Source organism: Ruditapes philippinarum, unplaced genomic scaffold (genome assembly GCF_026571515.1).
Source record: "Ruditapes philippinarum isolate M1 unplaced genomic scaffold, ASM2657151v2 ctg2135_1_1_1_1, whole genome shotgun sequence".
NCBI lineage: Eukaryota > Metazoa > Mollusca > Bivalvia > Venerida > Veneridae > Ruditapes > Ruditapes philippinarum.
The window spans coordinates 76527-147197 of record NW_026860228.1 but is presented as its reverse complement, the minus strand read 5'-3'; the positions used below and the strand labels follow the sequence as shown (position 1 = coordinate 147197).

The window sequence follows — 70671 nt, the reverse complement described above, 5'->3', positions numbered from 1 at the left end:
TCACTTATTTCACAAGTTGTTTTCTTTTTATCGTTACCATCAACGGCAAATCAACAATATTATCATAACAAACACATCGATTACAACACCTCTTATTTTGTAGCACCTTTGTCACGATCACGAGGTGTTAAAAACATGTGTCGCCGACTGTCATTTATTTCGGACATACCGACTTGTCTTTTTGTATTCGACCGAAAAGGTGTGATTTTCACTATATTTCTGCCGAAGGGACCAGAGATCAGGTTCGAGAGTTCGAGCGATCGGTGTTCGAGCGATCCGAGGTAGAACAATATATATTATATAGGAATGTTGCCGGGACTGGGCGATGAGTTCGAGCGAAGGGAGGTATTCGAGCGATCCGAGTTCGAGCGAACGAAGTTTAACTGTATATGCCTTACTGAATTGATATGTTTAAATAGAATAACAATTAAAAGAGCATGCAATTTGATTTGATCTTACAAAATGATGGTTTTGTGTCTTATAAATTGTACATATTTGGGCAACTTGCATTTAAATCAATCACCAAAGCGCATGTGCACAGTTTTGATACAACTACAAAGACTTGCACGTTTTCAAACACCCAATCAAGTACAAATTGACTTTTTTTCTAAACAACAGTAGTATTGGAAGTATGACCCAAGATCACCATTCCCTTTGTCTTTTTAATTTTTTTTTATTTGAAGAAATAAATTTACTTTTAATATGATGAATCAAGAGTTTATAACTGTTCATATACATGTACATATTACAAATAAAAACAATTTCACAAATAAATAAATATAAGCATACCTTTGTTATAGAAGATGGATTTTATATAAGATAGAACTATTACTGAAGGCGATTCATACCCCTCCCACCACCTTAACTTTTTTTAAAATTTCGTTGTCTGAAGACACATTGGAACTGGACCTTTATTCTTTGATGATTCATCTGTGTACCAAAACTATTTGCAATTAATTGCCTTGCTAAAAGAGTTAAATTATCTGCTAACCATTATCTTGGTAAAAAGAGAAGGGAGATAACAAAAGGTGTAAATATCGTGTTCTGAAGCCAATTTGAATAAAAAGGGACTGAATTAGGTCAAACTACCTATCAGAGCTATTAAGAGTTTCTTATTCACATATGCATTACAACGCAACAAAACATGCATCTCACTTTCTTCTGCACTATGGCATATTGGGCACATTCTTTCAACAGTCAACATTTCATTTCTCCCGGTTTCAAAACGTATTCGTACTTAACCACATCAAGACTTGAATAAGTGTAGGTGCAATACTAAATTTATTGAACGAGTTGAATAAGATCATATGTTATGCGTGCATCTCGCGAGCATAATATTTCTTTATTCAACGAGTTCAATAAATGTAGCATTGAATCTACACGAATATACTATTCTATTTATCACATATTCAAAAAGAGAATGGCTTACAGTTAAAACGAGTCATTTTTCATTGACGCGCCTATAGTGTTATTACAATAGTGTATTATCGTTTTTATCAAATGGCTTTATTACACACTTGCGTCGCGGTTTATGTGATAAACATGTATATGAACATGACATATTATTTAATTTTAATGAAATATGGTAATTTATTATATACTTATAAATGAAATATTGAGAAATATTGATAAAATAAAATGCGTATTTTCATTTTCCGTATTTTCACTGTAAAAATTTATTTTTCACTGCAGTGAAACATATTTTCCGTATTTTCACTGGTGTCTTGCCGGACTACTTTCTTTTAAATTCTGCCAGTAAACAAAATTTAAGGGAAAGTATTTCCAATTTTATCGCAAAAAAGAGAAAAATGTATATAATAAACAGGAAATTCAAGTTTTTTCTATAAATACATGATTTATTTTCATCTTGTGGCATCAAAATTAACATATTTCACTCGTGGCTACCGCCACTCATGAAATATTTATTTTCATACCACTCGATGAAAATAAATCATGTATTTATAGAAAAAACTTTAATATCCTCTATATATTAGTCAAATATATTTCATATTTGTTAAAAATAAATATGAAATATAAATATGAAAGTGGGCGGAGTCAAAACTCATATTTATTTTAAGGGACTTCTTTTGCCATTTTGTTGGAAAAAAATGATATATAAAAAAAACAATTTTTTGTTAAATTTTGTTTTGAAAACATTCTAGAAAGATAGAAAATGGTCTAACTAAGAAAATAAATCCGAACACCAATATCTTTAATTCAGTCATTTACGTTGTACAGACGTTTAAAGAGTTGTTTACCTGATGTCACAATGTAGCGCCAATCAGCGCATGCAAAATATATTTCTGCGCAATGTACAATTGCTGTTGCATAGCAAGCAAGGAGATTTGTCGACATTTTTCTTTGATAATGAAAATAAATAAAAAGGTTATTTTTTCGTTTTCCGTGAAATATGGTACATGTATATATATTTTCACTCAACATGATAAAATGCCACATATTTTCACTTGCCGTCCTGGCTGGTGATAATATTTGGCATTTTATCATGTTTCATGAAAATATATTCCATATTTCACTCAAAAGCAAAAATATCTTCTTAACGTTTACAATATATAACTCTTTATGTATGTTGTTTCAATCCACTATTCTTAGAACATTTTCATTGCACAGTCTGTTTTTTTTTCTTTATAAATTTAGCCCATGTCACCAGCAACAGCAGCTTTGAAACCCTGTGATTTTTAGATCATTTCTATGTGTCAGGCTTTTTATTCTGCTAGAAACATCACCTCTTAAGCATGAAAACTCAATTTTAACGTAGGATTGGGACCATTTTAATACTGTAAGTCTATGGGAAAATCAATATGAATGTCTGACCTAAACGGACTCTTAGACGGTCGCTTAGACCGGAGACCATGTATTAGTACTAGGTCAGACTCATTAAATTTTTTAATAAGAGAAATTTATTTACACATATATTGTTTTGTTATTATCAATTGAAATTATCTTTATTTGGATTATTAAAAAAATTTCCGGAAATAAGAATATAATCGACCCTTACCGATCATCCAAATTCTTTCCGTGGAAAGGGGCTCTTTCCGGTTTTTACTCATACCCCTTTTCGATGAATTCGTGAAATTATAATTTTCGGTCAATTTGTTGGTAGCAGTCTGCATTTTGAAGAGTACTTCCCTCCAAATAAATTTTGACAGATCTCGGATCTCGATATAAACAAAGGTTCGTTTATTTAATAAATTACCTTTTATACTTCAAAAAGTACTGCAGTTTTTGTCTTTGTAGCGGATGATTTCCATTAGTAGTAAGTCTTTCTCTTGAAATAATCCTTTTCACCGAACTGGACCACTATAATAATTTTATGAAGAATGTCAATACTGTAAACACATGAAACATAAATTTGCTAAAAGCATGAATAGATACCATTAATTGGTAGCATTCTGGTCTGGGAATCGAAGAAAAAGGTTTTTATTCCTGACGGTTGAAGTCACTTTCGAATGAGAATCAGGGTCAGCTCGGCCCTAAAACATACTCGGCCTTCGAGTCAGCTCGGCCCTTAGTCAAATAAATTAGACGTTACAGGCTTGTTATAGTTTTATGTCGGTCAAGCCTGACGTCTAATAGTTATTGCTCATAAACGCATAGCATCATAAAAAAATAAAAAATTGTCTATTGTCTTGCCTCAAAAGTTTTTCTTCTTTTCTTTCAATTTCATGCACAATCATAAACCAAAACTCTAAAAAAATGTACTTATCAATTTAAAATAAAATATAAACATCAATCTCTTTTATTCTATCGGCCATACTGGTTAAGTTAGGCGTTTTACGGATTGGTTCCAAATTTTTGAACGGAAAAAAATATATTCGATCATGCTGACGGTGCATGGGCAATTATTTCGTTAAAAAAATAATCCGTTTAAATGTTCTGAATCAGTTAAATGCATGCATTTGAATTAGCCAATCAGATTTCGCGCACTGTATGGCGGCCATTTGTTTATTGGCTGTATAAGGAATTTAATTACAGGAGAGGATTTAATCATGATTTTTCGGATGTGACAGTTTAATTATTTTGTCAACAGTTATTTATTTTTTAGTTTTGTTCATAAATCGGTCAAAACTGATGTAAATACACGCTGTCTTGTTTTATCGTTCCGCCCGATTTTCTGGCAGAACATGCTATGGGTTTTTGAGCAATTTCGATATGACGTTGCTTTGCCCAGAAGCAAAAATATTTCAAAGCGACGTCATATTTATAGGACTACTCGGCCCTATTCCAACTCGGCACGGGTCAACTTGGCCCATAATTATATATTATGTCTCATGATTACTTTTATTACTTTTGACATAACTTTCATGGTTTAACATTTTCACACTTACATACCTCTACTCAAGGATATTGAAAAGGTTTTATTGATGAATGTACCAATTTGTATGTGAATTTGTAGAGAAAGAAAGAATTAACAATTATACGCATGTTTTGCTACTCCAGATTTTTTGTAAAAAAAGCATTGGTCGTATGAAAGAACAAACAGTAATAAATACAATTACATTTATTGTCACAAAAGTTCAATCTAAAAACTCTATTTATTGTTCAATATTTAACATATATATATTGTCTTGATATCTCTTCTTAACCCATTACTTCATATACACGCCTTTTAACGCCTTTTTCACCCCCCCCCCCTTTTTTGTTGTCTCAAATGATGAAAAAATGCCTTATTTAGGCCCCAAACACTTGTTTTTGTTTGAGAAATGTTGTTAAAAAAGTGACCTCTTTTTCGGCGCGGCCCCCCAACCAAAAGATACATCAGGGGGTTGCCAGAAGGGGGATGTGCCCCCTTCTGTTTGGGGGGTTTGAAGGGGGGCAGAGTCCCCCTCATCGCCAAGAAAATTTTGGACTTGTGAGAGGCTGTAAATGACCCCAGATTGATCATAAGGTAACGTGTAACCAACGCTGAAAAACATTTGACTCTATCTCAATCCATTGAGAAGTTGCAGCACTTTGAAATCAATTTTGATGGAAAAAATCAAACAAAATAGTGATTTTTGGCAATTTTGAGATGTCCCCTCGTTGCCATGGTAACAGAAAATTTAAGCTTGAGCATGTTGTTGCAAGGGCAATTGTCCAGTCAACATTTGTGCCAAGTTTGATTAGTGTTGAAACAGTTTTTATAGTATTATAGCAATTTGAACTTGTAACGGGAGACTTTTCAATGAAAACAGCCATTTTTCACAAAATGCTCATGAAGTAATGGGTTAACAAAAATAATTTCAAACAATACGTACAGGTACACTGCCAACTTTTTCAATTTCTGTCTATAATTTGCGTCTAAATCAGCTACAGGTTTTACACTGATGCGGTAGGCCTCTGGCATAAATTAGGAAAAATTATTTACCATCTTGGGAAATTTTAAAAATTATACATGACTATTATTAGGCAATCAGAGTGCCATTATTTCCTCACTCTAACCTTCTCCTTTCAAGGTCTAATAATTAGTTTACCCGGTTTGTAATTTATATTTTACTGTTGATATGCTCCATCCCTTACCCTGTTTTCTTTCCTTTTCCTATTTAGTGCCCCTTTGTGTGTGTAATTTTATGGTGGTCCCAAGTGGTTTGATCATGATGTAGTCTTTTTCTTATTCCAATACTGTATATAACCCACTCTGGGGCATTGACGCACAGGGTGTATGTACGAAGTGTTGTGCGGCAAATATAAAGTGCAGATTTAAAAGAAGAACATGTTAAAAATAAAATCAACTCCGGTATATTAGGGCCCCATGACTAGTCCTCCCTTGAAGGCCTCAAGGTTGACTGCTGTGGCTAGGTGCTCTGGAAGCTGGTTCCACAGGCGGGTGGCCGAAGGTACAAAGGAGAACTTCATGGTGTCTGTTCTGCAGAATGGGACATGGAATCTTTGTCCGTAGCCATGGCCACCAAGTGTCAGGGGCTGGAAGTACTGTGCAGCTGGGATGGCTATGAGGTTGTGTGTGATCCTGTAGGCCATCACTAGCTTGGCATTGGAGCACCTCAGTAAAAAAAAGATAATTGATTTAGCTGTGGTCCTACACTCTGTCTGTCTGTACTCCAGGAAAATTCCTCTTCCTTGTGGTTCCATCCTCATTTTACATGCTCATATTTTGACCAAGAAGATTAGTTTTTGTTAACACATCAATCCTCTCTGCATTCTAAATTTGTTATTCCTCCACAGACAAAGTTTGGGGAGGGGTATATAGGAGTCAGCTTGTAGGTTGGTCTCCTTTGTTGCTAAACTGCTTGGCAGCCTGCCCAGGACCAATGCAGTGGTTGAACTGTGTGAATCATAATTGTATATATATTCAATGTGGCTTACTGTCGTGATCCGGAGTGAACACTACCAACACCACCACCATCATAGGTGACCAGATTTTATACTGTTAAAAAATACTGTTACCTATGTAACAGTACAAAATTCTTAGTCACGTGGTACACTTGCATTAACAGTAAGAATAACTCCCAGAGGCCTATGGGAAATAAGCATTACAAAAAAGTGAGGGGTAATAATTGTAAAATAACAGACAGTTCGTCCTCAAAATCATTCGAACATTATGCAATTCGCACCAATATTTATTTAAATGGACAAATTCTCGGCACATATTGTCTTGAATTTATTTTAAGTTTACCAATAATTTCAATTTCACTTGTTATCTAATTTATTTTGCTTCGACCAGACGTTTCAATCTTTGTCGCAACAGACAAACATTTCAGAATTTCAGACACATACCAAGAACATGGAGAAATAATTAATAAGTGCTTCGGATATTCAACTGTAATAGAGAACAATTTTCAACTCTGATTTTGTACATTACCTGTGACTGTTCACATCATTTGGCGGCGTCTTTGATGTGCAGCATCAACATTTAACTTGTTGAGATATTTATTTACCTTTTGTTCCAAGCTGTATAGAACCCTGAAAAAGAAAAAAAAATGTAAGAAATTATACAAAACTTTCTGTATGTAACAGTCGGAAATATTTTAATATTTTAAACTTCTGAATGACTTGACAAATAAACCTCGAATACCTGCTTAAAACTTGGGTCCTATTGCCGCCAAAACACAACTCCCAATTATTCCCTTATATAAGTTACAGTGTATGATTCAGATAATAAATACATTATTAGGACATCACTATCAAAGGTCAATTTAATACTCTTCCATAAATTTTGACCGAATTATGACTCTCTCAGTCTGTCAAATTTCCTGGATAAAGTCTTGCCTTCAAAACTACTAAAATTATTCATTTGAAACTTAATACTTAAATATGAAGCATCAAAATTTGAGGTCTCTATCCAAAACATTAAACTGAGATTTAGATTTTTAGCTCACCTGTCACAAAGTGACATGGTGAGCTTTTGTAATCACTTTCTGTCTGTCAACTTTTACTTAAAACAACATCTCCTCATAAACCGCTAAGCCAATTTCATCCAAACTTCACAGGAATGGTCCTTTGGTGGTCATCTTTAAAAGTTGTTCAAAGAATTTAATTCCATGCAGAACTCTGGTTGCCATGGCAACCAAAAGAAAAAATTAAAATATCTTCTTTTAAAAAATCCCAAGAAGGTAGAGCTTAGATATTTGGCATAAAACATCTTCTAGTGAGTGTCTATCAAGTTTGTTCATATAAAAGCCCTGGGGTCAAAATTGGCCTGGCCCTGGGTTGTACTGATTTTCCTTATATATCTATAGTAAAAACTTCTTTTAAATGACCCATAGAGCTAGAGCTTAGATATTAAGCATGAATTATCTTCTAGTGGGTGTCTATCAAGTTTGTTCAAATAAAAGCTCTTCTGTCAAAATTAGCGCCACCCTGCGTGGTCATTGATTTTCCTTATATGTATATAATTAAAACTTAAAAAACTTCTTTTAAAAAACCCAATGAGTTAGAGCTTAGACATTAAGCATGAAACATCTTCTGGTGAGTGTCTACCAAGCCCCGGAGGTACTGATTTTCCTTATATGTCTAATATCGTGAAAACTTAAAAAAATCTTCTTTTAAATAACCCATAGAGCTAGAGCTTAGATATTAAGCATGAAACATCTTTTAGTGAGTGTCTAGCAAATTTGTTTAAATAAAAGCTCCAGGGATAAATTTACCCCGCCCCTGGGGTCTGATTTTCCTTATATGTCTATAGTAAAAACTTAAAAAATCTTCTTTTTGAAACCCCAAAGAACTAGAGCTTAGATATTTAGCATGGAACATCTTCTAATGAGTGTCTAGCAAGTTGGTAAAAAAAAGAAGCCCCTAGGTTAATATTAGCCCATTAATACTGAATTATAGCCCATTATTATACCCCCACACAACAAAGTTGTAAGGGGGGAATACTGGAATCAGCTCGTCTGTCTGGCTGTCCGTCGGTTTTTCCTTGTCCGCCCAAAAAGTTAAGATTACTTTGACCCACAGTCTTCATATTTGGCATTTAGATTGGTCATGATTAGTAGATGATCCCTATTGATTTTGAAGTCATCAGGTCAAAGGTCAAGGTCACAAGGGCCTTGACTAAAAAAAGCTTGTCCGCACAATAACTTAAGTTTCCTTTGACCCACAGCTTTCTATTTGGTATTTAGATTGGTCATGATTAGTTGATGATCCTGAATGATTTTAAGCTTACTGTCTCAAAGTTCAAGGTCACAGGGGTATTGACACAAAAATGCTTGTCAGCCCATTAACTTAAGATTCCTTTGACCCACAGTCTTAATTTTTGGCATGGAGGTTAGTCGTGATTAATAGATGATCCCTTTTGATTTGAGGTTACTGGGTCAAATGCCAAGGTCACAGGGGCCTGGACTAAAAAATGCTTGTCCACCCAATAATTTAAGATTCCTTTGACCCACAGTCTTCATATTTGGTATTTAGATTGGTCATGATTAGTAGATGATCCCTATTGAGTTTGTGGTCACTTGGTAAAGGGTCAAGGTCACAGGGGCCTTGATTGAAAAAAGCTTGTCCGCTCAATTGCTTAAGAATGCTTTGGTCAACAGTCTTCATATTTGGTATTTAGGTTGTTATGACTACTAGATGATCCCTATAGATTTTTAGGTGACTGTGTCAAAGGTCAATGTCACAGGGATTTTTACTATAATAAGCTTGTCTGCTCAGATGCTTAAGAATGCCTATCCACAGTGTATTGATTTTGACATTTTCACATTTGAAGCCAGGGGTTTTTTTTACTAACAAATTGACACCGATAGTCGGCGTCTTCCCCTCGGTAAATAGCCAAGTTTTTCCCCCAAAAAAATTCTATTTTCCTTTAAACTGGATCAGATTTAATAATTACATGGTTTCAAATATTATTTTTCTTCATTTTATGCAGGATAAACCACCAATTGTTGTTCAAAATAACCAAAAACATTGCAGGAAACTGCAAGTACTGTCTCAACATGGAGGCAGCCATTTTTTTTTTCTTGGCTATATCCCGTACTGAACGGTACTATTTCTGGAAATCAGTTGCTATCAAAAATATTGTCATTTTCTTTGTTATTTTTAGTAAGGTAATATATTTTGTACTTCTTATTATAAATGACTTCATATGGAGCTAAAGTGTGTCACAGATACACTATTATACCTATACTGTATTAACTTTCATACAAAAATAGAAAGTATAAAAAACCATTCACCACCATACATATTAAGAAATATGTTATACTGCAAAGAATATTTTGCATGATGATAAAGTTTTTAAGGGGAAAAAGATATAGTTGTAACTCTCTACTATGTAGTTAAGTATATAGTATAAATAACGTCATAATAAAGTTTCCCCAAATTGACTTTTTTCGTATATTTTTTCCCCTCCCTACCAGCGTCCAGCGTCTTCCCCTTTTCCTAAAAAAAAACCCTGGAAGCATGTAGAATACTTTACTTAGTAATTAGAATAACTTAGCAATGCACTGGCTTAGTAATCTCGGATTTGGCAGGGAGGTTGTCCTTGAGCTCTAAATGGCCACTGTTGATTCTGACAAAGTGGTATGCGGGGGTATTCACGCCATGACAGTGGTAGTTCTAGTTAACTTTGAAATTCCTTGTTTTCCTGAAGTTTGGTATGCACCATCAATATTCAGAAAATCTTTGAAAATTGGGATTTTAATTGGAGCTCAATACCACTGGCACAAATTTTGACTAATTATGGTTTAATTTTAGTTTAGGTCATAATTTAAGACCATTAACTCTGCAAGGCATGGATTTATTGTCGCCATTCCTGGATGGCTAGATTACAATTAACAACTTCAAGATTTGCCTATTCTTTCCCTACAAAATAGCCCCTGGAGAAATTTTTAAATGTGTGTAAAAAAAGGACACAAAACACCCAAATAGAAATTTAGGCCGCGTTCTCATGTTTTTTTTAATAACCCTTATATAGATTCAGTTCGAAACTTGAAACCGTGGTAGGTTTTTTTAGGATAAACAATTACAGTGTATGGAATTTTTCCATTAAAGGGAAACTTAGCTCTATTTTAGGAAGGGTCTGGTACAGGTGAAACTTTCCTTGCATTTTTGGTACTTTGTTTGTAAATTTATATAAAGGCCCCTTTCGTGAACCAGAAAAAATTATGGGCCTATCCAGGACTTTTGTTTTTTTAAAGAAAAATTCTAATTTTAAAAAATTTTTTCTAGCATGCACTGAAAAATAGATGACCCTTCCCATGAAGCTCTTCAGTGTTTGGGGAAGATATAAAAAGCAAACAAATTATGTGTTTGATATCTTTTAAAATTCAAAAATGAAGTTCATTTTTTGCTCAAATCTTCAGCATTGTTTTTATTCAAAGCAGTTCATATACTAATACATGTATATATGCTAGTTTATGCTACTAGAGGAGGTTGAAGTAGATAGATTTCACTGATATTTGAACGTAGATGATTCTACTGGTTACGATATTCCTCATTTCTATTAATGAAGTTTGATTGGGCACTGATAGTACATAATGGAACATTACTTTGCCGTGTATCGATTTGTAATAGATGTTAGAGCTTGAGATAACAGGAGAACCACCACAACATATTATTAAATATTTGTCTTTCTTCTGTTTACATGTTGCGAGAGATTATCTCTGTCTTTGACATTCAATTTATGTCTGTTTTCCCTGAAGAATTCAAACTTGTTATTGTAGTGAGAATTTATCATATATGTTATATGAGACAATGTCTGCTGTATCAAATATACAAACATATCTGTCCATATATTATTTATAGTCTATATAGAAATAAAACAATGTACCAAAAAAAAACAAAACAAGGAGAAATAATATTTTAAATACTTGAAACAATTTTTTATATCCTTGTTGCATAACTAAAGCAATTATAAAATTAATTATTTGGCAGTGTCTATTTTAGGAAGGTGGATGAGGGGATTCACTCATATTTTTGTGAATTCCCTCCTATTTTTTTCAAGGTTACATGTATGGGGAAAATTTTACATAGAGAAAGAGTGAAAAAAGATCAACAATTGTAATGAATTCTCACTTTTCGATAAAATCCCCCCTGTTTTTCAAATCTTCAAATTGGGTTTATTTATTATTTCCTATTATACATAATTAGTAATCAACCTGACTGTGCTTTACCTTGTGCCCAGTTCTGTTTTTGTTTGGGTCCTGCTGGGCTTCTTGCCGGCGGTCCTGGGTTGCTGGGTCTAGTGTGGGGGGTTGCGTTAATTGAATGCCGCTCTTGTTGATCTTGTTTTTCATATTTTATCTTAGTGCAGGGTATAAATTTTGAATAGGGAGAACTACAGTCAAAGGACATAATTATTCGCCACTTTCAAAATGGCGGCCAATTACGCAATCTTAAGCAACTAAAAGGAGAACGGTCCATTATAGAATTAAAAGTATCATCTTACCTCAATATTTTGTCAGATTTCCTTTCATTCTTTTACTTCTTTAATTCTATGTGGAATTGTTTCTATAAAAGACCTTGTACACGCTCTAGTGATATATTTTCCCATATATGTGAAATTTCGGCAATCAGCTGTTCGCGGGTATGTATGTAACTTAGCGGTGTTTCAATCGTCGTTTGATGTGTAACCAAAGATTTTCTATTATATTTAAGTCAGGAGAGTTATGCTGGCCATGATGTTGTAGTTACATCATTTTCTGTTAAATAATTTTTTACTAATCCGGCTCTATGAACGGGGGCATTGTCATCCTGGAACACATAGTCATTATTTCCAAAATGCCTTGCAATAACTGGCCATAAATTATTTTCTAACACATCTAAATATTTCTGTGCATTTATATTACCTCAACAGCAGTCAAAGTTCCAATACCCCCAAAGCATACACATCCCCAGACCATAACACTAAGCTTAGCCCTGGGAGCGGGACAAACTAAGTGAGGTTTATATTTTTCGTCATCTTTCCTCCAAATAAAAATATTGTTTTTTTTCCGATACCACCTGACTTTTCATCACTAAAGATCCACTTACTCCAGTGTTCTTCCACAGTCCAATGTTTTCTTTCATTACACCATTTTACCCGATTTTTTCGACTTACCCCCGCAACAACCATCCTCTTCTGTACAGCCCTCCTTTTATACCCCAACCGTGAATTTTTCTTTCAATAGTTTTATCACAAAAAGTTCGATCCATACCTGTATTCATCATAATCTGTAACATCTCTCAAAGTCCTTTTTCCTGTTACATTTTATAATCCGAGAAAGTTTTTGTTCTGTCTCGTTCCGTAAATAATTTTTTTCTACCCCTCCCACTACGATTTTCAACACTTCCATACTGTTGATATTTCTTTATCACACTTTTTAATTTGTTGATCTAGGAATACCCAGTAATCTTGACAATTCTGACTTGATTTTTATTCTCCTTAAAACTATTTATAATCAATTCTCGTACATCCCTACTTAATTCTTTTGTTTTCGGGGCCATTTTTAAAAACGCCCACGAAATAAACTTGTAAACAATGCAGACGAATTATTGACCTGTATATTACGTCACCAAAGACTGATTGAACTTTGGCCCTGTTCACATGAATAATACTATCGGTTATTTATAGCGCGCAGCTTAAATTCTAAGGGTACATGTATATGGTGCGTAGCGCGAACGTCAGGGGTGGCGAATAATTATGTCCTTTGACTGTATAATTGTACTCAATCAGGTGTCGGTGTCAGCATGGCCAACTCATCACACCGTGGTTTATGCATGCAAGTTGGTGAAGGGAATGGTTTAATATACTCTTCACACTTACATGAGAGCATAACTGAAGATCAATGTCAAAGGCCAATAACTTGGACATAGATTTTGCCACAATTATGACCCTTTTTGAACTTAGAAAATTCTACATTTACCAGGCTCTTGTTTTACTATCAATCACTGAGAATTGTTGAGCATTGTCACTTTGGCCTCCAGCTGCCTCTTAAAATTGTCGGAACCCGTGTGTGAACTACATGAAGTGTATAATGTAACGAGCATGAGTCTGTTACCAAGAATGCCTCTTAATGACAACCCTAGTCATACATGGCTTGGTCAGTATCCATGGTAAGAATGGTTAGGCTTAACAATGTAGGTTGATATAGTGTACCAGCTTGACTGTGACTATAAGAGGACATAATTATGGCCTCATTTCCTTCCTAAAATGTTTCTCTTGCTTAGTAACTCAACAGCATATATTTGCCTCATATGGTTGGACTCTTTTCAGTGAGATCAGTGTAAGGAAGTTTTCTGTATTTCAGTGATTGTTACTTTAATTCCTGTCTTGTCACAATCTACATATTTATATCAGACAATGAGTAGATTTAGTGTCGGTGAGATACAAAAATTTAAATAATGTTGCTTAGCGTTGGACATGAGAATATTGTAAGAGAACAATAAACATTGTACAGAACTCTGACTGGCATGGTTCAGTCACATAGAAGGCAAAACAAATATTGATTTTCACAGAATTTCAAGACTCGAAATATTTGTTGCGTGCGAAATAGATTTTTGTTAAAAATGATTGGCATGTAAAAATGTATTTGTCTTTGCCGTCACATTTTCTTAAAAGTGAATTTACTTTTTTTATAGTAAATATGTGCATTCTGTTGCTTACATTCAGGTTTTTTATTCTTTATAATTTCTTTGTTTGACATTCCGATTGTTCTGAAATTTACTTAGTGAATTTGATTTGATGGCAGAGAAAAGAAAGGAAACTAGGTCCTATGTCTGAAGTTTTCTTAAAATGTTTTTTTTTAAGGTTAAATTTTTTTATCTAAGACAATGTTGGTGTTATAATGCAGTGTATTGTATAATATATGTGATTAAAAAGAATGACAGGCAACAACTATTGCAATTTTAAGGTTTAAATTGGGAAACTTTAACTTTCCTATTAAAACATTTCCTTTTTTGATAGAACAGTATTGAATAATGATGATACATAAATGTATAGTACACATTTATAACTGGCGTTTCCATGAAATACCTGAAAGTAAGGTTGAAAAGGGGATAATCTTCACACTGAATTATTCGGGGAGTAGGGGTGGGTGTTTGCATTAAATTTGGAATTTTTCAGCAGTTTATGAATTTTTATTGTGAAAAGCATTTTTTTAGCTGCAGTTTTGTGCAGTAGTTTATATTACTATCATTATGTGCAAGAAAGGTACAAAAACCAAACTGACAGACATTATCGGTTGTTGCCTGTAGCTAGTTTTTGGAAATAATTGTAATTTGCTAATTTGCATCGGCCAGGCCATGCATACTGGTGACCTCAAAATAGTAAAAAAAAAATGGTAAAAACTAAAAAAACCTATCTCTTACTTGTAATTAAGTTTTCTGTTTGCTATTATCAGTATAAAATTTCATGTTAAAGTTGTAAGGACACTACTTAAAATTGTTTAAATTTGAAGGTCCCTGTGATACCTATATCCCATTTTGAACAGCCTTGCGTCTGTTACTACTACTATTTCTGTACTTTAACAGATTGGTCTGTTAACTATAGTTCATAAGACATAATACTTAAAAGTAAAATGAAAGAACTTTAATACTCATCAACCATAAAATATTTCGGGGAATTTTATCTGTCAGTATCTTTTTTTTTTGTTACTGATCCAATTAAAATTTCCTTTAAGATGGGGATAATAATTATACCCCCGCACAACAAAGTTGTAAGGGGGGTATACTGGAATCAGCTTGTCCGTCCGGCCGTCCGTCTTTTTCTTTCTTGTCGCCAAAACTTAAATCCTTTGACCTTATCTTCATTTGCAGATTATCATATAGATGTACCCTTTTATTGATCCTAGGTCAAAGTCAAGGTCACCAGAAAATAAAAATGCTTTTAAAGCTTTTCCGCCACAATAACTTAAGATTTCCTGTTGACCTACTCGTCATATTTGTGTGGAGGTTAGTCTTTAGATTAGTAAGATGACCCCTATGATTTGGTCACCAGGTCAAAGGTCAAGGTCACAGGGCCTTCGACTTCAAAAGCTTGGTCCGCCCAATAACTTAAGATTCCTATTGGACCCACATTTCATATTTGGCATCAGAATAAGTCCATGATTAGTAGTGACCCCTATTGATTTAGTTCACCAGGTCAAAGGTCGAAGGTCACAGGGCCTATCTTCAAAAAAGCTTGTCTGCCCAAGTAACTTAAGATTCTTTGACCACAGTATTTCTATATTTGCTATGGATGTTTCTAGTATGAAAAGTAGATGACCTATTGGATTTTGACGGTCACTGGGTCAATAGGTCGAGGTCACAGGCCTTGACTGCAAAAAGCTTGCTCTGCAATAACTTAAGATTCCTTTGACCCCCAGTTCTTATATTTGCATGGAGGCTAGTCATGATAAGTAGATGACCTATTGATTTTCGAGGTCACCAAATCATAAGTCAAGTCACAGGGGCTTAACTTCAAATAAGGCTTGTCCGCCCCAATAACTTGAGATTCCTTCTGACCCATAGTCTTCATATTTGGTTGGTTCAGGTTAGTCATGTATAGAGTAGATGACCCTATTGATTTTTGAGGTCACCAGTAAATGGTCAGGTCACAGGACTTTGACCTTTCAAAAGTCGTTTTTCTGCCAATAACTTCTAGATTCTTGATTTGACCCACAGTCTTCATATTTTGGCATATGGATGTTGATGATAATTAGTAGATCTTCACCCCTTTTGATTTTAGGTCACTGGATCAAAGGTCAAGGTTCATAGGACTTTAGACTTCATAATGTTTGCTCCATTACCCTATAATAATTCAATCTTGACCCACAGTCTTCTATTTGGCACTGGATGTTGACATGACTATAAGTGACCCTATTGATTTTGAAGTCACTGGGTCAACGTCAAGTCAAGGACTTGACAAAAATAGCTTTCTTTTTCTCTTGCTAGAGAATGTCCTTGTCCGCAATGTATTGATTTTACATTTTTCAACATTTAATGAGATGTAGAATACTAACGTTTATATTCAATGCATCGCTTATAACCTCAGATGGCAGGGGAGGTTCTTGAAGCTCTCTAAATGCCACTGTTGAACTGACAACAGTGTATTGCGGTATCAGCCATGATATGGCCAGTTTAGTTTTAATTATAGTGTTTATAACATGATGAATTTATTCAAGATCTAACCTCTTATTTTGATTTGACCAGCATTACTATAGAATTATATCACCTTTAATTGAATTAGACTAAGTGTGATTTTGAATTTACAACTTCTGCTATGAAAATTACAGAGGCTACAATAAGGTTGACTAATTTTGCAGTTCAGATGATTTCTATTTCTGCTTTAGGATTGACAACAATATATTCCATGATTTACTACATTTGGTATAATCCTTATTTGAATTTATTTTGATTTTTAAAAGTCACTAATGATGACATAGAAGTTATAATACTTGTTACAGTAGTGAGGCTTCAGAATGATAGAGCTTATTGTAAGTCATCATGAGGAATACATATCAGTATTATTGCCTTAAAGTGACGAATATTCATACCAGGAAATATAGGTCATTCAACTACATATAATTCTGTGTGACCACTTATGGACATAATATGATTCCTCATCAAACTGTACTCCTAAAATTTCCTCATTATAGTAATATCAATAGTGTGAATAATACAGTGTTGGAACATTACGCAGTTTGTTTATAAAGAACCCTCAGTATTTGCCAAGAATTGCATATTGATTACATTTGATAGGGACAATTTAGAAAATAGGCAAGGACCAGGGAATCTTTCTATTACAATAAGACTGTCTTCAGGTTAGTAATGTTGGCATGGAAGAAGTTGTTCAGAAAAGATTCTTCTTCTAAGTATTATTGTACAGATATATTATGTTTGGAAGAAAATACATTCTTTGCCAGAGCCTCGTATAGTAAGTAAATAATTCTTGTAAATGCAGACTGAATGGTAAAGTTGCTGCCCTTTCTGGAACTGTAAAAGTTACTGCCCTCATTGAAACCATAAAAGTAGCTTCCATCTTTGAAACTATAAAAGTTAAAGGCTGTCCTTGAAACTATAAAAGTAACTTCCATCTTTGAAATTATAAAAATTTGAAACTATAAAAGTAATTTCCATCTTTGAAACTATTAAAGTAACTTACATCTTTGAAACTATAACAGTTACTTCCATCTTTGAAACTTTAAAAGTAACTTTCATCTTTGAAACTTTAAAAATAACTTCCATCTTTGAAACTAAAAAAGTTACTTTCATTATTGAAACTATACAAGTAACTTCCATCCTTGAAACTATTAAAGTTACTTACATCTTTGAAACTATAAAAGTAACTTCCATCTCTGAAACTATAAAAGTAACTTCCATCTTTGAAACTATAAAAGTAACTTCATCTTTGAAAGTATAAAAGTAACTTCCATCTTTGAAACTATAAAAGTTACTACTATTTCTGATTCTATAAAAGTTACACTTCCGTTTCTAAATATAATTATAGCTCTGAAATTATAAAATGTAACTATGTTTCTAAACTGTAAAAGTTAATCCCCCCTGAAACAAATGATTCATGTCCACTTAGGAACTGATTAAATTACTACTTTCTCTTAAACTATAAAGTTTACTGCCCTCTCTGAAATGTATATATAACAATTAATGGCACTCATTAACACTATAAAGGTTATTTTCTTCTCTAAACTGTAGAAGTTGACCGAACCTATAAAAGTTACCTCTCTCTCTGTAACTACAGAAGTTCAATTAATACTATGCACTGTAAATTATCAATGTCTTTGAGAACTAGCTGGGTGGGAACTACTTATTCTCTGGCGAACGAACAGTGTTCCTCTTCTGCAAAGGTCTTTCAAGTAGAGATGACTGTCATAGAACTGGAGAAACTAAGACACTGACGGCTGCAGTTCTTCTGATGCATAATTCCAGAGACTGGACTGCATTCTAATTTTACTTTGAAAGTGTTGGATGAGAGTAATCAAATTTATATTGGCTGAGTATCAAACAAATACTTCCTGTTAAATTTTAGAAGATTCCACCGCAAGACTAATCAAAAGGCTTCTCTTTTTCCTTTGTCTGGAGCAGGCTCTTTCTAAAGGATGAGAGCTCCCAAAAAATCCTCAAACCATACATTTCCCCTTAGAATTCATTTACTCAAGGTTTTTCCGTGTCCTTTGTTTTCCCTTAACCATTTCTTATTTTAATAGATAGTTATAAGGCCTTCGATAAAGGCTCAACATTATTAGGAAATAAGAGAGACTGTTTGTGTTCAAATTTACGAATTCCTAGTCTAAAAGCAGGTCGTGAAATGTCCTGTTTATCACAGTATATCATAATTTGATAGAAATCGATGGCCTTTCCAAAATGAAAAAATATTGACGTCTCTTACACCATTCTGATACATTGTAATATCAAGATAGGAATTTGGGATTTCATTAATGCGTTTCTTTTAGATGTTATACAAGTTATGAGTGTTGTTATTGAAAAAACTTTTAATGTTAAAAGATATTTTTTCCCCAGCAGATATTATTAAAAAAAATTTTTCATTAATTAGAAATTGCACCCAGTATTGTGAGTATATAACATTTCATCAATCTCAATTGTAAGCATTTATTTTATAATTGATTATATATATAAAATTTATAGTCGCATTTTCAGAATATCTAATTTTTCTTCAATTTGTTTTCAAAATTTTCAACTTTGTTTCTGTCTTATTAAGCGAACTTCTTACCAGCTTTAAATTAATTGAGTTTAAACATAACAGCCAAGTGTTAGTACAAACAGAAAATTTTCGTACATTTTGTTCTCAAAAATTGACAGATTAAAATAATACTGTTGCATGCAAAGCTGTGTCGAGGAAGTGCGGGTGTGAGCAGCGTTTTTTACCGGGGGGGGCGAGTACATTAATTTGCGTGTTGTAACAAGCAGAGCCATTAAGGTGTGCTTGGATAAGAAGAATTTTTTGTGTTGTTGTGGTATGTTGGAGGACAGGAAGGTTTTGCATTGTCGAGGAATAGAATTGTCATGTTTGAGGTAGTAAGAGGTCTTGTTTCGTTGTTCGTGAGAATAGAGGATAGTATCGGGATTAAGTAGAGGTCTCATTTTATGATGACATGTGTTATAACCCTTCTAGTATAGTATACAGGAATTAATCTCTGAAATCTGATGTTTGTCCTAAGGTTTTTTTAATGACTTTAAAACATTTAATTTTGGTATATAAATATTGAATGGACATCTCAGAATGACGCTAGTTTTAACTCGATATTGTCATTTTTAACATGTAATATTGAAGTCATATTTAATAATAAATGTATTATGATATTTATTAAGAATTCCAACACGACCACGCATATTTCCACTATTAACATTCAGAGATACCGAAGTTATGTTATTAATCCATAAAATCACTGTTACGTTTCATATATTATGATTAACTAATCCAATCATACACGTAGAACCCTAAAATGTGAACGCAAGTACATAAAGTACGGCACAAAATCAGGACACAATTATAGCTTAATATATATGTACGGCATTAAAAAATCTTTGTTTTCGCGCGCGATTTTGTTCGGTATAGAACGAACAATTGATATAATCAAAATCGGTGATTTTATGCTTTTGATACCATCACGTTTGTCGCTTGGTGATGCGCATAATTATATCACTCGTGATATAATTCCTCGCATCCGAACTCCAAACAGTGATGTTATTGAGCAATAAAATCATAGTTTGGGATATACAAAATCTCTCCTTGTACCAGTATAATATCACTAATACACCTGTTACAATGTATCAAATTGTAAATCCTAACATGCTTATTATTATGCCCCCACAGAGTGGGAGCATATAGCGTTGCACTTGTCCGTCCGAGTGTCCGGCCGTCCGTACGTCTGTTCGTACGTCCCGAAATCTTGTGAACGCAACTCTTAAACCGGATGGCAGATTTTGCTTAAACTTCCAGGGATGAACAACCTAAATGTGTAGATGGTAGTAAAGGAAGGAATTTTTGCTGCGACAAAATTTAACAGAATTATGGCCCTTTGTTGATTTTTTCACTATATACTATGTAGAAATTTTGTGAACGCAACTCCTATTAAACTGGATGGTGGATTTTGCTTAAACTTCCAGGGATGAACAACCTTAATGTGTAGATGGTTGTAAAGAAAGGAATTTTTGCCGCGACCAAAATTTAACCAGAATTATGCCCTTTTGATTTTGCCTTGTATACTATGTAGAAATTTGTGCAATGCAACTCCTCTTTACAACTGGATGGCAGATTTGCTTAGAACTTCCAGGGATGAACAACCTTAATGTGTAGATGGTAGTAAAGTTGAATCGAATGTTTGTTGCTGCGAACAAAATTTTACATAATTATGGGCCCTTTTTATGACCTTTGACTTTTAGTTTCTATAACTCTTTCACATATGTAGTCCAAAAAAATATTGACCTAGAAGTCAGGTGAAGATTGAGGCCAGAAGCAGAGGTGAGCGTGGTGGTGGGGCGGGGAGTCGCGTGTCCGGTGGATGGGACAGCATTATGTATTGGTCCAGTATGGAAAGCGAGAGGTTTATCGTGGTACGGGATATATGCATGATATATGCACAGCATGAAAAAGGGATGCTTTACGTCACACGTCGGCATTAAACCAAACCAAATGACGTCAGGGAAATTACTTTACGCACAAATAACGTAGTTCAACATATTTGTATCAGTTCTCTTTTTATAAGCATGTTTGATGGAAATAAAAATTTTGTTGTATTTATAGTTCAAATGCTTTGTAATTAATCACTCAGGCCTCTTAAAGGCTTTCTTGATCATATTCCTGTGCAATTGAAAGTGTCTATGTAATGGCAAGCTGTTATTTTTAGCTGATAAATATAATGTAATGGCAACCTTTTAATATTATGTAAATGAATAAGTTGCAGTGAAATTGTTATTGTACGCAGAAATATCTTTGCCTGTTGATTATTTTGTGAGTATGTCGTATAGGATGAATGATGTGCCAAGAGCGATAGATCGTATGCTTGTGGCGTGGCGAGGGAAATATTAAAGTATTAGCTGTCGATTTTTATTCATTTAGTGTCAGTATGTTGGAATTGTGAGTGGGGAGGGTGTGAGAATTTGAATGGGCCGTAACGGACTACGTGTTGTGGCATGAGCGTGATAGAGAGACAAGCATTGAGATAAGCAAATCGGTGATATGGGGTGCCAGTATGATTGCGAGTGGATTTAGTGTAGAATGTGAAGATGAGTTATTGGTTAGTCAGCGTTGAGTACTGTTGGCGTGTGATGTGCGGAGTAGGGAATGCTGGTAAGGAAGGTTAAGTCCGACTGAGTGAGGGGGTGGGGGTGGGGCAAATCAATGTGTCTGTTTTGCAGGGTGTGGTGCCGACAGGGGTTATGCGGAGGACAAGTGAAATGTGGTCCGTTGAGACTGTTACATGGTGGGTTGAAAGTGGACGACAATAAATATCATACATACAAGTAAAAATATGTTTCTAATAAAACAGACACTAGTGTGTCAAAATCAGATTTTGCCAGCCCTGAGATCGAGGCCAACATTTTTTAAATTTATAGAAAACATTTGAAAATGTTTTATATTATGAAAATTTATCATAAAATTATACTAGCGCATGCAGCTTTTGCACAGCTGCTGGAATTCCTTTCAGCCTGTAAGAATTAATTGTCTCATTAAAAGTAATTCTTGCAGTATAACATAGATAATCATGTAAGAACTGATAATTTTTTTTTGATTTTATTTTTATTTTTTTACTATGTTTTATTATTATTTGTAATTTTCTGTACTGGAAATAACTTCATTATAATGATCTGAAACAAGGAGATACATGTATATTAATTAATAGTATTGTTGATTAAAAACAACACAGTATGGTTGTGTTTTAATTATGTAGCTTATATTTCTCTGATCATTTTATATATGAAGATGAAACAAAACAATTATTTCCTGGTTTTAAATACAGAAGCTATATGTAGATTTATATGCATAAGGATCTGTTCTATATCATACTTTGCTATACAGTTGCTAAGGATCAACAGTTAGATTTATGGCTTTGTTTTTTGTTGTTTTTTTTCTCACTCTCTAGGCTAAGATCCTTACAAGATTAATTTGTTTAAGCTGCTGTCTCACTTACTCCTGGCAGAGACCAGGATCATCCCGGGGCTCTGCCGGCATCCTCCGGGGCTCTGCCGGCATTCACCGGGGCTCTGCCAGCATTCACTGGGGCTCTACCGTAGCTCTACCTGCTATATCATACCCCGGATCATCCCCTGTTTGTGCTGGCAGAGCTACAGTGTAACCCGGTCATTCCCGGCAGAGCTAAGGATAAAGCTGGCAAAGCTATACTTCCCAGATCATCCCAGATCATCCCGGACCACCCCGGGGTCGAATGCCGGATGATCCTGGATCATCCAGGACGTTGCCAGCAGAGTTACCGATGTACCCTGGTTGTTCCCGGTCGTACCCGGATCACCCCGGACGTCTGCCGGGGCTCTGCCAGGATGTAAGTGAGACTGTAGCTTTATGGCTAAAAAAATTCCCTTAAGTTGGTTATCTGTGGTTATTGATAAAGTCCGTTTCAACATTGAGCAGTAGTTTCATAAAATAATTCATCTATTGAAATAAATGTAAGTGGCACTGTGCCGAAATCAGTTATTACGTTTGTATGTGCCTCTTTAAATTTGAAAAAACAAAAAAGTTAATAAAATTTAATTTGAAGTGGCAGCATGGCAGAGTGGTTAACATGTCAGACTAGTAATCTACGGATTATTATCCGTGTGCATGGGTTCAAAACACATAAGGGGCGAGCTGCTAATACCCAATTTGTTCAAACGCCATCAGGGACAAGCTGTAACAGTTGTTTCCTTAAGTAAGAATCTTTTCACTCATTGTTCAGTACTGATTGGTTCCAGGAACGAATTCTAATACTGTCGTCATGAGCTAGGACGATCAGCTCATATCACAGTCAACTAAATAAATTTTTATATAAACCAATTTATTGCATGTCTCTTTAAATTACCTAAATTAACACATTTTGGGTCAGTCTGGTAATATTTAATAATTAATAAATTTAATATTATTAAAAGCTGATTTATTTCTTCTATATTTTCAGTATGAAAACAGACTTGGATGATGAAGATTTATAAATCCATAGAGCATGATTAACTTGGACGAGGAAGATAACTAGAGTCAGGAAAGAGGAAGAAGTTATACAGTTGCAGTTTCTTTTACCATCATCAACTTAACAGTGTAACATAAATTATTATATAAAACATGAGTTCTACCTAACATGTAGAGCAATATATTTCAATGAGAAAAAAGTCAATGAGAAAAAAGGTTGACAGTAGATGTATATAAATATATATACATGTGTTGTATTGAGGAATTATAGAGAAGTGACTGTCAGCTGTTGATGATTGTTTGTGCTGTATAAATATTGACTTTAGTTGCACAGACGCTTGGGGTTTGGAGCTCAAAACGCCTTTAACAGTGTTTAAAATCCAAATAAAATGCATATTTGTCAATCCCAGGACATGTACTGATCATATATATCGAAAAATCTTAATATATGCCGTTTTGAAAAAAAATCATATTTCAACATCTATAATAATACACTATAGATGTTGAAATATGATTTTTTTTCAAAACGGCATATATTAAGATTTTTTGATATATATGATCAGTACATGTCCTGGGATTGACAAATATGCATTTTATTTGGATTTTAAAGGCGTTTTGAGCTCCAAACCCCAAGCGTCTGTGTTTAGTTGTGGAGGACAGAGTACAAGAACATTTACATATATCATCTAACAATCACAATGATGTAAACAAAAGACTTACAACAACAAATGGAATATTTTGTCTCCAAGAAATGATTTTTCTTTCTTTAAGGTAAGATGAATTGTTTTCTTCTTCTTCTATAAACATTCTCTTTTAATTGGGTATTAGCTGCGTATTTTAGCTCACCTGTCACAAAGTGACATTAAGAGCGTAAGTGATTGCTTTTGTCCTAATAAAGGCCTTGGGGTCAAGATTGGCCCCGCCCCATGGGGTCATTGATTTTCCCTATATAAATATAGTAAAAACAAAAAAAAAAACCTTTAAAGAATCCAAAGAGCTAGAGCTTAGATATTTAGCTTGAAACATCTTCTAATAGGTATGTACCAAGTTTGTTCAAATAAAAGCCCTGAGGTCAAAATTGGCCCTTCCATTTGGGTAAGTCAAGTCAATGGTCAGTTGCACACAATCATAATAAAATAAGTACTGGAGAATGAGAAAAATAAAAGACAAAAATACTTTTCTTAGAATTGTAATATGGTTACTTAAGTAACTCCTGCCATATATGGGATTTTACTTAATACATTCCTTGCCATCCCCCGCACCCCCCCTCAAACTCCACAACTAAACCACAAGTTATATCTCAGTAAAGTTATAGATTTTTTAACGCCTAGGGACTAGGATTTGGGCAATGATATTAAACAATAGATCTTCCGTATAATAATAAATCTATCATTATTCAACTTGCTAAACAAGCTCCGGGTGATTGAAGCGTGGAAGAAGTGCAAGTAATCGCTTCGATGTTATATCGAAAATTTCTCCCTGGAACTCATATTATATGTGGTTATAAGGTTTCGTCAGTGGAAGGAGCGGGACCGGGATTATGTCTGTTAATGAGTGTACAACGAAAACATGTAGCAATATTTTCAGTAGAGAGTATTCAGTATTGTCGTGTAGGTATTGAGAAGAAGAGTATGGATCTGTACGCGAAGGAAGAGTGAGGCAGAACGATGGTGTAATAGTGCCAGAGACAACACAAGTAGAGGGAATAGACGAGAGTCATAGCTTCGAGTGAAGTGAGAGAATAATGAGATGAAGGAACAGGATGGGGAATGATGTGGGGGGGGTGTCCGGTTACAATGTGGGGCATCATCGGGATATGTAAAGACCCGAGCAGTTGCGTACACGGTATTGCGGCGTATGGAGCCGGTTCAGTGGGCAAGTAGGTTACTGGATAGCAAATTTAAGAGTTCGAATGGATGTGCTTAGCTGGCTGGTTAGGCATCTCATGAGAACTTAAACGGAAAATGCTTGCGTAGAGATAGAAGAGAGGTCTATTGGTACACGTTGGAGTGTGGGGTGGACGGGATGAATCAGTAGTGGCAGAGTGTGAACAGTTCGATGAAAGTCAAGAGCGGAACGTAGCAATCTGTACGAGTAGTAGACGTTCAGGGGTGCAATGGGCTGGTCTACATCGGTGGGAGGAGAGATAAGGGTAGTTGAGATGGGGGGTGGGGATAACTGTAAATTGTTGTTTGATTATGTAGAATGATAGGACGAGAGAGACGGCGGAGTGGTTGCGCAAGGTTCCGGGAGTAACCTATTGTTAATGTACCATGTATTACATAATCTTCAATATCTATAATGATTGAACTTTGTATAACTATGGACTAGGTTAATGATAATTGCTGTAGGACTTTTGACTCACCTAACAATGTCGAAAAGCTTCGAACCAAATCTGTATAATTAGAATTCCACTGCCTGAAGTGTCTTGCTGTAACAGGGATAGTTAAGCGGTAACATCGAAATGCAGGGACCTTTTTGAAACTATGTTGTTTTAAGAACAGGTTTAACAAGAATTTTATTTTCTGTTAGATATAGACCATTATTCAATGTTATTTTTATCCATCAACTTACATAGTATAACATAAGGCAAATTTCCAATTTACAGAAATTTCATGAAAATATATCATCAGAACTAGACAAGTCTTATCACAGTAATTACATTAAATTAATCATTACAGATTATTAACGCATGAAAACACAGTTCCATGAATATTATTTCTGGAGATTGTTCTGTTCTGTATTGATTGGGAGAATAATATTAGTATGATGGCTTTTTTTATTGAAGAGGAAAAAAAAGTATGGCTGAGTTTGAAATGTAAAAAATACAGGTAGGGTAATAAAGGAAGCGCTCTATAACAGAATGTTGTACTTAAACTTTTAACAATATAAATATAATGAATATACTTGTGTTCTTAAGGAGTTTTGTATTAGTTTTAATAAAATTAATATTTTTGTTCATGGTTGCAGGAAACCAGAATGAAAGACTGTTTGGATTTCTGTTAGCGTCAAGATAAGGAACATTGTGTTTTGAAGCAGAATTGGAGTTCACTGACTTTTTTCTTACCAGGTAATATATAAATATAGTAATTAATTACCATTATTGTCCTTTAAATTGTGAAAGAGGAAGATCAATATTGACATAATTGGTGAAAAAGCTTCAGATATTTCAACATGTTTCACTAACTAGTTTCATCAACTTGTAATCATTTTGGAATAATAAACTTTGATGGTAAGAAGTGGTACTTCTTAATAAAGGTTTGGAATTTTGTTGTCATGATGTTTCTGCAGCTGTAAACAATTTTTTTTTTTATGAAAGCAGCATTTTTTCAGTTGTAAAGTTGGCATTTAGGAAATGTAAAGGGTATTTCTTTAAATTGGGAAGGAATGTTATATCGGCTGGTGAAATATTTCTTAATGTTCACTTGGCTTATTATCTGGAAAAAAAGTGATCCCTCTCAATGGTAAGCATTAAAAACAGAAAAATTACATGAAAATTGCAGACACTGTTTGATTGAATCTGTACATGAGGGATAATAATCCCTCACACCCCTAGCACCTGCTTGAGCGGTACTCAGTTCACAACACTAAAAGTGCTGGACTCAATGATCCCGAAGGACCAGTAAAAAAATTAAGTTTTGTTTATACCGGTATTTTTATTTATTTTGCAACTTCATATCACAACAACTACAGAAGGTATTTTCTTAAATTTTTGGATATAAATCACAAATAACTAGCAGTTTTAAAATCAGCGTTATTTGTATTGTTTTATCAATTGCAAGATCAATTATACTCCCAATTCAGGACAGATAACTCTTGGTTTTCATTCGATATTCCATGGTTATTTACTTAGTTCATATAAATTCTATTGTAAGCAGTGTTTATGGATGTATTGTAATTTTGAACTATCATTCAGTGGTCATAGCCCCTTTTGTATACAACTAATAGATGTTTAAATCTCATTAGCAGATTAATTGTTCACATATATTTCTCTATGGGTTTATCACCACTTCCATATTGATGATGCAAAATATCACCAAGATTTATATCTAGAATATATCACATGTTAATTGCCTTCCAGGAATATACAATTGGTATCTGTTTAGTAGTAGCAAATGAACCTATTGTATATGCTTCAGTTCTAATAATTGGGGTACAACTGAAGGCATAAAAGAATGTTGAAATAATGCTGAAAATATTCAAATGAAAATACTTAGCTGTTAACAGAGGTATTTTATTGTGAAGATTCTGTTTAGAACAGAAGGAAATAACTGTAATTCTACGGAGATTAATTACACTTAAATGCATGATTTGTAGCTTGGAATTTTAATTTTCAAATATTTAGTTTCCAGATATGATAAGGGAACATTGTTATAGTCTCATTATTATTATTTATCAGTATAACAGCAAATATTGGAATAGTGTCATTATATATATTTGTTAATATTACAACTTGATTTCAATATTTAACCCTTACCCCACAAATACAACTTATATGGACTTGTCCATCTTTAAATCTGGACTAAATCATTCATCAGTTTTAGGGATAATTTTCAAAATAAGCACTGGCTGTGCACATGAATCTATTATAAACGGTTGTGCACCATCAAGCTTGAACAGTAAAAATTTGTATGCCAGGAAGGGAGTGGGGGGCGGGGTGGTTAGCTTGGAAAAACCCACATTTGCCGTGTTTCATGAATAACAACTATTGTCCAGTCACCCATTTTTCCAACAAAGATTATTTAAAATGAAAGGACTATAATAATATTAACATGTAGTCATTGTGATTTAATTGACTGGTAAAAACCTTAATGCCTTTCACACATGTGAGTTGTCTAAGAACTCAAAAGAACTCAAAAGGCATTGGTGTTGTTGTTACCTCAGAAGCATAAATCATATAGAATGCAATTTACAGGTGTATTTATTTTACATTGGTCGTATTTTTTAAAAAAAGATGGATATGATTATCATATAATCTTACAAAATTGTTAAGCAATGATTAATCCTCTTTTTCCTTATTAAGACTGATTGATGTGTTAGATCCCTTGTCCAGTCTTTAAGTGTTAATCCTTCACACCAGTAAATACGAAATTAGTATTACCGTCATAATCTTTAAGGAACTTTGTGACATTTTTAAACAATTGTTACCTGGACTGTATAATAATATAAATATATTATCTGCACAATAGCAGATTTTATTCTTCTATCCTGCACTGTTCAAATGTATGTATAAAGTTGTTAATGAAATAAAGTTTGGATCTATTAAGTGCATGAAGAAAAGGAAAAGAAATGAATTTATTAACATAGATTGTTTGAGATAGGTAACTTGTTATTATTCAGCTCTTGTTTATTATAGAAATCATTGTGTTTATTGTTTCAATTCTTAATAGACAGATCTATATGTAAATGCAATGGGGGGGGGGGGGCTCTTACAGTTACTGCAATATGCAGTTCTATTGTACATGGCCGATGTAAATATCGCAGTTAACTAAGCATAATTTATATTACAACTGCCAATTTTTAATTAATGAGTTTAAAAAGTTTGCACTGTGAATTGGCCTTACCATATTTGACAGTAGGTACACTGTGAAGTATGCCCAGTGTTCATTGACCTAAAATTAATGCCCAACAGTAATATGAATAAATGGCTCAATATAATGTGTGCATCTAATGTGCATCAAGTAAGATAATTTGACTATACAGCAAATTATAACCTTTACATGCATGAATGGTGACATGTCCGGGGTTGTACTCTCAGTTCCTGAATCATGGTGGATGGTCACGTAGGATACATACATAGGAAATGTGCACTCACATCAACCGTGTGTATATTTTATCTCTGTACATTAAGTTGTAACTGTTCTAATTCTCTTTTGTTGTTTTATTTTATTATTGTATTTTATTATGAAAATATTTACATAAACTATTATGTTTACCTACTATTATTATGTAAAATAGAATATGTTTTTAGTGTATTGAGCAGGAATTATAATTTTAGGTACTTCTTAATTACACTTCTTGTAATACTGAAAGTAAATTTCATAGATATAGACTTGACCTGAAAATGATTTGTAAAAATTGAATGATTTGTAATGAAAAGTTAAAATGTTTAATTGTGTGAATTTTACTTATATATAATTAATGTATTGTAAATATTTAGTAAATATTTACTAGGAATTTCATGTATGATAGTTTAAATGTGTTGTTAGAAACACAAATTAACTTATTCTGGAGAGTAGATTCTGGATTTTAAAAACTTTAAAATATATCTATGATTTTATCAAAGTGTTGCACATGGAATTATGTTTAATGACTAAAATGTCTTGAATTGCTTATTTTCAAGTGTAGGTAAATTTAAACCATAGACAAATCTTTAAAATGATATAAATCACTGTACTATTTACTGTTGCATTACCTAGAAAACAAATGTCTCTCTGATTTGATGAAGTAACATAGTTGCCTTATGAGTGGACTGGATAAAAATGATAAACTAGGGTCTGAAAACTGCTAGGGAACCAGTAATTAATAAAACTTTTAAATTAAAAAAAGTAATAGAATTAAAAATTCTGCAGTGTCTCGCAAGGAAACTATAATGTTACTCCTGTATATTACAGAAATCTTTTGAGAAATATAAATTTTATAAATTGATGACTACAATATCTTATTTCTCTATTTACTAATGGCCATATTTTCTTGATTATCAGATTTTACTGACATTTTCACCCCTAACTGAACATCTTGGCATAATTATATATATTTTTTCAGGGCAAATTGTAATTAATATCAAACCAGGTGTACAGTAATGAACTGTACCAGTAATGTTTTATAATGATTTATAAACCAGTTTCAATTCAGTATAACCTTTGCAAAGTAACACCCTGTTGGAGACAAATAACTTAGTTGGTGCCAAGAGTCTGTGCTGACATTAGAGGTTAAAATTTCTGTGAAGACTTTCCCGGGCTTTGATAATTGATATTAAAGAGGTCCGCTCTGCAGAGCTTATACTGTATTTAGTAATTAACCAATTAACAGAATACCCAGCATTAAATACATAACACTGTACTTATGTATATAAAGATAGTTTAAGATACTGATCAATATAACATTTAAATAGTGGCATTGTTGGTAGTTCTCACTCTATGTCATGACAGTAAGCCACTTTGAATTTACTAGAGAACAGTTTAGTCACCGCATTATTCCTGTCAAGCAGTTTACCAGTAGTAGTTATCTTCACTTTCGAAAGGAACTAATAATTTCTTTAGATGCCGGAGCAGAAGTTCAGTGTAATTGACTAAAGAAATGATTTTATGATCAATCATAATTAAAGTGACCTGCAATATCCGGGAATCAAACCATGCTGCCCGATTCACGGTCCAACCCATTGAGCTAACCAGACGCCATTACATTTAAGTATTTTTTTCTGTATATTACAGGGCATGGACTGTACATGTATGGAGCTAGCACTGGAAGGTGAGAGGTTATGTAAGGCAGGTGACTGTCGTACTGGTGTACAATTCTTCGAGGCCGCAGTGAATTCTGGGACAGATGATCTCAAGACCTTATCTGCCATATACAGTCAGTTAGGAAATGCTTATTTTTATTTACAAGAATTTGGAAAAGCCCTCGAATATCACAAGCATGATCTCAACCTTGCCAGGTATGTATAGCTCTTAAACATTTGTGTTTTTGAACATCGAGATTTCTTATCAGTAAAATATTTATAAATTTAAAAGATAGATTATCACTAAAATAGGTTTATAGCATTCTTAAATGGTCTAGCTTGGCCTCCTGTTAGGGCACATTCAACATGAAAATAGAAAAGAAAAAACCAATAATAAATTCTGATAAACCAATGGACAGATATATCAAGTCTGTTAAACGGAAGTTTATTAAATCTATTTCAATTTTACTGGTGGCTGAGTGGTTAAGACGTTGACTTCATATCACTTGCCCTTCACTGTTGAAGGTTTGAATCCCACCATGGACTTTGGATTCTTTCATTTCAGGAAGCTATCCAGCTCATTTAAAAACATAGGTGGTTTGGCTTTGGTGCCCACTTGTGCCTGAAATAATGCACGAAGGGGCATGTGAGGTCTTTCTCCACCAGTAAAATTGGGAAGTTGCTAAATGACCTTTACTGTGTGAAGTAAATTCCAGCTAATAGGAAAAAAAGTAAATTTGAATGTAAAAGCTTAAGAAAAGCCCAGGGTTTGTCTCACAGAGATTTTGTGTTTGGTACAGCCATACTACATTGTATGGCATAAGTGCTACTTAGTTTCTAGAAGAACTATAATAAATATACCTGAAATGGCTCCTTTGTTGAATAAGTGGATTGATAATTATTATACTTACCATTTAATGCAACATTAGGTGATGCAACATTTTTTTCAGCTAAGCAATACATGGTCATCTAGGTCCCATGTTTGATCTTGCACTGTTATAATAGCTTTAGGCAGAAAAATAAATCAAATGTCCTCTTTTGTCTCCATCTATATCTGGGAAATGCAACTTTAAGTTTTGATAATATAACTTGAATGAATAATGATAAACATAGGTTTCAAGAAATAATTTGCTTTATTTCCTAAAATGAATATGATTGTTCTTATTGTAGGACTCTGGGTGACAGAGTTGGTGAAGCTAAAGCAAGTGGTAACCTCGGTAACACATTAAAAGTTCTCGGAAAATTTGATGAGGCTATAGTCTGCTGTCTACGACATTTGGATTTATCGAGGGAACTTAAAGACAGGGTACGTTACCAAACATTACAATATTATATTAGAATAGATGGTGTCTGTTTGACATGTTTGTGTGAAAATGTATAGTTTAGATGTTCGTATTGTTACGTTTTCTCTTCTAACATGTCCATATGGTTTTGAATTATAATATAACAGATTATCCAGTGTTCCATATCAGTTTAAATACAGAACATTTCTATTCATATTTTATAAATCTTGAACAAAGGACTGTATGAGAATGAAGTTTGTATGCATACTAGAGGTCAAAATGTAGAGAAATACATTGGTATACAGTAAACCTTAAACTCCTTATTGGCCTAGATATATTTAACATTACAAATATACGATGTAAAATTCTGAAAAAAGAAAGATATAACATTTGTATAGATAATGAAATAAAATGCATTTTAAGTACTTTTCTTAGCCCTTGATTTGATTTCCCATAACACATCAGTGATTGTTGCCTAGCAACCAGTTTTGCAACATCTTAAAGATTTGTTTCCATAAATAGCAAGTGGCTGTCTGCTATAGTAGACATTTACATGTTTCTAGGGAATGGTGAGATGTGTTTTGATTACTGTACTAGGACATTTATTCTGAGGGAAGTTTATATAAGTATTTATACAACAGACGACATTTATCAAATTGTGAAGCAGAAGATGTTTTCCTAGTTGTTTGTGGGTTGTTGTTTTTTGGCTCTTTTTGTAAAACTTGGAAGATGCCTCATACAAGATTACAGTAACTTAAAGAGAGAAGTTTAATAGAATTTTTATGTATTCTTCAAATTGGGGGTAAAAGATAATATTTGACCAAAATAATAATATAGATTTTATAGGAAATAATTGGAAACATGCCAACTTTCAATGTTTTGTTTATTTTTAATAACAACTTTTTTAAAAGTAATCCACATTTTATATACTTTTTATATTGACTGAATAAGTTAAAAATAGCACCAAAGCTGGTAGATTGATTATTACCCAATGTTACCTATGTTGTTATTCAATATTCATTACTCCTAATTTTACCAAGTTTACCTCCATACTAAAATTCCTACCATGCTAGCAGCAACAGAGTCCTGAACCATGTGACCTGAGTGCAGACCAAGATCAGCTGGCTCAAATACACGCCTCCCCCCACCCCCTGGACGGTTACTGCACTGTTGGCTAGCCTATGGAGTTGAAATGATAAAATAGTTTTGTCCAGATTGAAAGGCCATTTAAGATATTTAGTGTAGTAAGGGTAAATAGTAAAAAGCAATGTGCAGGCAACGTTTGGTCATGTAAATATTTTTGTCTGAATATGTAACTATTATCTTAGGACGTACCTTTAGGGTACAAGTGTAATGAATATATAGGGGAAAAAAGAAGAAATGGAAAAGTAACGATATTGTCACAACAATTTTGAATCATGTTAAGTACAACCTGTACAGATCAACACCCTTTTGGGATACAAAGATTTTAGTTGTGAGGGTGTCTGTTCTGTAGAGGTTACGTGTATTGTGAAGTCTTACCAATGAAACATTTATAATCAGTTCAATAAAAACAAACGCTTTTCTTAAGCTTTCGACGTTTAGTCTTCTTCAGAAAAAATTGACGTTTATAACATAACAAATGACAAATGACGCAACGTCCGTTTAAGTATACGCTAAACAGAACGTGACGTTAACGCGGGAATAAAAACTTTGTCAAATAAATACAGAATCTTTCATGAATATAAATACAGCAATATACAATAAATTACACATATAATATGGATCTGCACATGTGATACAAAAATTCTCATAATTAATAATAATAAAAAAAAAAAAAAAAAAAAAAAAAAAAAAAAATTTTTTTTTTTTTTTTTTTTCAATGAATCATTTGAAACTGTTGTTATCAAGAGGTTATTGCTCTACAAAGGGTCACTTGTGTGAAGGATGCACTGTATTTTTAAAGAAATTTCTTCCTCTGAAGTTTCTGCTTTTTTTTTTCTTCAGAGAAAACAAATTTTACCCAAAGAAATCTTGAAAGATATGCATCTCTTGAAAGCATGTTGCTCTCAGAAGCATGTTGCTCTCAGCATTGCACACATTTATTTCCTCATTTCCTGCTTAAATGTATTTTAAAACAGATTCTGATAGATTTTGTAATTCACACGAGAACTGGAATTGTTACAACTACGGTTGTTATGGCAGCAAAAAAATGTGTCATGTGAGTTAGGAACTGTTAACATTTCAGAACTTAATGTGCTGAAATTTGAAATTTGTATGAAGTGGTGGTGTAATGATGCTACAGAAAGCAATGCTAGTAATGAACCTCTGGTGTACAGGAATTTATAATATAATTTGTTATAATGGTCGAGAAGGTAAAGAAGTAACTGAGTGCTATATTGATTCAAATATGAAGTAAATGAACAATTCTGATTAGGGTTGGCTGCGGTCGGGGAGGGGAATGGAAGGGGTGGGGGTTAACAGGGGTGATGCATGTTGGGGCCAGTCCCTTGAGACCATAAGGAAACAACTTACAGATTAAGTTATCCAGTTTCATTAGTGTAACATTACATTGTAAAAAGCCTTTTTGATTGGTATACATGTATTTAAAAGGCCTGTCTGGCTGTCAGTATCTCTATAGCCACTCTTATTTTAATAGCTATGTATACTGCATGTATACATGAAAAATTACTTTTCATTAAGAAGAATGCAATAGCTTGATATTAACTTGTCTTTAAGTGCTGTCTTAAAGGCCTAGCATGCAACATAACCAACACATGTTTTTGTATGATCACTGGCAACATAAAAACTTTCACTGGCTTTCTTTAAAATTTAGGGCATTATTATACCCCCACAAACGAAGTTTAGGGGGGGTATATAGGAGTCAGCTTGTCGGTCGGTCGGTCGGTCGGTCGGTCGGTTGGTCCGTCGGTCGGTCCACATCATGGTTTCCGGACGATAACTAGAGTTTGGAATGAGGTATTGTAATCAAACTTGGTATATAGCAACCTTATGTGGAAACTCCAGTTGGTATTGCATTTGGACCCCCTGGGGTCAAGGTCAAGGTCACCGTTACTAAAAATAGAAAAATGGTTTCCGGACAATAACTAGAGTTAGGAATGAGATATTGTTATCAAACTTTGCGTATAGCAAGCTTATATGAAGACCTGGGTTGGTATTGCATTTAGGCCCCCTGGGGTCAAGGTCAAGGTCATGGTTACTAAAAATAGAAAAATGGTTTCCGGACAATAACTTGAGTTAGGAATGAGATATTGTAATCAAACTTGGTGTATAGCAAGCTTATATGAAGACCTGGGTTGGTATTGTATTTGGACCCCCTGGGGTCAAGGTCACTGTTACTAAAAATAGAAAAATGGTTTCCGGACAATAACTAGAGTTAGGAATGAGATATTGTTATCAAACTTGGTGTATAGCAAGCTTATATGAAGACCTGGGTTGGTATTGCATTTGGACCCCCTGGGGTCAAGGTCAAGGTCACCGTTACTAAAAATAGAAAAATGGTTTCCGGACAATAACTTGAGTTAGGAATGAGATATTGTAATCAAACTTGGTGTATAGCAAGCTTATATGAAGACCTGGGTTTGTATTGTTTTTGGACCCCCTGGGGTCAAGGTCAAGGTCACCGTTACTAAAAATAGAAAAATGGTTTCCGGACAATAACTAGAGTTAGGAATGAGATATTGTTATCAAACTTGGTGTATAGCAAGCTTATATGAAGACCTGGGTTGGTATTGCATTTGGACCCCCTGGGGTCAAGGTCAAGGTCACCATTCCTTAAAATAGAAAAATGGTTTCCGGACAATAACTAGAGTTAGGAATGAGATATTGTAATCAAACTTTGTGAAAAGCAAGCTTATTTGGAGACCCCAGTTGGGATTACAATTAATTGAAATATTTCTTTGTACACAGTTGATAGTTTGTGTTGAAATTTTTCTTCAGACTACTTATTTTTCAAAAAAGTTGCTGGTGGGGGTATTAATCACCTTCAGTGATAGGTCTAGTTTATATATATTTTAGGGTAGTATAATGGTAGTTACCTCTGCATGATGTTACAAAAATTGAACACTTACCTACATGAGTTAGAGACTATAGAATGACCCGTGATTGATTGTTTTCTTTCAAACTGACCCATATTCAATTGTGAGTTATATTGTATAGTGAGATGAGTTTTAGTGAGATAATGTAAATACATATATTCACTGCCCAATGAGTGATGTTTTCTGGGGGGTTACATGTTGTCTGCATCAGTTTATCTTGTTGCAAAAAATTGATGATCAATTAAGACAGCAATTATCAAGCAATTACTGATCAAAGGTAACGTGTGTCAACACTGTTCAGTAATCACTATTCAGTCATTATTTATGTTGAAATTTTCCCCTTAAAAATGCACGCCTCCTCCGGATGAGCAAAAATATTTCAAGAATATCAATATTGAGAAATATGTACTAACATTTAAGAATGGTAAAAACATTCAAGATCCAAGTTAAATTTTATATGTTATGTGCGGTTAAAGACTGATTTTGCAGTATTTTATCACCATATTTCTACTGTGTTACTAACAATGCAGTAAGGGCTAATTTTGCATAATGTGTTGACCACTTTCTGGTACTTTTCTTAGATTGTAAGTGCTGATTGCAGTATGTAAATGACTTTATATGGCCTCACAATATTTTACTTTCAAATATATTTTCATGAAAATTAACACAAATCTGGAGGCATGCTGCTTTAAAACAATGAATAGTTTTTGTCCTTCATTCAATATCTGGACAGGTCAATTGATACATTTAGCATGGTAAAGGGTGAATGTTCCCTGTTAGTGTTTTCCCAAATGTAAATGACATTTTTCTGTATCAACAGCTTATTGATTGAAATGTACAAAGCCTGCCTTGATATAATCTGCTGATATTTTATTGTGATTAAAACTTTGTCTTTTTTTACATCCCTGGTTACAAAGATATGAGCTTTATATTTATGGAGGATTAATTGGCATTATAAGAGGGAGAACGAAGTCAGCTTATACCCTCCTGAAGCTTGAATCAAACAATTTAATTATCCTTTCATATTAGAAGTTTATTGGGTACATGCTTTAATAAAGCTTGAATGATACGTATATTGATTTTAATATATAAAAAACTTTGTATGAAAATAGACTGAACTATAATTATGTGATGTTGATAGTGATTAGATGTGTGAATGTCAACATGCCAAGTGTAAACATTAGTATAATGACTTATAATAATGAATAACAACAAGCTTGCATTCTTAAATGTCAACAGGTTGGTTACTGAATGTCAGCTAGCTGGTTTGTAAACATTAAGTTACTGAATATCAGGTAGCTGGGTGTAAACATTAGATTAACAAATGTTAGCAGGCTTTGTGTAAACATTAGATAAACAAATGTTGGCAGGCTTTGTGTAAACATTAGATTAACAAATGTTAGCAGGCTTTGTGTAAACACTAGATAAACAAATGTTAGCAGGCTTGGTGTAAACATTAGATAAACAAATGTTGGCAGACTGGGTGTAAACATTAGATTAACAGATGTTGGCAGGCTTTGTGTAAACATTAGATTAACAAATGTTAGCAGGCTTTGTGTAAACATTAGATAAACAAATGTTAGCAGGCTGGGTGTAAACATTAGATAAACAAATGTTAGCAGGCTTTGTGTAAACATTAGATAAACAAATGTTAGCAGGCTTTGTGTAAACATTAGATAAACAAATGTTAGCAGACTGGGTGTAAACATTAGATTAACAAATGTTGGCAGGCTTTGTGTAAACATTAGATTAACAAATGTTAGCAGGCTTTGTGTAAACATTAGATAAACAAATGTTAGCAGGCTGGGTGTAAACATTAGATAAACAAATGTTAGCAGGCTTTGTATAAACATTAGATAATTAAATGTTAGCAGGCTGGGTGTAAACATTAGATAAACAAATGTTAGCAGACTGGGTGTAAACATTAGATTAGTGTATGTCAGCAGGCTGGGTGTAAACATTAGTTTAGATAGTGTGTATGCCTGCACTTGCATTTTAGTTCCATTAGCTTCACATAATATGCATTATCAGTCCTGAGTAGCGAACTCTGAATCTGACCCGACATGTGACTCTCATAATCAGTTGATATTATGACCAGTTATGTTTCTATTTAAAGTAACAGGTGTATTTATATCTTTTAATTAGTATTTATATTTATTATACAGATTGGTGAGGCAAGAGCATTATATAATTTAGGAAATGTTTATCATGCCAAGGGAAAACATACGGGTAGAAGTGGGAACCAAGATCCAGGTGAATTCCCTCCTGAAGTTAAAGATTGTCTTGTCAAAGCTGCTGAATATTATGAGTAAGTATATAATGATAACTTTATTTATGAGATTTTGTAGGACTCAATTCCCTTGTTGGTGAAATAATGAGGAAACTTATAATGTAAAATGCTTGGAATATTTTACCAGCATTTGTCTCATTGGTTTGTCAGTGGTACTAAAAGAAACATATTTAATGCGACTTAAAAAAGAACTTTGACAAAAGTAAAACTAATGTCTATAAAAAAATGATGTAAGGTATGTTACTTCAAAACGCACCACATGGCTGGGGGTTAGAATCCTGTCAGGGACATTGAATTCTATAATGTAGGTAGCCATCCAGCTAGGTTACAGAAGGCCAGTGGTTCTACTCGGATGTCAGCTAAAATAATGCATGGAGGGATACTTCTCCACCAGTAAAGCTGGAAAGTCACCATATGACCATTACAATGTAAGTGTGAAAAAAGAAAAATAGAACAATAAATGATAAGGATGATTTATTATAAATTAGTTAATATACTATTGAAAAATATCATCAATTTTATTTTTCAGGGCTAATTTAAATATAGTGCAGGAATTGGGTGACCGTGCTGCCCAAGGTCGTGCATGTGGAAACCTGGGAAATACTCATTACCTTCTAGGCAACTTCAGCCAGGCCATCATCTATCATCAAGAGGTGAGTACACGTATATTGTTTTGGTTCTTTTCTTAAAACAGCTCACCTGGTCACATCTTTGTAAAATGGTACATATGAAATATTAAGGGGGGGGGGGGGGGGGGAAACAGTGAAAGTCAATTATGGACAAATAGTTGCTCCATTCCTAATTTTGGGCATAAATAGTTGCTCCATTCCTAATTTTGGGCATAAATAGTTGCTCCATTCCTAATTTTGGGCATAAATTGTTGCTCCATTCCTAATTTTGGGCATAAATTGTTGCTCCATTCCTAATTTTGGGCATAAATTGTTGCTCCATTCCTAATTTTGGGCATAAATAGTTGCTCCATTCCTAATTTTGGGCATAAATAGTTGCTCCATTCCTAATTTTGGGCATAAATTGTTGCTCCATTCCTAATTTTGGTCATAAATACTTGTTCCAGTCCTAATTTGGGGCATTAATGATTGTTCCGGTCCTAATACGGGGCATAAATGATTGTTCCGGTCCTAATTTGGGGCATAAATGATTGTTCCAGTCCTAATACGGGGCATAAATGATTGTTCCGGTCCTAGTTTGTGGCATAAATAATTGCTCCATTATTTCTTATTGGGAATAGGTTTGATGCACATTATATACATACTACGAATTCACTTATATTCGTGGGCATGAAATTTCGTGGTTTTATCAAAATAGGCATTTTCGTGGGTTCTTAAATTCGTGGATTTTCGTTTTCTTGTTTAGAAAAATTCAGTAACCTAATGCAAAGTAATCTTAAACTTAATCACCGAACATTTTTACTTACAACATGTACATATCTTTCATACTTGTCACACAGCGCTTGTCAATAAATTTAATCCTTGCCTCTAGGCATAACTCTAATATAGCACAATTACTGCCGATAATTGACTGCAATTAACACATTAATGTGACATGATATGCACCTCCATTGGACACACTGCCCCTGTAAATCGCCGAATTTATAAGTTTTGTGTACGTACGACATTAATATCAAAGACTTTTTTTAAATTAATAAGTCTCAGCATTCTTGTTAACACAATCAAGTTCTAGTAGACTATAATCGAGTTTTCTTTCAAGTTTCTTAAATATTGCAAACAGATTTAATATGTCAATAACCTGATTATCTGTCTGTAGATATGAGCTGCGTCACAATAAAACCAACATAGTGCGTTTGCGAGCAGCATGGATCCAGACCAGCCTGCGCATCCACACAGTCTGATCAGGATCCATGCTGTGCGCTTACCAACTCTATTACAAGTGGAGAAACTGATAGCGAACAGCATGGATCCTGGTCAGACTGCACGGATGCGCAGGCTGGTCTGGATCCATGCTGTTAGCAAACTCATTATGTTGGTTTTGTCGTCACACGGCTCAAATATATATTTATTACAATAAGTATATACAGTGATGGTCATAGAGTTACTAACGATGGTCATACTTAACGATGACAAGAGTAGAGTTATTTTAGTCCTAATGATAGCTATATAATATACACGAGCTCATATATAATATCTGCTAGTGATAATGATCTGTAACAATTATCATTTCCTAAACTGTTGCATTTATTGACAGATGATCATAGATTATTACAGTCTAAAGAATTCATAAAATAAGGGGGAAAAAAGTAACTACCGCTTATCTATAGAAAATACAAAAGTTGTGATTTAAAAAAAGTTTATATATGGATACTTTATTTTATGTTAATATTGTCTTGAATTCAGGAATATATGTTAGGGACAGGAACTATTCATAGTGAAAATGATACACATATGATATGTACAAACAAATATACAGGTACTGTGCTCATGGTCATTATGTTATCATTGTGCTTGGAATAAAATTTGAAACACACTATCAAATGGTCAATGTTTATGTGAACAACAGAGGATATATCATTACATGTATATAATAGTATATAGCTGTTAATGGACATCAAGTATCAGTTATTGTTGTTACTTTTTTTAGAGCAGGTGAACACATCCATTATAGAGATTTAATGATGGCCTAATGTTTGTCTTCATGGGTTGTCATTTGTTGTCTTCACTCTTGTAAAAACATATTCCCAAATTCTGGGGAAGATAATTATTTAATAAAGGATTTGGTTTTCCATAAAGATATTTATATGTCTGTAACTGTTGTACATTGTAGAAAATTTTAAACTCACCTGTACTTGGTAGGCAATGCTTGTATCTCTACTGTACATTATAGACAAGGTTTTTAACTACAGTACATTTTATATCAAGGTCTGTAACCAATGTACCCTGTTGCAGAGTGCTTCAAACAACTTGCCTCTTAAGGCTGTAAGTTCAAGCTTTGCAAGGGTCTTTGGATTCTTTCATGTGAGAAAGCTATGAAAGCTAGCTTATGGAATGTCAGTGGTACTACTCGGGTGCCCATTTGTGCACAGAGTGGCACCTGACGTTAAAGCTGGAAAGTTGTCTTTGACTTAAAGTTACTCAACTTTGAGCCATCTCCACTCAATGTGTCTAACAACAATAAATATATTATTATTGAAGCTGAAAAAGCCCATATTTTCACAAATACCATTGGTGCAGGTTTATGTACATGTAATTATCAGACTTTAATTAAGTCAGGTATTTATATATAAAGTCAATTAATGAGAGCTGCTACAAGGTTCTCACTGATGCCTCTCTATAGTGTTTGAAAATGGGGGAAAAATTGTAATTACTAGATTATCATCAAGTTCTGTTGGAGGAAACTCTCATATCTTTAATTAAAGTTTATAGACAGTGTTATCATCGTTTGAACTACAGTCATCATCAACCCCAACTCTCTCACTTCTAAGTGAAGATTCTGTGAATCATCATTAATTGAGGGAGATATTGTTTTATAGATATTTCTTATCATCACCTTTTTTCATTTAATGAGCTTATTCATTTATAGAAATTTATTTCTTGATGATATGTATCTTATATATAATATTATATAGTCATGTAATGAAAAAGAAAATCCAATTAGGTTAAGCCTTGTCCTACTTATTTGCCAAGTTAGAATGCAAAATTTTGAAAAAGAATTGACAATTTATTTTACTGTCCTCTGTAGTATTGATTTAACTATTTATTGTACATCTCTTATATCTTGATAAACACTACACGTGCCTACAAAAAAAGGTCAAAAGATAAATTAGACAGTAATAATTAAAAAATTAAATGTTAAAATAGTTATATTTTCTTATTAATAGTGTCTAACTATTACTTGCTTTTAAAATTTCGGGTATTTTATATCATTTAACTGACCTTGTTTGTACATACAGATTTTAAAGAAGACACAACAATTCAAAATGTTTGCTTCATTAAAAAGTAAAATATTTTAATGTAGTACCAACACTGTCATAGATTTTTACCATTCATTACACACCTGGCATACACTTTAGCTGTATACCCAGTTCCACCAATTTGTTACTAGACATAGAGGAAGAATTATTCTAGTCTGCCATGAAGTTACTTGTCTAGATTACTAATCAAAATTAGTTACTGTAGTTCTTGGTTCCAAGTGAAGTGTAGTCAAGTTCTTTGACAAAGTCACAGGCTACAGCCATTTTACAATAGGATATTAAAATGGTTCACTGTCTATATGTTCGGACCTTGATTAACTTAAAGATAGTATCTAAACTTTAGCTATATGTTTAAATTCACAAAAATGAGTAAACAGTCTGTCACCAGATAAACATGCTTCATGTTATTTGGAAATTATTTAACCAAGAAAGATAACACTGGTAAAGTTTTAAAGAAATTCATTAAGATTTGTCTCCCTTACTTTCAATGGGTTTTTTTGTAGAAAATTTTAGAGGATGCTGCCAATTTTTCAATCATCTAGTTTCACCTGTGCTCCAACTCTTTAATGATATACCATACCTGAATTTCTTATAATTTGGAATTGGAATTTAATCAGATGTTATAAATATAGATGTTATAAAGATCTTTTTAGCTGCAACTTTCTAATAAGAAGTAGAGCTATTGTCTCATTACTCATTCAGTGGGCTTGGTTAAATTTTTGTTTTTAGTCATTAACTTAAATACTAAGAAAGCTATTGAAACATTAATATGTGGATGCATCTTGATGGGTTCTATGTGTCACACCAATGTTCAGGCCAAAAGGTCAAATTCACTGGAACCACTGTACTTATAGTAGCAAAACATAAAATTGGTCATTAAATCAAAGAGCAGTTTACTATCTAGCACCCAGATGTTGCTCTTCAAATAGCTCTTGTTTATTGTTGAGTTATTATTCATTAAAATTCATGTTATTTATCATATAGTGAAGTATGTGTTTTCATGTCCAAGTCATTATAACCATGTTTTCTTTTCGGTGGTCAGTGCTTTATTAGGTTAAATGATGATATAAAGTCTAATTGTAGTTATTGCAAGATGCCCAGCTTCTACAGCTTTAATTGCTATTTTGTAGCCAACAAAATATTTTCTGTTAACTGAATCATATCAAGGTAATGAATGATGTGTATATCTATATTTTTTATTTTATCCATTAATATGAGTGGTATAAAATCACCACTTAACCCGAAGTGAAGTATCACTTGAATATATTGTTAACTTAAAGATATGAAATGTAATTATTGTTTGATACAATTTTTTTTCTGATAAAACCTAAATCTGTTTTCTGATGTCAGTATATCATTTGTAAAAGAAAAATCTTAAAAGACTAAGGCCCCGAGAGCATCAGATAAATAATTAAACAGTCGCTGGCTTGATCCACTAGCCTAGCGGAAATTCTTTATGACCATTGATATCAGACATTGGTGTCTCTCAAAACTGATGCAGAGGTTTGTAGTTGGTCAGTTGTAAAGAAATTGGTAATTTCTGGTTAGTAATCCAGCATTTAGCAGGACTGGTTTGGTGGATCAACCTCAAAAATATGGCCCCGACCCCCATTTTAAAAAAATGTGTTAAAATTGGCATAAGAATTGAAAAAGAAAACAAACTGAAGATTAAACGTTTAGCTGAAATAATTCACATGCCAATAAGAAAAGACTATAGAAAATTTTTCATTAGGTAGTAAGTAAATAAATAAGTTATGAATAATATAATAAAATTAATCTTCTAGTCTATCATTATGTATAAGTATATATGCACACAATATAATAATTAAGTGTTATGATGTTACATTGTTAGATTATTATACAATTTGATATAGTTATATTATAATCTATCTTAATTGAGTGAAATTATGTTTTCATTCAGCTTTTAGTGTGCTAAGATTTTTTACCTATTTCAAAATTGCATGTACATGTATTTTATCAGATTCTCATACCTACCATGAAGTAAGGTAAGAAAAAAAGAATTTGTTAGAAAACACTTGAGTTCATACTTTACACATAATAAATGACAGTAACAGAATTATTTGTGATATTTTTTATCTTCAGAGATTGGCTATAGCTCGTGAATTTGGAGATAAAGCCGCTGAGAGAAGAGCCTACAGTAATCTTGGTAATGCTCATATTTTCCTGGGAGAATTTGAAGTGGCAGCAGAACATTATAGGTAAGTTATCAAACCTTCTTTTAATGTTTTTTAAAATGTCTTCATGGTTACATCTTGAAATCGGTTGTTAATTTTCTGTATGTACAAGTCATTGGTTAATGAGCTAACAGTACAGAAGTACAGACTGGCCTGGCTTTATGCTGGCAACATAAGCCTGTCATTAATACTGTAAAGATTTAAAGGCCCATTATCCCTCAGAAATGCTTTCATTTTTATTGACGAAAAACATATAATTTTGGTGTACTCTTATTGTATCCAAAAAAGTTACTCATGGGCCAGTTGTAACCTGAGCCATCTTTTTAATCTGTTGCTTTTTAGCAATAAGTATAGATATAGTGATGTAGTATTTTGTATGGAAGCCAAAATACTATTTTGTGAACATTTTGTTCTTTTGTGACAAATATTTCACATTTATTGATACAGTAAAGACTGTTTACAGTGACCTTCGATGGGAGAAAAGAAAAAAGGTCATTATAGACAGGGAGTCACTGTGGACAGTCTCTACATAATTCGGATATATGAACATATCATACCAATATTTTGTTGAAAAGCAGGATAGTACCATACTAAGGGTTTAATTATATATTTATTGTGCCCCCACATTAGTGGCGGGCATTTAGATTTACCCTTGTCCGTCTGTCCGTCCGTCCTTCCGTCCGTCCTTCCGTCCGTCCGTCCGTTCACTTTTGTGTCGCACGTAACTCAAAAAGTATTTGACCTAGAGTCATGAAACTTTACAGGAATGTTGATCAGCATGTGTAGTTGTGCACCTGGGTATTTTGGTCTGGATATTTTTAGTATTTTCAGAGTTATTGCCCTTGACTTAGTAAAATTTGGCAATTTTCAACTTGTGTCGCATGTAACTCCAAAAGTATTTGACCTAGAGTCATGAAACTTTACAGGAATGTTGATCAGCATGTGTAGTTGTGCACCTGGGTATTTTCGTATGGATATTTTTAGTATTTTCAGAGTTATTGCCCTTGACTTAGTAAAATTTGGCAATTTTCAACTTGTGTCGCATGTAACTCCAAAAGTATTTGACCTACAGTCATGAAACTTTACAGGAATGTTGATCAGCATGTGTAGTTGTGCACCTAGGTATTTTGGTCTGGATATTTTTAGTATTTTCAGAGTTATTGCCCTTGACTTAGTAAAATTTTGCAATTTTCAACTTGTGTCGCATGTAACTCAAAAAGTATTTGACCTAGAGTCATGAAACTTTACAGGAATGTTGATCAGCATGTGTAGTTGTGCACCTGGGTATTTTCGTCTGGATATTTTTAGTATTTTCAGAGTTATTGCCCTTGATTTAGTAAAATTTTGCAATTTTTAACTTGTGTCGCACATAACTCAAAAAGTATTTGACCTAGAGTCATGAAACTTTACAGGAATGTGGATCAGCATGTGTAGTTGTGCACCTGGGTATTTTCGTCTGGATATTTTTAGTATTTTCAGAGTTATTGCCCTTGACTTAGTAAAATTTTGCAATTTTCAACATGTGTCGCACATAACTCAAAAAGTATTTGACGTAGAGTCATGTAACTTTACAGGAATATTGATCAGCATGTGCAGTTGTGCACCAGGTATTTTCGTCTGGATTTATTTAGTATTTTTAGAGTTATTGCCCTTCACGTAGAAAATTTTTGCAATTTTCAACTTGTGTCGCAAGTTTCTCAAAAAGGATTTGACATAGTCAATAAACCTTATAGGCAGGTTGCTCAGCATATTTTAGATTTGCACCTGGGGTTTGGCTTGTGGATTTATCCAGTATTTGTAGAGTTATTTCCCTTGACTTAGTAAAAAGATTGACAGAACAGTGTCGCGGTGGGGGCACCCGTGTCCTATGGACACATTTCTAGTTGATATTAAACATATCAAATATCATTTATAAAAAACAAAAAAGTATTAAACATGTTAAAATTGCATGTATAATTGGGTAAGATTATAAACTACACCATAACATTAATATTTAAAAGTTACATATTCATTAAAATGTAATTTATATTGATAAATCTGTTTGTGAAAAAAATGTTTAATTTCAATTTTACTGATGAAATGTTACTGTAGAGACATTTAATTTTGTATAGTCAGCCTGTTTACTTTACGGAGTTCAATGTATTAATAAAACATAGATACAAATCTTCACATAATTTCTACAGAAAAAAATTTAACAATCGAGGTTTCAAACATAACCACACCTTTAAGACGTTTGGCATTGTTTATCTTTACTTGCCAAAACACCGCAGCAATTATGTATGTATATGCAGGTGTCTTTAATTATTCTATCGGCGAAAATTGATTTAATCTGTCGCCATTTTGTGTAATTGTCAACAAACAGCCACAGTGTATTAGCGTGTCGCCGATTGGTCAATGCAAACTGCTGTAGATACAACGCGCGTTCTGATTCGTCAATCGCATGAATACGTAATGAGAATGATAAACATCATAGTGAACTCTTGCCTTGCGGCGTGTATTGAACTTTGTTGATGTTGACATGCGTTAATTAGCGGATTAACGGTAATTGGTTGTAATTGAGAGGTAAACAAATTATTAACAGACCTAGCGGCGTAAATAAGTATGACGGAAAATTATAAAAATTGCGTGACTTCAAAATCTCTTTGAAGGTTGTTTTTTAGGCAAAGTCGCTGATTCGAAGGCGACTTCTTCGCAAAAGTCGTCACCTAGTTCAAGCCTTGCTCCCCCTGCAAAAGTCGCTGTTCACGGCTCAAATACCGTAACGGGCGACTAAATCATGATGATCGTTGTACGGACTAGACAGGGAGTCGCTACTTACAGACCATTTATATAGTAAATACTGTTTGTCGCACCTAACTATGGTCACTAAAGACAGAACGTCGCTATTATAAAACAGGGGGTCGCTAAGACAGTCTTTACTGTACTTTCTTCAGGTAACAAGCATCTAAAATTCGCTAAAACCATTATTGAAACATTATAGAATTCATGTTTGGTCTTTCTAAAGAAGTAAAAATTTATTTGTTTGTGAGGCATAATTTGCCTTTAACATTTCATACACTTCGTATTTATACATACTACTTCTATAAAAAGACTGTAAAATTATAATCTTTGTACCATAATTTCTTTCCCCGTTCTAGTCATTAGCTCTGTGGGCCACTATTTTCAGGTTCTTTGGTGTTTCTTTTGTTTTGGTTAAAGTTTTCTGTATAAATTATGAATACACTCTCTATATTTAAAAAGAGCTGCACTGAGGTTCAAAGGCCTTAATCTTCAAACTGAAAAATATGCAAAAGATTATAAAGAAATATGTGCAGACTTATTTTGAAAATCGATAGTTTGTGTGATTATTACTCTGATTTGAGTTACGTTTTCGATATTTTATATCATACAAATGTTTTTTCCTGGATAAACAGAGTGAACAAATAATTTGACCCATATCAAATGGTGTAAACAAATCATAGAAAAATTATGTGCTGTCTTTTTATGTAAAAAAAAAACAACCTTAGTTGATTCCCAAACACATTTAACCTTTTTGCACAATTTTTATACAAAAAAAAATGTTCCAGGTATGAAGAATACTACAAATGCAGTTTTCCAAAATTAAACTCTTTTTTTTTTTTATATAATTCTGTATCTGAAAGAACCCTGTGATTTTATAGAGTCTAGAATAGTTAACAAAGTTTACATAACTTCACCTGTTGTTGTTTCCTGTAGAAATTCTTGAAGATAACATCTGGAGAAGATTTCTTTATAAGAAATAATTTGTACAGTTTCTTCTACATGTAGTGAAGTCTTAAATGTTGGATTTTTGGGTTTTGCAAAAAAAGTGTAATTTTGTATTATTGATAAATATTTGTATTTAAACTAATTACAAACAGGATGATGGAATATTCATGGCAATAGTTAAATGACAAGTGAATGGGCAACTCTAAGTATTGCTTCCTTGAAACCAAATTTCTAAGAATTGTTGCCTTGAAAGAAATCTGATAAAATGCATTTCTATAGAAAAATTTAAGAGCTAAGACTAGCATCATTCATTGGAACGGAAAACATTGGTTTAAAGCTAAACTGGTTACTTTGTGTTAAATATTTTAATTTTTTTTATGTATTTTGATTGGTTATAGTTTGATGAATACAATTTCTGTTGGACTACAAATAAAGATGCCAGGAATTCACAAGTTCTTGGTTTTAAAGGAACTTTTGATGCAGAGATACTGTTTCCCTAGAAAGAAAAAAAGCTAGTTTTTCATACAAAAACATTGTTCAGTATTGTGGTGCAACATGAGGAACATTTTTTCTTTGATAAGAAAAAAAAAGAAAAAAAGAAAGAAAATAAGAAAAAAAAAGAGAAGCTATAAATCCATCATCTACAGTTTTTCATGTAAAAACTTTGTACTTTCACAATGAACCACTATGATATAATATTTTTATTGCTGTATAAAAATGTAACATGTACAGGACAACCTCGGCAGAGTAAAACCCTTTGTTAGACAAAGATTGTTTTGTTTCTGAGAGGTGTGGCTCTAGAGAGGTTAAATTTCTTGTCAAACTTTACTTTGGTAAAAAATTGAAACTGTTGTAACAAGGTAATTGCTATATCAAGGGTGGCTTTACACCGTTCTTTATTCTTCTATTTTGTAACTTTAACTAGAACTTGAACTATAAATATGATTTTTTTATTTTCAGGAAAACATTACAAATAGCTAAACAGTTAGGGGATAAAGCCCTAGAGGCACAGGCCTGCTACAGTTTAGGAAATACTTACACATTATTAAAAGACTATGAAAAAGCAATAGAATTTCATATGAAACATTTAAAAATAGCTCAAGAGCTAGATGATAGAGTGGGTGAAGGTCGGGCATGTTGGAGTTTGGGTAATGCCCACACGGCACTTGGGAGGAATGAAGAAGCTATACGCTATGCCAGCAAACATCTAGAAATCTCAAAAGAGGTAGGAAATATCTTTATCACAATTTGTGACAAACCGTGTTTCTTTCAATATATATTTATGGAATTCTAAACATTTACATGGGGAGCTGATGTTGTCAAGTATTTGGACATGAGCTTTGCGATTAAGTCATCAGATAGAGTTCTGTCAGGGACTTTTCTCGAGCAAGTAATTAACTCTACATTGCCTCATTTCATGAAGGTGTAAATGGATATTGTATGGAGGAAAATTGAATTGTAGTTTTAATTATGTCACCACTTAGCATATAGAGTTGCCCCATTTCTATGTTATGTTTTGCATTAATTTATAATCTGAAAAAAAAAAAAGAGAATAAAGAAAGAACACCATCAACACAAAAATGTTCCTATGTTTTCATAAACAATATAATATCTGACCTTTGCTTGTAATAAAATCTAGTAGCAGCCAAGAAAAAAATAATATTCTTGTAAACTTAGTATAGAAAATTACAGCAAAACTTTTTCAAAATGTGTGTGCAACTATATGTAACTAACGTTTTACAATTTAGGATTTAAATAGTGTTTCATTGCCAAAAAACAAAACTGGGATGCTTTTAGTCAAGCAATCATTAGCAGTGGAGAAAATTGAAAACATTGCTGAGGATAGACATCAAACAGTTTGCAGTATCTCAGAAATTCTAGACTGTAAGAAATTGTGCATGTCGAGAATTTCAAAAGACAACATAATGTGAAAAAGACTTTAATATTTTAAAGATTTTTCCAAGGTTTCTGCTTTTCCCTGGAGAAGAATAAGGGTATTTATGGTCAAATTGTTAAGGTTCTTGACTTCATTCAACTTGTCCCTCACTCTTACGGGTTCAAATCCTGCCAGTGACTTTGAATTTTTTCATGTGAGGAATCTATCCAGGTAGCTTACGGAATGTCAGTGGTTCTGCTTAGGTGCCTGTTTGTGCCTGAAATAATGCATGAATGGGTACCTGAGGTCTTCCTCCACCAGTGAAGCTGGAAAATCGCCTTGTGACTTATACAGTATTGATGTGACGTGACAACCAAAAAAATCATTACTATACCTTAACAGTGTTGGTCTGAATGAATCCAATGAACAATAATTGGTCCCGTTTGTATTATTGTATGAAATGATATAAAAAGAAATAAAAGATTGTCACATTATGTAAAATGAGTATATAATGTTATATAGATAGGAGATGAGACTGGTCAAGTGACCGCACAGATGAATCTTGCTGACCTGAAGACTGTCCTTGGTATAAGTTCTAGTACAGACACTGACCACCGTCCAAATCTGCATGACCAGTTAGATTTAGGCATGTGTAAGTAAAACTATTTATATAAAGCTCAAATATTGCTAATTTCTCCAAACTTTTACACCCATTAGTGACCTAACTTAGACTTTACAAAGTTGTGATATTTGCGGCTTTTATGACATAATGGTTAACATTGCTGATTTTAAATCATTTGTTATTGCAGGTAATCGATATCAGCAAAACAAATTTATGACCGTATTGAACTGGATGCTAGTTTCATTCATTTTTGTATGTAATCAATTTAGGTTCCACTTAGTCCAACTTAAAGTCAAACATTTTTAAAAATATTTTTGATGCTGAATTTTTGGCCCCATGAAGAAAAGAGAAAAAGTTGTCTTTTTTTGTCCTTTGCAAAAACTTCCACTGAAAAAAGGGAGATAAATGTATATATTCTAAATTAAACTTACAGTTCATTAGTTTGATGATAGAAAAATGAAAATTATTTATGAATGATTAAACTAACATTGCAGATCGTAGAACGGGTGTGTCAAGACGACACAGTATGGAGAGGATGGAGTTGATGAAGCTTACACCAGACAAGAAAGGTGAACTTCCGCCGAGTCACGGAGGAGCCAGACCTAAAATACCTAAAGTCCAAAAATCTATGACAGTTGCATCAGAGACAATTATACCAAAGTCACAAAGTGTAGAGGTCAGTAGATGCTTCGTTTGTAAAATTGTTTTGTACTGGACATCTAAAGTTGTTCTTTGTTGAGACAATAGTTTTTGAAATGAAACATCCCTTTTCATTGGACAATTATTACTTTATATGTAAACTATATACATGTATGCTGTCAAATTATTAAGCAATTTCATTTTTTCTCTGATCAATGAAAGCTTGCTTCTCCAACAGCTCTGGTAATACATGTAAAAACACCTATGGTATAGGGCCATAATTATAACCTGTCAAAAACCTTTATAACTAATAATATAGAAACCAAAGTCTTGATTTCTTTAAAAAAATCATTGATACATGTAGGATACATGTTTAATGCTGCCTGCCAAGTTTTGACAATATGCAGTTATTGCTTTAGTAGCTTTCCTTATGTTGTACATGTTTAGGGACTGTCATGTGAGTAAGCTATCCAGTAAGCTTACGAAATTCTATCTTTTACACTCCTTTTACCTGAAATAAAGCACAAACAGGCCACTGAGGTTTTCCCTCCACCACAAGTAAATGTTAACAGTGTCAGCGTTACTTAAAACTCTAAATTAAACAACCTATGTTGCATGATATTTACCTTTTTGAGGCATTACATTGAATTTCTTAAAATATATTGTTGTCTCCTTCCTGTCGGTTTACAGACATTATCACCAGAAGATGATGGCTTCTTTGACCTTCTCAGTAAGTTTCAAGGTCGCAGGATTGATGAACAGAGATGTAGTCTCGTACCTGGTGAGAAAAATGGCCTCGAAAAATCTGAAAACAAAGAAAATGAAGAAAGTAAACCAAAAATGGGTAAGTTTGTGAACAGTTCACGGACAGTCTGAAGCATTTGATGTCCATTTCCAATTTTGTTATGTTGATTGATCTTTAAGGTTTGTTTTCACCATTATTTATTCATGTTAGGTTTAGAAGATGGAAAATACTAATATGTTCCTATACATATAGTTTGTAACTGGTAAAGGAAATTTCTATGCAAAATTTAACATACTGTAATTTAGATTTTGATACAGAAAGGTCAAGATTCTTTAAATCTTTGTCAAGTAATAATAAGTCACTTGCTATTGGTAGATAAGACATGGGACATGATGATGTAACATAATTATTATATAGGCCATTTGTTTTATTGATTTATTAAAAAAAATAAAAATTTTTTAAACAATTTATCTTCAGAGATATCCTAATGTAGTGTATAAATTTCAAATGTTTTATCTGCAGAGATAGAAATGTATTTTTTAATAAAACATTTCACATGAAATAGATGCTTTTATTTACAAATGTATTCCAAAGCATAGCAACATCTAATTAATAAAATCTATTCCAGCATTTTGAGTTGCTTATTTAAATCTCAATAAATATATAAAAACTATTTATTTTAGCATCAACACCCGACAGTGAAAACTTCTTAGACATGATTGCCGGTATACAGGGTTCACGCATGAACGATCAGAGAGCATCATTACCCCAGTTTCCTGGACTCAATTCTCAAGCTGTGATTAACCAGTATCTACGACAACGTAATGTCCAAGATGTTCCCGATGATAACTTCTTTGAAATGTTGATGCGATGTCAAGTGAGTGTATACTTTAAAATGTGTTTGTACTCCTTGATAGTCAACTTTATATACTGAAGTTGTTTTTCTTTTTTTCTCATTAGAAAAGTTTTTATGATAAAAACAAATCAATTGATTAATTAAAGATAAACAATTAACAAGGAACCTTGGAAACAGCATTAGAATCAGTAATTACAAGTTCATGAAAGATTTCATTTGGTTTACTATAGCAAGGAATATAAAGTGTAGTGCTCCTGGATGGGTTTGACTGTTTCTGTTAAATTTTGCAAATGAAACTGTTCCATGCTTTTTAGCTCGACTATTCGATAAGAATAAGTAGAGCTATTGCAGTCACCAGAGCGTCGGCGTCGGCGTAACCACTTATGTTAAAGTTTTTGTAATAGTTCAAATATTTTCAAAGTCCATAGACATATGGCTTTGAAACTTTGCACACTTGTTCACCATCATGACCCCAACCTGTAGACAGGAGGAGGTAACTCTATCAAGCATTTTGACAGAATTATGCCCCTTTTTCGACTTAGAATTTACGTTAAAGTTTTTGTAATAGTTCAAATATTTTCAAAGTCCATTGACATATGGCTTTGAAAATTTACACACTTGTTCACCATCATGACCCCAACCTGTAAACAGGAGGAGGTAACTCTATCAAGCATTTTGACAGAATTATGCCCCTTTTTCGACTTAGAATTTATGTTAAAGTTTTTGTAATAGTTCAAATATTTTCAAAGTCCATAGACATATGGCTTTGAAACTTTGCACACTTGTTCACCATCATGACCCCAACCTGTAAACAGGAGGAGGTAACTCTATCAAGCATTTTGACAGAATTATGCCCCTTTTTCGACTTAGAATTTACGTTAAAGTTTTTGTAATAGTTCAAATATTTTCAAAGTCCATTGACATATGGCTTTGAAACTTTACACACTTGTTCACCATCATGACCCCAACCTGTAAACAGGAGGAGGTAACTCTATCAAGCATTTTGACAGAATTATGCCCCTTTTTCGACTTAGAATTTACGTTAAAGTTTTTGTAATAGTTCAAATATTTTCAAAGTCCATTGACATATGGCTTTGAAACTTTACACACTTGTTCACCATCATGACCCCAACCTGTAAACAGGAGGAGGTAACTCTATCAAGCATTTTTTTACTATCAAGCACTAAGAATAGTCAAGCGTTGCTGTCCTACCGACAGCTCTTGTTTATTTTGTAATGAAAAATTATCATAGGGAAAGGTAAAAGTCACATGTATAGTTTCACAGAATGGTATATAAATCACAGTGTTGTATATAGTACATGTTATTATAGGACGAAATGTATTTATAGATATCACATGACTACAGTGGGTTTATTTAGCTCACCTGAGCAAAAAGTTGCACTCAGTGGTGAATTTTTTTGTGATGGCCCATTGTTAGTCATTTTGTTGTTAACTCCAATTTCTTTAAACAACATCTCATGAAGTACAAGGTGGTATTTGACAAAACTCTACACTTCTAAACTTGTATAAGTAAGAATTGTTTGTGAAAGTTAAAAAGTGGGCCCGCCAAGATGTGACGGAATGACATAGTTCTGCATTTAGAAATCACGATGTTTCCCAGCAATGTATCTCTAGTGACATATTTATCATAGGCCTTCTCTTTCAGTGAGCGTAAAAAATCCTTAACCAAAAACCCCAATCATTTTGTAGTTTCCATTAAGGGGCATTTATTTTGTAATAGTTGCTGCTCAGCATCCCTCAAGTTATTTAACATTTAGAGTTTTGTTTTTCACAGGTATACTGTACCTTATATATTAGTACATTCACTGTATCAACTCACTTGGTATTACAGGATTTTTGTTTTTACTTTCCCACCTAAGTATAAACTATATCAGATTTTGTCATATATTATTTAGCTAGTCAGGAAGTTTCTTCAAATCTTTGATTGTAAGTATTTGGCTTTGATGTGCTAGTAAACATGGATCTCCACTTGATCTTTACTTGGTAAACACCAGTCATTTTAGTAAATCATGCTCTTAAGGTATATTACAAAAGTATGATCACTACACCACTAATGGAATAAGTTACTTTAAGATTTATGTGTGAAAAATTAGCTATGACAATAATACACAATGCTAGATAGATAAATTTCTACAAGAATCTAGCTTTTATGATTACACTGAAGTTTAAATGGAATTTTATTGTACTGACTTACACTATGTTGTTTGTGTATGTGCTTTAATATTTTTTTATCATTTTTTTTTACAGGGAGCAAGAATTGATGACCAAAGGAGTTCCTTGCCACACAACAGACAAGCCCCTACCGTTCCAGATGAGGATTTCTTTAGTTTAATACAAAAAGTCCAGTCTAGTCGTCTAGATGGACAGAGAACCTGTTTACCAGATAATGAAGATGGTTTACCAGTCCAGCCTACTCCAGGGAAGAAAAAAAAGAAATAGACTGTGTCAATTTATAATACATTGACTGGTTCTTATTACAGATAAACTTCTCTGTCTTATTGTATGACAGTACAGTAAACATTAGCAGGTCAAAGAAGTTAAATGAACAAATCTTTGTTACAGATTTGAAATAGAATGTGTCCCATGTAGATTTAGATCTTCAATGTCCAGCTTAATATGTTTTAAGTTAAAAGAGATTTATAGCATGTCACAAAGTCATCAGACTCATCACTGTAGATTCAGTGTAAACAAACTCATTGTATTTTAATGTCAGTTTTGTTTCTTTACATTTAACTAAGAACACAAGAGAACAGATACACAACTTTTTTTTAAAAAAACATGATATTTTCATTGATTTAACAGGCCTTTTTCAACACTTTTAGAAAACCACCAACATCGTTTGAGTTCTAAAAAGGGCTAAAATGGGAATTTAACAAAACTAGACACATAATGAAAAAGATCGCAAAAAACCAACATTTACTGAATAAACTAAAACTATAATTGCATAAGTAGAGAAGAGCTTTATGATTATTCACAATTGTTTCTGTTTGGATTGAAATGTCAATTTGTGTAATGATATTTTACTGCAGCTTTTCCATACTTATACATGCAAAATTCAAAGTATGATTAAAAAAATTAAATGTTGAAAAAGTTATATGTCAAAATTGTTTTTAAAAAAAAATGATACACAGTATCGTACAAAAGAAATGAATCTCTGATAATTTTGTCTGCCTCTTATTTTTCATATTTGTATGAACTTTTTAGTTTCATTACCGTAATTATTATATGATGACTCAAATATGTTGCCAAATTCATTCTGTAAACAAAACATACTGTTACTTTAACAGCATTTAAAGTTGTAACAGATTATTTTCTCATTTATTGTCATCATAGGTCATTTATTGCTTTTCTATATATTTTATTTTTCTTACTAGCTTATCGCACTGCATTGAAGTGATATTTTATATATATATACACACAATTTTTGGTCATACTTTCTGAAGGTTGAAGCTTTTTGATTGGTTAGCCGTGTTTTATTTGAAATCATGTTACTATATTTAGATTATGACATCACTATATTTAGATTCATTGGTATTTGAATGATTGTTGCTACGGTGATCTCTGATGTTTATTCAGATATCTAAATCACATTTTGAGTTGAATATGATTTATTTTAAACAAGTTTTTTTTTTTTTTTTAAATTTTAAAATCTTGCAACTATTTTGTTGTGAAAAACAAAATGTTAAAAATTGCAACATACAAGTCACATCTTTGTCTGATTTTGAAGGCCTAAAATATACATGAACTTTTATTAAATGCCAAACAATTGCAGGTCAAAGTTCTAATTATGTACAATGTAAGTATTAAAGTAAGCTAGCCATGTTGAAGGATTAGGAAGTTATTTTAACGGGTCAATTATAACTGATGATCTCAAACCAGTTCTGTTTTAGCACTAACTCTTCTTTGTTCATGTTAACACACTTTTAATACCCCCCACTGAAGGATTACATATAGCTTTTGAATGATCTGTCTGTCTGTATATCTGCTTTTTGTCTGGTACATAACTTAATAAATTCAATTGTTGATTAATAAATGAATTTTTATTAAACCTGATATTTTGTTTTAGAAGTAGTTAGAAATGAAAGTGAATTGAAAGATGTGCAATTTAGAACTTGTTGTATTGTTAACAGATGTGTGTGTGTTTTTTTTAAATGAATGTACAAACCATGACTTGTTTTTAATTTCATGAAGCATTTTCTACAAAAGAATGCATAATAAGTAACAGTTATACAGACTTGAAGCTTTTCTTTTCTGTTTATGCAGTATATCATTTATAATCATATAAAATGTTTAGGTAGAAACTTTATTTTCATAAATTGCTCATTAAATTTCTAAGAAAATGGCCTACTGTATGGCCTAGACTTGAACATTTAACATGATGGGAATTGGTAAATGTGATTGATGAAAAAAAATTTTTTTATTTAGTGCAGATATCGTCAGAGACATTGCAACAAGATTTTAAAATGAGCCACGCCATAACAAAACCAACGTAAAGCGTTTGCAACCAGCATAAATCCAGACCAGCCTGGGCATCTGCGCAGTCTGATCAAGATCCATCCTGTTCGCTTACAAACCCTATAACAAGTAAAGAAAATGTTAGCGAACAGCATGGATCCTGATCAGACTGCGGGAATGCACAGGCTGGTCTGGATCCATGCTGGTCGCAAACGCATTATGTTGGTTTTGCCATGGTGGCGGTCAAATGTTTTAAAACAGCACGTTTCCAGACAAGTGTACAAAGTTTTTGAAGAAATTTTTTTTCCAACATCAGTATGAGTTTCAGATCATTGTCTATACTTGTGTTACTGTTCAAAACTCTTGACTATTTAGGAGAAAGAATGTGTACGGACCAAATAGCTGAGTCTGTAAAGCCATGGTACGGTATTCCAAGGGTCCCGGGAAAAAGTCCTGGTCAGGCAGCACATTTTTCTCACCATGTACACATGTATGCATAAAATAACTGAACTTTACTTTTTGTATCATCATATAGGGTGAGGATCGATTTGTAATTTAAGGGTCGCTGGTTTGATCCTTGAGTGAGGGAAATATTTCTCCGTGACAATGGATCTTGAACATACAGCCTTAATTGTCACTTGTCTTTTACTGCTGAGTCATTCATCATCATAGAAGCCTCTCACTTGGTGACCAATTGATATTTACTGTTTAGTTATCTATGAAAGCTGGTTAGGTGGATGGACCACCAAGATATGATAAAAATAATGCTTATAATATCTGTCATATTTTGCGGTTCGGATTGGAAAATCCGTCCCGAGGTGACCCGCCCATTGGGCGGTTACGAGGCTTGTCGAGTTACCGCCCATGGGCGGGTGACCGAGGGACGGATATTCCGATCTGAACCGCAAACATATGTCAGATATTTTTTCTTGCATATTCTACCATATTCCATTATATTTTAAATTCTTTATCTTTATTTTCAATGAAAATTTATATCATTACAACCGTAACTACTTTCTTACAACAGTGTATGAATTACAAAATCATTCATAACGGTAAAATGACGTCATCTTTTCCGTGCCACTGCACAGCACGCGACATCTGGAACGCCCCATGCCAGATGAACTTTCCGGCATGGGTAAAACTAACGGAAACGCCAGTCTGATATGCAAGAAATTAATATCTTAAAATAGGAAAATGATTCTGGAGACGTGCTGTTTTTAAAATCTAAAAGTCTTTGATCAGTTTTGACACTTAGCTGAAAAATTCTACTTTTTAGTTTGCTTATCCCTGATACACTGTTATATGCATTAGTTACAATTGGTTGTGTATTTAAACATGTAGAGAAGATTTCGTGCACTTATCTACTGTAAATACAAGTACAGTTTTAACATTCTGTGTGTAGGCAAGTAGTTTGTTGTATTTAGTTTTATTTTAATTATAGATTTACTCTGCCTGTATCAGGAATAATTTGTGGCAGAAATTTGAGTAAATTTTAATATTTTTGTTCAATAAAAAAACAGCTGATTTTCATACTAAGGATTTATTGTGTTCTATCATATACATTGTTTACATTCATTTTCATCATAATGAACATTAATACTTGTTATATTTCTACTATAGAAGCATTAGTTTTACAAGATCAAGTTTTAAGAGAAGCCAGTTTGTTTCCAGCTAGTTTGTAGCCATCTTATATCCAGCTTGTAACAAGTTAGCTTGTTCCCTAGGTTGTTACCAGCTTATGTCCAGCTAATGTGTAGCCTGCTCTCGATTGTTTCCAGCTAGGGTGTAGCCAGCTTATTTTCATCTAATATGTAGCCAAATTGTTGCCAGCTAGCTGGTTTTGTGCTAGCTAGATGTATTTGAATATCAGTTCAGAGTAAAGAATTAAACTTGTAGTGCAATTGTGGTTTTCTAAAATGTAGCTAGATTATTAAGATCACTATGATATAAAACACTCTGAAACTATAATTTTGTCAAAATATATTTTAGTTATTGAAACAAGATATATTAAGGGAATAAAATGTTTTAAAAAAAGTGACATTATATTTTAAAGGTTTAGCTAACATTGTGTTAGGTAGGTTATCAATGTTTCAGTGTCTGTTTTATGATCACTACAAGATATACGTTTATAAAACTTACCCGTAACAAACGTGGTTTATTTTTCTTGAAAATGATCAAGAAATGATATAATAAGATTACAAATGCTTCTCATAAATCATAACTTGATAATATGCTGTAAAATACCATTTCTCTCAGACGGTGAGTTACTCATTATTCTATCACATTATTGCATTATATCATGTCATGTATACATGTTAGTCATTTATGTTAGAGTACTAGTAGTTTGCTGTTACACAGTGTCATACATCAATACAGTTATATCTCTTACAAAAATATGATTATTTTGTGTCTGAAATTATTTTTTTTTTTACCGATTTCTGAGATATTTATAAGGGTTAATAAAAGTAGTTAACTGTAACATTAATAATGTAGAATTTGTTTTTAAAATATAACTTATTGTGCATACAAATTTAGAATGAATTTGAGTAATAAAAAAAATTCCATCAAGGTTACAGTCATTGACAATTATACTTAAGCGATGCAATAGATATTTCTGAAGTCGATGAATTGTTTGTGTATTGTAAGAGGTGTAAGTGTATTTATGAATGTGTCAGTATGTGTGGCTTATATAGAAAATGCTGTATGTTTATAAGTCATTTGATACATTGAATTATTATGCATTGTCTAAATTAAATAAACATCCATAATTGATCTACAAACTATCAATGACATGTTGACTCAAAAATAAAGGATACTGAATTACCTGATATTATTTCTTTGACTTAACCTCCAATTTTGATCTGTTACTGGAACAACTTGTCTATGTCGGAAATTATTTTGGCTTACTGTTGAATGTTCATATTTGTGTCTTCAAAGACAACCTCGTTTCAACAATCAATGCTGAAGAACAAGTCCAGAATGGCGGCATGGCTGAGTGGTTAATGTGTGTCAAAGATTGCTGCCCGCTTGGGTTCAAACCTGTCAGGGGCAAGCTGTTGTTTCCATGAGTAAGAAACTTTACGTTCATTGCTTAGTACTGGCTGGTTCCAGGAATGGATTTGAGAGTGTTTATAAGCTTCCAACATAAACTTAAATTAATTTGTATAAACTAACAAGTCGAAGACATTGCCATTAAATTATAAAATAAATTTCAATTGGAACAGTCGAAAAGAAATGTGGAACAAAGAAAAGAAACTTAAAAGTACCTGTTAGAAGTCTTCTAGGTAAAGGAGCAGAACATACAAAAGCTAACTGTTGGAAGAGATAAAAGACTAAATTTCCAAGTTCTGATTGATTGAGCTTGTTTTTGGACGGTACAGGAATATGTATGCTACTGCTGTCCAAGCACCTCTTGGACCTGTCAAACATTAATATATGACAATGGTGACATTCAGAATGTAGAAATGTTGGTATATGTGTTTATACCAAAGTTATCAAGGAGTTCAATGTGACACTTGCATGCTAGTCCATGAAAAGCGGCATACGGTCAACTAAATGAAGGCATGTGGGAAATGAATGGGTCAAAAATAAAAGGATATTTTGAAATGATATTAGATGTTATAAATCCTGCATGTCACAGATCAACTTCAAAGGACAAATTTAAGAAGAGCATAGCTACGGTATTAACTCTCATCTGTAAAGGACAACCATTTTTATAAGCTTGACTTAACACTTTAAAAAAACAAGATTGCATTTGAGAAAAATGCTATGCCACCGCATTAATACCTAAGCTCTAGGCCTTTTGGGCATTTACAAGAAGGTATTTTAAGTTTTTGAAGCCTTGTACCTTGTACCTACAGACAATAAGATTTTTTTATTTTTTACTATATGTATATATTGAAAATCAATGACCCCCGGGGCGGGGGCAATTTTGACCCCAGTGCTATAATTTGAACAATCTTGCTAGAGGTTCACTACACAATGTTTCATGCAAAATATCTAACCTCTAGCATTTGTCAATTGCTAGAAGAAATTTTTTTAAAGTTTTTACTATATACATATAACGAAAACCAATGACCCCCGGGGCAGGGCCGATTTTGACCCCCAGGGCTATAATTTGAACAATCTGGGTAGAGGTCTACAACACAATGCCTTATGCTCTAGGCCTTTTGGGTCTTTACAAGTAGGTATCTAAAGTTTTTACTATATGTACATATAGTGAAAATCAGTGTCCCCCGGGGCGGGGCCGATTTTGACCCTAGGGCTATAATTTGAACAATCTTGGTAGAGGTCTACCAGGCAATGCCTTATGCAAAATATCTAAGCTCTAGGCTATTTGGGTCTTTACAATAAGGTATTTTAAGTTTTTACTATATGTACATATAGTGAAAATCAATGACCCCGGGGCAGGGCCGATTTTGACCCCAGGGCTATAATTTGAACAATCTTGGTAGAGGTCTACCAGACAATGCCTTATGCAAAATATCTAAGCTCTAGGCCTTTTGGGTCTTTACAAGAAGATTTTTTAAATTTATTCTTATAATTCCTTTTGGTTGCCATGGCAACCAGATTTCTGCATGGAATGAAATTCTTTGAACAACTTTGGAAGCCCTTCACCCAAGGATCAATCCTGCCAAGTTTGGTTGAAATTGGACTATTGGTTTTTCACAAGAAGATTTTTTACGTTCACTATATAATCTATATAACAATGACCCGGGGCGGGGCCGATTTTGACCCCAGGGCTATAATTTGAACAATGTTGGTAGAGGTCTACCAGACAATGCCTTATGCAAAATATCTAAGCCTTAGGTCTTTTGGGTTTTTACAAGAAGGTTTTTTAAGTTTTTACTATATGAACATAGTGAAAATCAATGACCCCCGGGGCAGGGCCAATTTTGACCCCAGGGCTATAATTTGAACAATCTTGTTAGAGGTCTACCAGACAATGCCTTATGCAAAATATCTAAGCTCTAGGCCTTTTGGGTCTTTACAAGAAGATTTTTTAAATTTGTTCTTATAATTCCTTTTAGTTGCCATGGCAACCAGATTTCTGCATGGAATGAAATTCTTTGAACAACTTTGGAAGCCCTTCACCCAAGGAACAATCCTGCCAAGTTTGGTTGAAATTGGACTAGTGGTTTTTCACAAGAAGATTTTTTAAGTTCACTATATAATCTATATAACACACACACAAACACACACACAAACACACACACACACACACACACAGGTGAATCGCTATATGCCACCGCATCGCAGATGCTGCGGTGGCATAAAAATTAGAGGTATTGTTACAGTCACCTGGGTGTTGCTGTCTGCAACATTGACCTTGATCATAATTTTTTAAGTTTTTGATGTATAGTGTCTTCATACTTGGCCACAACCCTTGGGGCAAGACCTTTAAGTAGACCAGACTAACCTTGACCTTTTCCATTAATGACCTTGACCTTCAAGGTCAAATGTCTGAATTTTGCTCGTTTTTTTGCTAGTAGTGGCTATTACTTTGTTAAGTGGATTGGCTTCAAACTATATGATAATCTTTTAGGATAGACCTTCAACTTAACCAGACAGACATTGACCTTCACTCATAAATGACACAGATGGTAAAATTATTGAAATTTTCATTTGCTGTAACTGGCAATTACTTTGTTATTATTAAATGGATTTAAAGGTCAAGGTCAGTTCAACCTTTTAGAAGGTTTAACTGTTGAATAATAATGTCCAGAATGTTGTTTTGTCAAAGTATGAAGATAATCAATTTTTCATTACCAAGTTAAAGGTCAATAGCAAAATCATTGAAAATTCAATAATTTTACCTTCAAGGTCAAGGTTATAAAATGGCCAAGGTCTAAAATTTTAGAATGATGATTAGAACATGATTTTTCACCAGTGACACTCCAGCTTGACTTTCCTCGAAATAAATGCCCTTAAATGTGAGAAGACAGTTGACTTCTCTGTGATTTGTAAGAAATCAACAATGTTTTCAAACTTTATGTTACTCAAGTTACATTCAGAGTGAAGTCAACATTTGAGGGATTTTTGGTAAATGTTCAACAAGGGCATGCTGCAAATGTATGATGACTTTGCATGTTTAGAAATTAAGACAGTCCTGTCAATATCTAAGGATCTAAATTTTAAACATAACATTGAGTTACCAATAGGTATTGTTTGTTTGTTTGATTGGGTTTTATGTAACACAGACCATATGGCAACATTCCAGCTTTACTGGTGAAGGAAGACCTCAGGTGCCTTCTGTGCATTATTTCAGGTACAAACAGGCACCGGAGTCGGAGTAGAACTACCAACCTTCAGTAACCTTAGGCAGAATAGCTTCCTCACATAAAAGAATCCAAAGTCACTGTCAGGATTCAAACCCACAGCGGTGGGGGGCAAGTGGTTTGAAGTCAATGACCTTTACCAAAACCATGGACGCCCTTTACAAAGAGTATAGTCTAGTCACACTGTGTGGATGAACATGCTGGCCTGGCTTTACACTAGCAGCAAAGACTGATCAATGTTGGTTCCACCAGGAGACCTAGTTATAATAATATTACTGTATCCCAGCATTCAACTTTCACATATAGAACTTTTTGAGCTTTGCTCTCTTTAGAGGTTTAAAGAAAAAAAAACAAAAAACATTTTCATATTTTAAACTTTATTTAACACATAAAAGTATACAAACATCAACAATGTCAGTCATACAACATGTTCATATATAGAAATTATAGTTTAACAGCATAATCTTACACTTCTGTAAATTTTAAATACATGTAATTATATAAATTTACAATATGAACAATCAAATAGATGTCATGATATAAAATTACCTCAGCACATGAGTGCAAATGACTTTGGTACCATTATTTTGACACATAGCACATGGTATCTTTATTATGACACAAAGTACATGGTATCTTTATTGTGACATAAAGCACATGGTATCTTTATTGTGACATAAAGTACATGGTATCTTTATTGTGACATAAAGCACATGGTATCTTTATTATGACACATAGCACACAATTAAGCAGCATCAAGTAACATGACACACTTTTGTAGGTAAACTGACATTCTTCATAATAAATATGACACAAAGCATACAATTAATCTGTGTCAAGTAAGATGAGGTAAAATGACATTTAAACATTATAACATATCAAAACGTCATTTGGTCATTTATAAGCATTACAATTCTAGTGAAAGCATGCAAATTTATGTTCAACTTATCAAATTCATTGTTCCAAAAAGACTTAGAAATAAAACAAAATTCACATAATTAATTTTAAATGCTTACTGTGAGAGATATAAGTGACATGTACATTTATAAATCAATAACAGAATTTTTCAGGAAGTGTAATTAAAATCTCATTTATCTAATGCTAAAATCTAACACATTACATATAACTTTGTAGTAATTGCATGTAACTTATGTTCAAATGACTCTAGACAGAAATTTTTGCTTTACAAAGTGTCTATTTTACAATTACAAATCGTAACAGAGAGCAACACATAACATTCAACATACATTATATAAATAAATAAATAAAAAAATTACATTCATTCAAATTTTAATAGAACTAAGAAAAAAACGGGTCAATATTTGGATATAATTAAAAAAAATCTTTTTGTGTTGTAAATATAAAATTTATGTGAACCATTTCCTTATTGATATGTATATACACATTCATACAAAGCTACATTAAAACCTAAAAAATAATACTGAGTAAGAAATACTTTTTTTCAAATATAAAAGGGACATAACTCAAAAATGGAGAAGCTGATTTTTCAAAAATATATAACATAAGAGTATCATAACAATCCAACAAAGGGTCAAACCACTAGTTAAATATGGCAGAAAATACATGTAAATATATTCCATTTTAAAAATGCCCTTTAAAAAAAACACAAATAAACACAGGATCCAAACTAAAGCATTTATGATGGGTAATACTGGATAAAACTTGAAAATAGAAAAATAACCATTCATGTGAGTTTTAAGTAAATTGGGCAACCTGATACTTATGGATCCATACTGACAGACAACCCCCCCCCAAGTCATTTTTCTACTTCTGAGGAATAATAAACAATGGTGACAGTTGTATTTTGACACACTGACCACCACATTATTTCACAACATTGACTATACATGAATATTCTATGTAAATGACAGACAATAAAGTTAAACACACAATAATTAATATAGTACAGAATAAAGTTACTTAATAGTATAACCTTATATTAATTAGTACAGAATAAAGTTATTTAATAGTATAACCTTACATAAACAGAAAACAGGGATATTTGCACAGCTTGAATGTTAATTTTATTTTCTTTAAATCAAGTTAAGATATAATTATGTGCTTTTAGAAATAAACTCTAATTTTACGTGTTTGTATTAATGTGATTCTTTTATTTTCATTTCATTTTTTTTTATGGGGGGGGGGGGGTTATAAAAAAAAACAAATCAAGTTTGCCATTTTAGCATCAAGGAGACTTTGATACTTTTTGACTTATTCATTTAATCTAAGTTCTTTTCTGTTCGTATTTTATGTTAAGAAACTGAGAGCTATTTTGTTTGAAATACATTTATTTGTAATCGCTGAATAACGGACTTATTTAACCGAGAAGTAAAAACTTTTTAAAAGTTGATTTGAATATTTTAGTGTTCTATCAAAACTAATGTGCTGTTGTAATAAAATTCCACTAGACACAACGCAAAGTAAACAATTGTTGTGCTATACAAAAACATTTTTGGTCGCCTTAAGATCAGGATAATTCTAATATATTTCCTAGTTTCCAATTGTTGCACAGAGTGGGGTGTATAGCCAGACTAGGTAGGGCGCTAACAGATCAACAGACTTGACAACAACAAACAGCAGCTAACAAGCAGCATCGGTTAACAACAACAGCTCACTCAACGAAAACATAAGTGGTTATTTTCTTTTAAAAACCTTAGGTGCTAAATATAGCTCCAGCAAACCCGCAAAATTTCCAAGGTCTTGCAAACAAAATAGCTAATGGGTAAGCAGGGGAGTAATCAATCCATCGTGATTTACTAGAATATATCAGACATCCACTCCAAACATAAGTCGAGCTGAAATGGAGGATGAAGAAAAGGAATTGTCTTCCATTCAATATGAATGTGAAATAAAACTCGTAAGTGAATTTATGTATTATGTCATAATTTTCATCGTATGAATTATTCGCGTAGTTTCCTTAACTATTCATGTACTTGACACATTTTGTCTCAAATCATATTTAACGCTTGACATGTACTTTTTTATATTATAAAATCTAGTAGTAATAATAATATTTTAATTGTTTTCAGGCTGAAGTCCAAATATACATTGGAGAGATTGAAAAAAAACTAGAAAAAATCCCACATTATGAGGGTGATCCAAAAGGTTTAAAGAGTGGCTAACATTAAGGAAGTCGAGAAATGTAAGGCTGGCTTGATTCAGGCAAATCAAGACAGAACGAAACTAATTGCTTAAAAGAGTTGAAGGGGGCCTGTTTCCGATTTTATCCACAGATATTTTACAGCACATCCAAATAATACTTGGGCCCAGTTAAAAGTTGAACTCACTAACAGATTTAGTGAGATAAGTGACCCTCAACATGCATTACAGTTGTTAAGGGACGTTAAACAGGGACAGCATGAGTACTTCCAAATTTACTCTGAACGTTAATTAACGTTAGCAGAAGATGCTTTTGTTGGACAGCAAGGAGGCTAAGCAGGTGTTGAAAGACATTTGATCAGCTGTTTTATTGATGGTCTTGCCCATGAGTATTGTCAGTATAAGTTTTTACGGAATGCCTCGCAGACACTGCAAGTGGCTATAACGTCAGCAGTTAATGAACAAAACTTATGTAAACGGTTTTCTTTGTGTACAGGAAGAGAGTACGGTTGCAATCAAGGGATCGAGCGTCCTTCTGCACGTAATGAAGAACATATGGAAGTTGACCATCTGCGACCGGCACAAATTTGTCAGTTATGTAATTTGAAGGGGCATACGGCAAGATACTGTCAAGATACTGTCGCGTAAATAGGATAAAACGAATAGACAAAATGTCAATTCAATTGACCAAAGTAAAAAAAGCTTTTGCAACATTATATTCCATATATATAATTATGTATACACCTGGTTTTAATGAAAGTGTTTTATGCTGTTATTTTAATATGGGGTTTATAGGTTTAATTTAAATACACATTCAAGATAAGATGTCCTCTCAAGAAAACTAAATAGAGCTTCCTGTACAACAGAATGATAGAAAATAAAATGAGCAGTGCATTGAGAGTAAATAAATTTATATGAAATTGCAAAACACTTTGCATTATTTATAAATATATATTATATGGAAAATAAAGTTTATAATAATAATCATAAAAAAAAAATCAATTCAAGGAAAAATTAGGCTGTGTGCCATGTATGCAGGAAGTGCAGAATAGACTTATTGAAAGAGAAAAAGGGCAGTTAATGCATGTATATGCTATAGGACTTGATGCTGAAGAAGACTAGATTATGTTATTCAATTTATATTGTTCTGTTATTCTGTTAAAAAACATTTAATCTTGTTTAGTTAAATAAATAAACTGGTAAGTAAAAAGTAAAGAATTTTTTTTTCAATTTAACTGTTGACAATTGATACTTTTTTGACTTATTCATTTAAGCTACGTACTTTTCTATTCGCATTTTATTGTTAAACGGAGAGCTATTTTGTTGATATACTTTTATTTGTAATCGCAGAATAAGGGACTATTTAACCGAGAATTTAAAATTTGTTTTAAAAGTTGATTTGTATTAGTGTTCCATGAAAACTTGTGCTGCTTTAATAAATTCCACTAGACACAACGCGAAGTACACAATTGTCGTGCTATACAAAACTATTTTTGGTCGCCTTAAGACCAGGATAATTAAACTTTATTCCTCGTTTCAGATTGTCGCACAGAGTGGTGTAAGCAGCCAAGCAAGGTAAAGTGCATACAGATCAACAGACCTGACAACGATAGACAGCAATGACAAGCAGCGTACAACATCAACAACAACAGCTCGATCAACGAACGTAAGTGGTTATTTTCTTTTAATCCTTAGGTGCTAAATTTAAATATGGCTCAAGCTAACCTGGCGAACGAAATGGCTATTCTAAATAATAAAATAGGTACTAATGGGATTACTCAATCCATCCCGCATTATGAAGGGGATCCAAAACAATTTAAAGAATGGCTTAAGGAAGTCGAAAAATACGCAGTCTTGGTTCAGGCGAATCAAGACCGGACTAAATTGATAGCTTACCAGAGCTGTAGGGGGCCTGTCTCAGACTTCATTCATAGGTATTTAACGGCTCATCCAAATAATACTTGGGCGCAGTTAAGAACTGAACTAACTAACAGGTTTAGCGAGATAAGTGATCCGCAACACGCATTACGATTATTACGAGACATTAAACAAGGACGGCATGAGTCCGTTCAAATTTATTCTGAGCGGTTGCTAACGCTAGCTGAAGACGCATTCGCTGGACAACAGGGGGGCTTAGCAGCTGTTGAGAGACATCTCATATCATATTTCGTTGACGGTCTCTTTTATGAATATTTACAATATAAGTGTTTACGAGATTCTCCGCAGACACTGCAGGCGGCTATTACGTCAGCCGTCAATGAACAGAACATTAGGAAACGGTTTTCTTTACATACAGGAAGGGAGTACTATCGTTATCAAGGGACCGAGCATCCTTCTGCACGTAGTGAAGAGCCGATGGAAGTTGACCATCTGCGACCAACACGAATTTGCCAATTATGCAATTTAAAAGAGCACACGGCAAAATATTGTCGTGTGTATAGAGATAGAACCAGAAGCGCGGCGAATCAAAAGATTTTAACCAAATATGTTGGGCATGTGGCGAGAGAGGCCACATTCGTGTAAATTGCCTGAAGAAATCGCAGAGTAGTAAAAATGATGAACGAAATACTTTAAACTACATATCTCCTCGTATGCAGAAGCCGATATGGGGAGTAGTCAAATTAGTACTTACAAAAACAAAAACAGTAAATTTGGGAAAAATAAATTAGTTAATAAAGAAGATAGAAATGTAGGAAAACTTGTAGTTATAGTATAAATTTATCTGGTAACCCTGTACATTGTATTTTGTCTTGACAAGATAGGAAAATGTAAACTTAGGGCTTTAGTTGATTCAGGGGCAGAAGTTAGTTTATAACATAAATGTATTTATGATACTTTATCTAATCAACCTAGGTTAAACTAGAACTATCGCTGAATGCGATTCATACCCCCACCAATGTCCTTGACAGAAGACCACTTGGAAAGGTGGTTAAGGGAATAATTTATGTGGCACAAATACATAAAAAGAAATTATCTCTGGTGAAAAAAAGACTAATTGTACAGGTAATAGTATAAATATATATACCTTTCATTTTCCCAATGCATTAAACATTTTATTTATAAGTCAATTTTTGACCTTCAAGTGTGGCCTTGACCTTAATCTGGCACAAGGGTAAGATGGGTTTTGCACATCACCCATTTTGGGTGAACATTTGAGTAAAGTTTGAAGAAAATCCTTCCATCAGTATAGAATTTATAGAGTAGACACAATATATTGTCTAGTATTGGTTGTATGTAAATTTGAAGACTTAAAAAGGGGATAACTTTGTCAAAATGCAATACAGAGTAATGAAACTTGACCTGCATATCTTATTTGCCACATCTCATATATCTTTTAAGTTTCAAGCAAATGCCTGAGCTAGTTTCAGAATTATTCAAGTACATGTTAAAATTTAAGAACATTTTCTAAGTCAATTTTTGACCTTCAAGTGTGACCTTGACCTTTAGCCGGTACAAAGGTGACATAGATTCTGCACATAACCTTGTTGAGGTGAACATTTGAGTAAAGTTTGAAGGAAATTCTTCCATTGGTATAGGATTTATAGAGCGGACACAACATATTGTCTAATATTTGATTGTATGTAAATTTGAAGACTTAAAAAGGGGCATAACTTTGTTTAAATGCAATACAGAGTTAT

At 33.4% G+C, this 70671-nt stretch overlaps 1 protein-coding gene across 3 annotated transcripts; it reads left to right on the top strand.

The window, feature by feature from the left end:
• The first annotated feature begins 24142 nt into the window (after positions 1–24142).
• Positions 24143–60458, top strand: LOC132759289 (G-protein-signaling modulator 2-like). Of its 3 annotated transcripts, XM_060751035.1 has the most exons (13): positions 24143–24271; positions 26471–26570; positions 30934–31157; positions 32112–32247; positions 38427–38569; positions 39081–39204; positions 44601–44716; positions 49379–49643; positions 50817–50946; positions 51411–51592; positions 52246–52399; positions 52984–53177; positions 55425–60458. In XM_060751035.1, exons 3-13 carry the CDS (start codon positions 30937–30939, stop codon positions 55614–55616), a joined length of 1857 nt encoding a protein of 618 aa, XP_060607018.1. In that variant the 5' UTR covers positions 24143–24271; positions 26471–26570; positions 30934–30936; the 3' UTR covers positions 55617–60458. The 3 variants fall into 3 exon arrangements, with proteins under 3 accessions (XP_060607018.1, XP_060607019.1, XP_060607020.1); XM_060751036.1 differs by lacking the exon at positions 26471–26570 and having other exon boundaries at positions 24149–24271; XM_060751037.1 differs by lacking the exons at positions 24143–24271; positions 26471–26570 and adding an exon at positions 28803–28821.
• The last annotated feature ends 10213 nt before the right edge of the window (positions 60459–70671 follow it).

Coding starts and splice junctions, on each gene's coding strand:
- LOC132759289 (XM_060751035.1), top strand. CDS start 30,937: ATGGACTGTACATGTATGGAGCTAGCACTGGAAGGTGAGAGGTTATGT. Junction 31,158..32,111: donor CATGATCTCAACCTTGCCAG/GTATGTATAGCT, acceptor TTCTTATTGTAG/GACTCTGGGTGACAGAGTTG. Junction 50,947..51,410: donor CCAGTTAGATTTAGGCATGT/GTAAGTAAAACT, acceptor CTAACATTGCAG/ATCGTAGAACGGGTGTGTCA.